The following is a 60,948-nucleotide window of genomic DNA, read 5'->3' on the forward strand; positions in this document are numbered from 1 at the left end:
GCTTATTCTTCTGCCTCCAACAACAGGCACAACTTTCTGATGGGCCTCCGTGGGGTGGATGACTTGGTTCGCACATCAACCTGTCGCACTCGACCATTCTTGTCTGGCAGAGTTGTGACGATCTTTCCCATCAACCAGGAATTCCTAGGAGCTGACTCATCTACTATGAGAACAACGTCTCCCGTCTTCAGATTCCTCTGTGGCTGCAGCCAGCGCTGTCTGCGCTGAAGTTCAGGTAAATATTCCTTCAGCCACCTTTGCCAAAACAGATCAGCCAGGTATTGGATCTGGCGCCAACGCTCACGAGCGTAGATGTCCTTCTCGACAAAGCACCCTGGTGGCATGTCCGCCCTTGGTCTCAGCAACAAGAGGTCCCGGGCGCGATGACATCCAAGTCATCCGGATCATCCGACACTCTTGTGAGTGGCCTGCTGTTCAGCGTCGATTCTATCTCACACATGAAGGTATGTAGTTGCTCATCCGACCTGCATGTCTTCAGGTGTTGTTCATTGAGGATGGCACACATTAATTTCCTTACAGTACGTATTTGCCTTTCCCATACTCCCCCGTGGTGGGAGGCTGCTGGTGGATTGTATTGCCATTCAAATGTGTGGGATGTTGAGAAGTTTTGTATTTGGTCTTGGTCTAGTTCTTGCAGAGCGCGCCGTAACTCATTGTCCGCACCGACCAAGTTGGTTCCGTTGTCAGAGTGAATTACTTTGACTGGTCCACGCCTTGCTATAAATCGCCTAATCCCATCAATACAGGAACTAGTGTCCAGGGTGTGAGCGACTTCAATGTGGACTGCTCTGCTATTCATGCACGTGAACAGCATACCGTATCTCTTCCTTGTTACTCTGCCCTGCTTTATATGGAAGGGTCCGAAGTAATCTAATCCAGTGACTGTAAAGGCTGGATCATCACTCTTTACTCGGTAGGCGGAAGATCAGCCATCTTCTGTTTGCTAACTGGCATTCGGTGTTTTCTGCAGATTATGCACTTCCCTAAGACTGACTTCACCTTAGCTCGAGCCTTCACAATCCAGTATTTCTGTCGTAATTGGCGAGAACATGGTTACTACCCTGGTGATGAATCTCTCCATGAATATAACGGACTATGAGCGTCGCTATGTGGTGATCTTTCGAATGATAAGTTGATGCTTCGCATTCTGCGGTATCTTGGCGTTTTCAGTCTACCGCCTACTCTTACCATCCCATCCATCACCTGTGGGTCTAAATTGGTAAGCTTTGAGTCTAGTTGCAGAGATTTCTGTGCATGTTTTATGATTGCACACTCTGCCTCTTCCAACTCCTGCACAGTAAGTGCGTCTGTGAAGTTGTGACTCTGTCTCTGTTTGGTTCTAAGAATCTTCTTAAGTCTCAGCCACCAGGCGGCTGCTCTTCTGAGCCTTGTCCAGCTGGAGTAGTGCTCTATCAGCTGGTCTAGAGCATTATCTGTATCGCTCTGGTCTTCAGCTGTGACAGCGTGGACTTCCACGTCTGTGGACTCTGGAGATTCTTCTGATACTGCCGGTTCTGCACCCGGCCACTCTTCCTCTGGTTCTGACAAGAACGCCGGCCCCTTTATCCAGTCTGGTCTTTCTACCAGCTGCTTGACTGACAGGCCTCTGGATGCATGGTCAGCGGGATTGCATGCACTGGGCACGTACCTCCATTGCTTTGGGCTGGACCCGTCTCTGATTACAGCAATCCTATTAGCCACAAAGACTGGAAATCGGGCTGTTTCGTTCTTGATATATTTAAGTACTGTCTGGCTATCTGACCAGAAAATGGTGGTAGCTTGAATGTCCAACTCTCTCTTTATCATATTGTCCACTTTCACAGCCAATGTTGCTGCTGATAACTCCATGCGGGGAATGGACACCTGCTTTATTGGTGCCACACGAGCCTTACTGAGGATGAGGTTGCATTCTACGTCACCAGCTTCATTCAAAAGTCTCAGGTATGAAGCTGTTCCGTATCCACGGTCACTTGCATCTGCAAAGTGATGTACTTGGACTTCAGCATTCTCAAATCCATCTGGCTTCCAACATCTTTGGATCTTGAAGTGTTCTAACTCTGGAATGCTTGTCCACCACTTGTGCCACTTTCTCTTTATTTCATCAGGCACCTCATCGTCCCAACCATATTTCAACCGACACAACTCTTGCAGCATCTGTTTGGCTGGCAGAATCACTGGACTTGCAAATCCAAGAGGGTCGTAGAGCGAGCATAGTGTCGACATCATGCCGCGCCTTGTCATAGGGTTGGACTTCTGCTCAATCTTGAAACCAAACTGGTCGGACTCCACGTGCCACCACATGCCCAAAGTTTTGTGGCTCATCTTCTGGCTTTCAAGGTCTAAGTTCTTTGTGGTGGGCGACCTTTCTTCTTCTGGGATAGCATCCATGACATTCTGATGGTTGCTAGCCCACTTAGTAAGGTGAAATCCACCCTTACTGCAGATTGTCCTAAGGTCTTGGCTCAACTTCACAGCTTTTTCTTCTGTGGATACTGATGTCAGTAAGTCATCTACATAAAAGTTGTGACATACTGTATCTGTTACTAGCTCATCAAACTGATTTCTGTTGTCCTTGGCTGTCTGCTTTAAGGCAAAGCTGGCACAGGCGGGTGACGACGTGGCTCCAAACAAATGTACCACCATCCGATACTCTCTAAGTGGTAGTTCCACGTTGCCTCCTGGCCACCAAAGAAAGCGCAGGTAGTTGCGGTCATGTACATGTACCTTAACCTGACAGAACATCGCCTCGATTTCTGCTACCAAGGCAACTTGTGCCTGACGAAATCTCAACAACAGCACCCGACCAGGGTATTGGTTAAATCCGCCCCTGTAGGAGCTCCTTGTTCAGACACCTGCCTTGGCATGTAATGGCGCAGTCAAAGACTACCCTCATTTCTGTTTCTCAGCATTGTACACTCCATGATGGGGTATGTACCAGGTGGAACCATCTGTCTGGTTGATCTCATCATCTGGCACTGGCTCTCGTAGCCCTTGGCTATAGTTTGTTCCATGGCCTTTGTGTACTCTGTTTTGAATTGTTCATTCTTTATGAATTTCCTCTTAAGGAAGTGTGTTCTACTCTCTACCACTGCTCTGTTGTCTGGCATCTGTGGGTTTCCATCTCTAAACGGCAGTCCAATCTCGTAATGCCCATCTACAGTTTTTACACTACCAGTCACCATATTCAGGAAACGTTGGTCTTCTGCTGACATCGCCAACCGACCATCACTCATACGTTCGTTGAACTCATGGTTCACATCGACTGGAACTGGGTCTCCAAATTTTCCAGGCTATCTTCTATTACACTGCAGAAGTAGGTTTGAACTTGCTTGTTAAACCTTCCTGGAATACCGTACACTGCCCATCCCAGGGGTGTGAGTACAGCGTATGGCTCACCAATTGCTCCTGTGGCCAATTCCAGCGGCATGGTGGCTGCCGGAGTGTTGCTTCCAATCATCATTGTTACCTCTGGAATACATGGGTACTCGCTTGGTATTACTGGCAACTGTATATCGCAAAGGTGTGCCCATCTTCTCAGATCTTCTTGAGTCGGTGCGTCCTTTGCGGAGACTGGAATCTTGTCTTCGATATACACCTGTGGTAACGGGATGAAATTCTTCTGATTCAAATCACCCACTAGCAATTTATCCAACACCACCTTTGAGTTCACGGTTTTCTTCAAGTCAAAGTTCCTATTAGCAGTTTTCTTTTTGAGTCCTCAAGTTCATTCGCTGTTGTAGTAGCGAAGAGGCTAAACCGCATCACAACCGTTGTCCAAGAAAGCATATGTGGCTATGTAACTATCGCTGGCTTCATGCTTCACCAATACTGGTATTATGGTCATTAATGGTGAGGTATCACTACTTGTAGCTGCTGAAGCTAGAGTCTTGGTGCAACCAGTCACTACATTACTGCCACTAGCAGTTACCTCTTCTTGTGACTTATTTCGTTTAGGTGGTTGAGATTCTTGCTCTCGTTTGTCTCTATGCATCGCAGTTGGATGTGTTTTCTGACATTTACTGCACTTCAACAGATCCTTACACTGCATCTTATGATGTCCTGCTTCCAAACAACCAAAGCACAATTTTTTGTCAAAACAGAAGGCTGATTTCTCCTTAGGTTGCAACTTGGAGAATTTTCTGCATTCCATGATCTTGTGCTTGGTGCCATCTCCACAGTAGGTGCATGACTTGTTTGAAGCTTTCTTCTCTGTGACCTCTTTAGCAGTTGTAGTGAAGGCTTTCTTCTTGTTGCTACTGAAGGATTCTGAGTTCCCTATTCTACCGAACACGGATTGGCAATTATCTTCGCCTGTCTGTCGACAAACTCAACAAGATCGCTGAACTTCACTGTATTTCCTTGTTCTTCTTCAATAGCATATACTTTATTTCTCCATAGATTCCTGTGTCGGTATGGCAGTTTCGCAACAAGAATCTTCAGGGTGTTAGAATGATCTAACTCACTTAAGGCATCCACTGTCTGCATCATGTTCTTACACTCGGTAAGAAATAGCGAAAAGGCATTTAAGCTTTTATCTTCATCTTTAACTTCTTGCCAGGATTTGGCCTTCTTCAGCATTGCTTGTGCAATTTTATGGCCACTTCCAAACTTCTTGGCTAAAGTTTCTTTAGCTTTCTCAAAGCCTTCCTTTGGATCCTCATAATGAAGATAGCTTTCTACATATTTCTTGGCATCTCCATCTGTATGCTGACATAAGAACTCCAGTCTTTCTTTCTCATCATCTGTCTTGTCCTCGACACCAAATGTCGAAGGCTCTCATAAATGATGTATACTTTAACGGATCTCCATCGAAAGTCTGGATCTTCGTCTCTGGCAATAAAGCTCGCAACTGCTGTTTTATCAGCAATCTGGTCAATTCACTAAGCTGTTCAGCTTGATCTGCAGAATGATCTGCCTGTCTTTGCTGTTGATTCTCTGTTGGTACACTAGTTGTTGGAACATGTGGGGGGCCAACAGGCTGTGTGGGTACACTAGCTATTGGAACATGTGGGGGTCCAACAGGCTGTGTGGGTACACTATATGGTGGGCCAAAATATGGCTGTTGCTGTGGTCTATAGTCCATGTAATATGGCATATACTGATCATACTGATCTGCAGGTGCTGGTCCCTGCATGTGTCTATATGGCTTCATAGGAGGTGCATCATCATGCACATGTCTTGGTCGGAATGTATATTCCTCAGCATAACTATCGTAATCAAGCCGTGGCTGGTTCACATCACGTTCAGATCTGTGGTCTTCCAACTTTGGCTGTCTAACTTTCGGCCTGACTACTGGGTCCATGTCTCTAGGTTTCAACGAAGCAGGAAGTCTATTTGGTAGTACTGGTACTTCCAAGTTCACCTGTACTTTCTGGTCTGACTCCTGATGATCATCATGATGAGGTACTATATTCCTATCACCACCCTGCTTTATATTAGAAGCCAATTCAACATGTACAGTTTCTCCCTGTGGTTCAGGAGATATGTCTTGACCAGCTGCCATAGACCTGTCTACATGTACATCTGATGTAGGCCTTTGCATTCTGACATCAGATTTTTGCACAACTGGTTCCTGAATTTCAACCTTTCCAGGACTATCATTTTGATTATCAAGCCAACTTTGTACGTTTTTTCGGCTGTCTATTGTAGATGGTAGAGGCGAACCTTCCTGACTACCTTCAGATGTACTGAGATTTTCATAAATTTCTAATTTGGTATTTTCTAATTCCAATTCTGCATCTATCTCTATAGACTCCTTTTGCTGTTGCAATTCAAGCTCTTTTTCTCAATTGCTTGTCTTTTTGAATTATTGTTTGTTTACTCATTAACTCTGCTTTACGCAGAGCAGCCTTGGCAATAGCACTGCTAATACTACTCTTTGATTTTCTGCTAACTTTGCTTTTAGCAATACTAGCATTTTCAATCTGTTCAATATCACCTGGATGTTTTGCAGCCATATTGAGTCTATTTTACAATAAACTGGCTTGTATACTATCTCACAAAATCTGAGATGGTCCCTGAATTAAATTCAGAAACTAATTTCAACTTTACTTGACAAGGGCAAGGACTTTTCAGTCATAACAAAGATTAGACTTATCTAAGTCCAAAACCATGCAAGTTAGACCTAGCCTATTTAGGTCCACTATCAGCATGAACGCAAGTCTTGATCAAGTCTAGCGCCAGCGTGTTTTACATGTGCGCTGATTTTTCTCACAGCGCTGGCTGAGCAGAATTCAATTTGCTACACACAGGTGGCTATACACTGTACGTGTGTATACCAATGCACTGAAGCAGTGTACATGCACAATAGACTTTTAGTGAACCTCGGATTCTTTCTCGAAGTTCCTCTTTATGTATGAGATAACGATCAAATACACCTTTTCTACTAATGTAGGGTCTAATTTCTGACTCGTTCTTGAGTCTATCGCTGCTCATTAGCTTAACCCTTTTGTTCTATTCTTGACATCACAAATTTGGTTCGACATGACTCGAATGACCATTTTCCCAATACACGCAAGATTTGCATATAATATAACAGCTAGGAAACACAATAGTACTTATCCGTTCTTGTTGGATCTCAGACTACAAGTGATTTATTTCCTGGCACAACATAATATCCATCCACTTATGCAATAATACGTAATCTTTACGTAATCTTTCTGGTAGAAAAGGTAAATCTACTCGAGATGGTCAAACAATTGTGTGACTTTTATCTTATGATTTAGTGCATCTCTCGCTGGTAATCCAAAATAGAGGGCGCCAGTCAGGTAAATTTCCAAGACAGAAGGTGGTGGCTACAGTTGCACTTACAACAATACAAAACACTCGGATATCATTGCACATATTTCCTTCCATTATGCCGAAAACATATCAATAGAATTTACTGCATCTTTCAAATCTTGTGACGTCAGTATTTGCTACAAATTAGATTTCAAAATATGCAGAAATAAATTCTGCTTCCAATGCATTTTGCAGATTTGTAATTCAATAGCCCGTTTTTGAATATTGAATAATGTCCGTTATTTAAAGGGGGTAATTACTTTTTTGAGATGTTTATTTGGTATCACACTCACAGTTGCAAACCTCATTTTATGATGAATATCAAGTTTGAATTTCAGTGTCAAATTTTCCTTTTTTTTTTTATGGTTTATATTATACTGGTATTGAGCTAATTCCAGTTAAAATCCGTAGCCTAATCCGTACAACCTCTTATTGAAGACATGACCTTAATCTCCCAGACATGGTGGGAGGGGAATTTCAAATGGAACCACCCATTCAGGTAAACCCATTTGAAATTCACACCACCTGTTTGCAGAGATAAGGTCATGTCTTCCATAAGAAGGTGTATGGATTTCAACTGGAATAGCTGGAATAGCCCATTTTTACTCTGTAAAAGGTTGTTGCAGGTCAATAACAGAATGTCTGTTTAAAAGTGTGATGTCAATGTAGATGTATAAAAATAAAACAATATAGTGTTCATACTTGTTTTGTTTAGTTTATTTGCATTTGATCTAGTTTGTTCAACATTAAGGGATCTAGAATGAGCGTTTATGGCGTTTCGACAGTATTTTTTGTGGGACATGAGAGCACCTCAGACGTATCGAATTGCATTCTAAATACGAAGCCTGTCTTTCTGATATCAAATAATTTTCATTTTTGAAATTCACGATATAATACAAATTTTATGACAAATTATTAAAATTTGATATTTTTCACATTTTGGAGATATAACAGTCCTCGAAATAAATTTAATAAATTTAATGATATAGTCTTAAAGTGTATGTAGCTGGGAGGAAAAGCCGACGATCAATTGAACATTTTGACCTTTCATATTGAAGATATGGATTTTTTTCCCAAAAAGACCTAATTTTTGTTGGTATTTTGGGAAAAAAATCCATATCTTCAATACTGAAAAGGTCAAAATTTTCAATTGATCGTCGGCTTTTCATCCCACCTACATACACTTTAAGTATAAATCATCAGATTTATAAAGTTTACTTTAGTACTGTTAAATATCAAAATATCAATTTTAATGATTTGCCATAAAATGTGTATTACATTGCGAATTTCAAAAATCAAAATTATTTGATATCAGAAGGACATTCTTCGTATTCAGAATGCAATTCGATATGTCTGATGTGCTCTAATGTCCAACAAAAAATACTGTCCAAACGCTCATACCCCTTCCCTTAAGATGAATAATGTAATTTTGAGGTTTGTCTTTATAGAGCAGAATTAGCATAGCACAGAAATCTATTGAATGATTAATTATACAGCTTTATTCCCTAAGCCAGTAAGCTGCTTAATTCCTCTGAGTCGCATACACTCTAACTCATGAATATCATGCTGTGTACATGGAGTGAATTTGAAAACAGCATTGAAATCTCTAAATTATAAACCTCATCCTGATCCTAACCAATTGAGCCCAAGTCTAAGGGAAAAAACCAAAAGTTCAATGTTGTCCTATAAACTCCCTGAAATGCGAGTGTGAAATGTTACAATTAATTTCATCAAATGGAAAATCAACATTCATTGATATTTTAAACTAGATTTTGCGAACATAATCAGTAGTTTTGACCCCCTCCTTGAGGATGAGGCTTTTTTCAGACCTAAAATTTTACTGGGATTATGAGGAAAATGTGAGGTTTCTTTGGATGCCAAAACCTCCATTTTGATAGGATTAAGTGTGGACTAGGAGCAGACTGTTGATTTGGTCACACCTCTTTGATGCAGTTACATGTACTGATGTATGACCAAACCAATATCTGGTGTAAAATTGTACACAAAGCTGAATGAATTCAATGAATACAATAAGATGCTTCTCAGTTTGTGTAGCCAAGTTTCAGCTACGACTTTATTGTGTTCTGGTAGTAGATGACATTAATACTGAATTCAAAGAACCTATGTGTGGTGATACTGGTGTAATGACAGAAAGAAAATCTGATGCAGTCAAGCAAACTGAGTTGTTTGTTCTTAAAATTACTTTTGTGAGTTATGTATGGCCCATTAAAAGTAGCCATTGTTCACTTTACGATTTCATGCTTTTCTGCAATGAAAATAATCTTCAGAACCCTGCATATTGAATAGTCACATGGGAATTTAAAATGAAATTGATTTGGTGTAACAAACAATTCATTTTTGCTTGATCTTGTCAGATTGAAACAGAGCAGCATGGCCAAGCAGTAAAATTACCATAATGGGGACAGGCTGCAAATATGGAACTCATGTCTAGTATAACAATTCCTTCCTCCTTTTTTCTAGAACGGTCAAGTTTGGTATACAAATGGGTTTCAAATAAATAAAATAAATATCCCAATCCACCTGGAGCTCAATTTCAAATTTGAAATGAAATTTTGTAAACACTTGATTGAATTTGGCCCAAAATCTGGGCGTCGGATATCAAAATAACTTTCTTTGAAGATTGGTATTATATGAGTCCTACTCCCTACCCAAACTTAACTTGACTACCGAGTCTAGAACACAACAACTCCTTTTACTTTACCACTTTCTTATACATTACCCCTAACAATGCTTCAATTTCAAGTTCATTTTCAATTCAAAGGGAATTCATCCGGTCCCTCAGACAAACAATTACTTTCATTTCACACAATGTTTGAATTGTTTCATGAAGAATGAACATAGAAAACATTAATTATTTGACTCTAATGTTTCTGACACATGATCTATTTACATCCCAACAACTTCTGTACCAGGATTGTTATTAACAATGGACATGATTGAGTTCACAGACACACTAGTTCTAATTGGGGAAATGTAGACACAATTCAATTATTTTATGCAATGGGACATTTTATGCAATGGGACATTTCACAAAATGAGCCTGCAAAAATAATTTTGTCACCCTCAAATTTCCAGCCGCCTTCTTCATTAACTTGTAGAAAACATCACAGAGATGTGTTCCACAAGTTAATAAAGAATGCGGTTGGAGATTTATAATTATGGGTTTATTACTCAGAAAATCAAAATTGCAAATGTGAAACATGTAAGAATGACTTTGGCAGTTTTCTTATGAGGGTGAGTACCGGTTTGATATATGTGATGCGATCAAGCAAAAGCAGTCGGAACTCGGAAATATTAAATTTTCTGTTTCTTATATGATTGTAAAAAGCATTTACAAATCTGGATTTTGCAGAAAACACCATTGCAATTGAACAACCAGTTCCAAAGATATGAGCAATTAAAGAGTTTCCAAAACAAGAGGAAACAAAAGTAAAACATTTACTTTGGCTATATCTCAAAATCAATATTTCCGAGTTCCGACTGATTTTGCTCGATCGCATCACATATGCTACATAGATCTGTTGTGACAATTTAACAGATAGCTCCATATATCACAATGGAGCTCTATGCAACTAAATAACTAATAAAATGCATTTTTAAGCAATTAATCTTACAGGGTTCCCGCACCTTGAAGCCTTTAAAATTCAAGGACTTTCAAGGTCCAAAAGCATGATTTTCAAAGACTTACCACAACACAAAAATCATGATGCGGCTCTCCATGCGGCACATATTAACAAAAGTGACGGCTCCTCTCCACTCCCAAAATTATACTTTAGGTAAAATTCCAATTTTCAAGGACTTTCAAGAACCATGGGAACCCTGATCTTAATGCATCCCTTACTAACAGCAAATAGTTACACAATTTTTATTGGTGGGTATTGAAGTCATGTATCTTACTGAGCTGGGTCTCATTTCAACCAAACAAATCTACCATCATATTTCTATCATGTAGACCCTATGTGTTACAGTATCAGTGATTGGCAGAATCAGATAATATCAAAAATCAGACTTTTACAGCTTTATACTCCTACAACTCCCATTTGACCCTTCTATGGGCATCACCAGTAGTGCCTTTGAACAGACCTACAAAGTATACAAAATGTCTCGTTCTGTTTTGTTATAATATGTGACATAATCAAGGGAATGAGTCACATGTCAGCAATTTTCAATTACCATTTTTTACATCATTTTCTGGCAGTTTACGAATGCTACATTTTTATTGCAAACCCCATCAAAATCTGATATCTGCTTACCGAGTTATGAGCAATTTATCAATGGCTGAAAACAATATAAAACAAAGGAATTTGAACACTGTTTTTGCTAATAGCTCAAAAACAATATTAGCGACATCCGACTCATTCCCCTTGATCATGTCACATATGTATGGCAGACATTTTTATTTATGGCAGACATAAACCAAACTAAGCCACAGTGTGTAAAGTCAAACTTAAGTTGCAAATGTGTAACGACTCATTAACAACAATTTGATCTACTAAAATTACTAGCAACATAATTCATGCTGCCCAGTTTTCTCATTTTATTGTTGAACACTCTTCACAAACATGTTTTGGGTTCACATTATGGTAATAAGGTTTAGGTTCAAAGTACTAGCAATTTGTTTCCTTTTAAAGACCCATTCAGTGATCTCAGCGCAAGTGTAAAAAATTAAAATTGTTTATAAATTGCTTAAAAGTGAAGGATAAGTCTTTCAAATTGTCATTTGGTATTTTTGACATGACAAATTTGGCAAAACACAAAGAAAACAGCAGTACTGACGAAGTTGAAGCCCCATTCAAATACATGTAGCTAATTTAGATACTGTCAGTATCTAAATTACAGATTTGTGCAAAATGTCTTTTATTTTGTCTCAAATACTGCTGACTTTTGGCTGAACCACTGCAGGCTATGTTAGCACATCTATGACAATGACAAAGGTACCAAAATCTGAATTTTGATGATTTTTACGATCGTCCGGATGAGCAAATCACTGAATGGGCCTTTAAGTTTTGGCTGTTGATATTGCTCCCACAAAAGCCCTTCAAAACTTACTTAGGAGAGTGATGTGAGCTAGTGAAGTTTTCATTTGTTGAGGCTTGTGAGTACTTGATATGCATTTTATCCTGCATGTAATAAAATTTTTGGGAGTGGCTACTCAGCTGGAAGACTGCATTTCTTCATTATGTTTTTTATGTGACATTTCCCTTATCTGACGGAATAAGGCAAAAACATTTCTATGAGCCTGACCGCCTCAGGTTTTGACTGAAGCAAGTGAATGAAGACAAAGTAATTTTTTGAATGTTAAGGTTTTTGGGTCATTTGCAAATGACATAACCTACTTAAAGATCTGCCCACTCACAGAGCAGGGGTTTGTTCCTGTTGCCTATATGCTTTCATATAATAGTTTTGGGAAATGTTTTAAAATGGGTTATTGTCTGTCCCTTATATTAGGATGATGTGAAGGGTGTTCTTCAATTATACCTTATTGTACACATGCAACATGATTAATTCTACTATATATTACAAAATACATGCAACATTAATAAAAAGCACATTTGTGAGGTAGAATATTCATGATACATACACATTTAACAGACTCCTGTCTATAATTCTCACCACGATATTAGAACAAAAATTCCAATTCAATCTACTTGCTCACCCGATTGCTATACTGGATTACTGATGAGTACCATACCATATGAGCTTCCTTTTGGTACTAGAATCCACTGACCATATGGAACAGCCCTTTCAATTTTTCACATATTTTGGCAAACCACATACTGTATATCATAAAATGTTGTGTGCATGAAAATTTTGCCAAAATTAAATATTGCAAAAACCATGAGTGCGCTTCAAAACGCAAAATTTTAATGCTGCGAAATCATCATGCTATACAGTGCACCAACACACTTATCAATTGGCCTTGTAGAAATATGGCGGACACAATTATGGTGCTTCAAGTGGGTGAATTTTGTTTTTAATTTGCCTTCCTGTGTACATCGTACATCAATTCGGCGTAGAAGTGATGTAATAATTGGATTAACTACAATAGCAATAGGTTTTAAAAACAGTATTTGAATTTATCACGCTGCACTACAAGCAGGTTGCACTCATCACCTGTGTATGTCTGCAGTCATAGATTGAATACAATACAACTCTTTTCAAAGATATCAATGTTACAGGTGCGAGTGATCAGTGTGATATGGTTCAATGCAGAGGTACTGTGTGAACGTGCTAGTGAAGTGCGATATATTCAAAAATTGTTTTAACTTATTGCTATGGTAGTGAATTCTACGGCGAATAGAGCCAAGTGTCATGTCTACCACTTATGTTTACCTTTGCTTCAACTTAATGCATTAAAAGGCTTCTCTCCTCTTAAAAGACCATGTGCAAAAAATCATGTTTTTTTTTTAAATGTCAGATTTGTTCATATTTTTCCAATATCATGAAAAAAAAATGGAATTATTTGGCCGTAAAGTGGAATAACGGGACCAGAAATGTTGTAATAAAAAAATAAACCCTGTGCAGCACATAAGCCTTTTTCCCAATTCAAAACAAAAATTGTTTTGTAGTTTTGCCATTTTTTGAACAAATCTTTTTTTAGCCTTAAATGATCTAGTAGTATAGAAACACTAATGACACCTCTTTATGATACAGTATCATAGTTCAAAACTGATAGGGACATGTACACAGTACACATATAATTGCAAATTTGTGAGTAAGGCAACAAAAAAAACCCTGTTTTACAGGCCTGACCAACCTAGATTTTGCATTTTGGGAGAATTTGTTTTATTTTAGTTTTGCTAAAATCATGTAAAATCAGCTGTTTTATGACCAAAATTTACTGAAAAAATTCAGAAAATATTTCAAAATATGTTTGCAAAACCAAAACATCAAATTTTTGCCAGCTTTTTCAAGTTTGTGGTGATATTTTAGGGTCAATTTAACCTCCAGGAAAAAATAATCCTGACCACCCATCCATACTTGAAAAGTCCTGCTCATAAAACAGGTTTTTTTGTCACCTAAACTATGGCACTCTATTAACATAGAGCCAGTATAACATGGAATTTTACTGGTATCACTACTACTAGTATATAACAAAATATCTATCGAAGTCAATCATAAAATTTCCAATATAGTATAAGAAGACGACAATATCATTAGTAAAACATTAATTTTATAGAATTATATGAGCTTTTGTCATATCAATTGCCAAATAAAAGTAAATTCTTCTATACATGTTGGCCATTTTTGGTAGCCTACTTCAGATGGTACCAAGTTCAAATACATACAACATAAAAAATACATTCCAACTCTTAAAATTCTGTTTACAATACTGAAGCAAATAAAATGGTAGAATATTATTCCCTTTACATTTTTGGGTAGACTTGGGATATCTATATAATATATACTTGGTACAGCAAATGTCTTATAAAAAATGCAGCATTGTAACTTCATACAGTGGCTTTTTTGGGGGGAGGGGGGTCTTGTAATATTACTTTTTATAATAAGCATAGTAAATGGGTGTGGGGTGTTTAATATTATAATTTATTGAGTACAATCCATCTTATAAATCACTGTTATGTACTCTGGGGCGTACCAGGATCACCGACCCGAAGCGGAGCGGGCACAATTTCAGAATCCTCCCACAACTAAATAACTCTACTGGGACAAATGCACACAAACTGAGTGCACACAAATTTGTCATTCTAACACTAAAATGAACAAAATTAGGACAAATGTGACCATAAACCAGGCCCAAGAAAGGTGCACATTGCAACTTTTGGTCAATTTTGTCCTGATGTTTCGATCCAGAGGGGAGAAGCTTGCTCCCTGCTCCCACTGGTCGCTAAAACTCTGCTCTCTGTCAAAGAAATGGGATGCTGCACAGTTCAATACATTCATTATCCCATTATACTTTGCCAAGAAGTACATTACTCATGCTCAGGGACAGGCGATTTGCGCGAAAAAAAATAGCAAATTGCGCGGAATTGCGCGGAACTCTTTTTTCAGTGCAAATCATGTATCCCTGCCCATAGGAAAAAAATAGCCAATTGCGCGGAAAAAAAGTTCCGCGCAAATCGCCTGCATATACAGCCCATTTACATGTTAATTCAAACTGTCGAGAGGATTCAAATAATACTTATGTCAGGGCAATAGAGATTAGTTGAGGTGAATTTGATTGTAAGTTTTTGTAACAGATTAAATGCACTCATATTTGTCTGATTATGAGTACATCACATTATGTTAGTGCAAAAATGTAAAATGTTATTCAATTCGCAATCAGCCGATGAGCTGATAATGAATTTTGTCTTAAACTGCTGTTGTCCAACTTCATAGATCTTCGGTTGCAACACATAGTGGTGTAGAGTGATTTTTCCAAATTTTCCTAGTGACGTAAAGGTTTAGAGCTATATCCTATTATAGTTATTCCTTTTTAGCTATTAAAGATACAGTTTAATACTAGTTTGAAACTGAAATCGGGCCACTGAGAGATAACTGTGGAGGAGTATCGACTTCGTTATTAGTAACATATCCTTCAAACACATTTTTCTCTGAAATGTTTTTTGTCCTTCATGTACACCACTTTGTATTGCAACTGACGATATGCTCCTGTAAATTCACAAAACCGTGCATCTGTCACACAATACACTGTGTGTATAAACCCAGGATGTTATGAGTCTTGTCTGTAACAATATCCATAGTAAATCAGCAGTTCTTTTTAAAACAGGCTCCTTAGAATGCAGTATTGCTGCATAACTTAGGGTCCATATGGTCGCATGTCATAAGTTGGGTATGCAAAAAGGGTGGAGGGATTACACTTTTCTGAAAATTGCGATACAAATTTGATTGGGTTTCCGTAACCCCATATCCTACAGCAGTGGTTGATACCTCATTTTAAGCCTAATTTTATACTCTTTCAATCTACTGAAGCATATAATTATATATTATTCAGTAAAAAAATCACATCAGTTGAAATGAAAAATGCCAGGGGTGGAGGAGCAGGCGGATGTGGAGCAGGCGGATGCGGAGTGTGCAATAGGGCCTATGTGAAAATTCACATGTCAGCATGTCAAAACTACTGGTTACTTTTTTCAAATCTAGTGAGGGTATGATGTATTGAAAGCTTTGAATGTTGAATTTGTACACCTAAAACAATTACTAACTATTTAAGGTGGTACTACACCCTGTGATAAATTTTGTGACTAATTTTGCATTTTTCTCAAATAGTAACTACACACTGGTAACAAAAGTTATATGTATATTATAGGGCACGGAATCCAATTACTTCACTGAAATTTCAGTGATTCAAGACAAGGGGTTCATTATTATGCTAAGAAATGAGGTACATTCTAGCGGTACCTCTTTTCTTATCATAAATAACGTACCGCTTGTCTTGAGTCACTGACATTCCAGTGTAGTAACTGGATTCCTTACCCCTATAATATACATAAACTTTTGTTACCAGTGTGATATTATTTTTTGAGAAAAATGCAAAAAAATATCACAAATTTATCAAGGGGTGTAGTACCACCTTAAAGGGTTATATGTTCCTTTTTTTCATTTTTAATGAAACCCTAGTTGAATTTCAGTATTTTTAGCAATATGCTAATGTACATTTCTCTTCTTGATATTCATTTCCTCAACAATAGAATAACCATCTCGCTAATTACTCGTAAAAAGGTCATTGACCTCCACAATGTAATTAACATACGTACAATTATTTTAAATAGTTCATTTCAAGCATTAATGTACTGAGAACATATCCTCCAAATCTGATGACATTCTTGCATAAAATAAAAATTTTACAGTCATTTTTGTAATTGAGGTCCGATTTGAGAAAAATGCATTTGAAAATTGAGATTTACATAGACGCCTGTGTATTAATTAATTAGTAATTAAGCATTATCTCAAAAATTAAGCATGTGCTAAGGTTAAAAGTGGTGTTAATTGTTAGAGGTTGTCAATATATACAACATATAAAAAAATTAATTTTTTGTCATTTTTGACCATGTAATGGAAATTGTACCCAACTTATGACATGCGACCACCGACCATATATCAAGAGCCATATTCCTATTGCATATTCTTCATGCAATGCAAAATTGGACATTTTGTTAATTAGGGGCCCTTGGCTACAGGCCCAGATGTACATGTAGTCTGTGATGTCACGGTCACCTGCACACTGCATCTACTAAATACTGATCAACAGTGTAACTGACTGTAGGAGTAAGCGGCAAGAAGAACCACTCTATGTGACAGGTTTCACAAACTGATATCAAGATTAGACTCGGAGCTGAACCATGATCCTCAACACCACACTCAATGCATACTTCACAGGGGTTTCTGCTTGCAACATGAAAACACCATCTCACCAGGCCAAGTATGTGCATACTTCAGGATTCACTCTACTATATACTATTTTTCATCTTGGTGAGTCCATGAAGTCAACGTGTTGATGCAGCTATTTGGCGCAAACGTCTATGCAGAGTCTATAAACATTATGTGTATGCCAGTACTTCAATCGTGCCCTCTCAATTTGAAGCTGTGCCAAACGAAATGCGCGCTGACGTCACTGACTCGACAAGGTGAAAAATAGTAACCTTTTGACTCGGCAGTCAATCCACTTGAGTCTTGTCCTGTTAGCATGAGAAGTATAAAAATGCCAAGGTGTATTCAAATTTACATTCTCAGGTTGATGACTGCAACAGAAGATACATGCACAACCGACATCCTGTTTGGGCCAGCGTACTCATGTATGCAAAGCATTTGGGTTAAGCTTCTACATGTAAGCTCACAATTACTTACACATACTGCTGTATAAGCACCACCTGTTGTGTGATGATAAACAGCTGAAGTGATGCTGACCATGATATAAAGCAGCTGCAATAAATATCCATGCATGAAGCAAGACATTTAGCCTAACACTAATGCTAAGAAAACATATTATACAAACCCTGGGAATTTTTTTGTCAGTTTTATTTTTGTTTTAAAAAGACAAGTCCAACACAATGACAAATGGAGTTTTTATCTTTTTGAATTTTTCCAACTTTGCAGGTGTTGTGTGATGATATCAATGTTCTTTTCCATGTCGTCGGGGGTATTACTCTGTAGCTCATATACTATGCTAGGAAGGTGCAATTGACAGCTTCTTCTAAGATGGTCTGGAAGATCTCACATTGGATGTTGTCTTGGAGCTTTCTACCCACATAGCCCCTGTGCAGAAATTTAAAAAATAAATACAGATTATGAATATTGTGACTAGACTAACCACCAACACTTTTACAAGCAAATTTAGTTGCTTATTAAAAATTAAATTATTGATCAGGTTACTTGTTAGTAGTAAAAAAAACCTGAAAAATCCTAGATATTTGCTTACTGTTCTGCTGTACTGAGTGCATACAGTATGCTGATCCTCAATAAATTCCAGTAAAAGTTTTCGAGCTCAATAAAAACGTGATAGTGTATTCTTTTTATGTATAGGTCTATGTAAAAAAAAAATTGGGACTTTAAAAACAGTGAAGTAGTTCACACACACAAAAACCACTTTTACAGTCTCTTAACTCATTATGTAAAACAACACCCATAATATCCAATTTAAATTGCAATGTTGATGACTGACTGACCTTTGTTCTAGTCTTGTATAAAGAATAGAATTATCTGTTCTAAGAACAAATATGAGATCAAACCACCTCTCTGGGAAGAATTCACAACTATGGTAATCAATGACACATCCTCCTTGGCTTACAAGATCATCCATCTCATCTATCACCTAGGAAACAAGAGAAAAACAGTATGAGTACCGTATTCGTTCCAATAACCGCCCATGCCCCAATAAGCGCCCACCCAGCGACTTTGCAACAAACACACTATGAAATTATTAACCACCCATCCAATGTTGTCAAAATTCTTCCAGTAAGCTTACCTGTCGAGTGAATTTACATGCATCAAAAGTATCCAAAATGTGCACCAAAATTAAATTATGACGCTATTTCATAGTGGGCAGACGTATTGATATTAAAAATACTTCACAATAACCACCTGCAAATGCCTTTAAAAGGCCAAGTTTGAGGATTTTCTAACTCAAAATCGTATTTTCGGGCGGGACCATCTTTGTTAGTGCGCCTCAAAAACATTGTCAATATAATATTAATAATTATATATACACACTTTGTGAGGGCGCACTAACTGTGAGTAACTAAATACTTTCAGACGGTGATTGATGACTAAAAACAATGCAAAAAATAAGCGCCCACCCAAAATGACTTTGTTAAGCGCCCTGGGCGCTTATTGGAATGAATACGGTACATGCAATGTAATCTTGGTAACTGCACAATGTGCAGGGTTATCATTAGACTGAATTGAATGACAGCTAAATTTTCATGTTATTCGTCCAAAATACTCTCATGGATCATTTATTTCCAGCTTTGTTTTGAAGGGCAACAAGTACAATTTGTCTACCAACACTTTTGCCATGGCCACCTATAATGACAATACAAAACGAATAGGCCACACCAGCATAATGTGATGCTGTGGCAAATGAGGTGCTGATGTTTCATAGCTTTCCACGTTGTGCTTCAATCAGCCAATCAGAACCACACTCTGTGTTTTGCACAAGTATGCACTCAAGTGGCTTAATGTTTAAGTCTAGAGCTATAGGCATATCCATGATGCAAATGTCAGATTTATCAGATCTATACAATACATACATATGTATTATATTTCCACAAAAATCATGAGGGGAAGAAACATACAACCAAGCACACATTTGTTCATATATCGGCACACCCACAGACAAAACCCACCCAAACACAAACAAGCAAGTCAAGTATTACCTTGTCTTCATCCAGTATAGGGCATTGATATTCTGCATCCCATCCCTCATAGAGCTCTTTATCCTTAGCTACATCTCCTACATTGATGTAGCGCATACCTAGGTGTTGAGCTACTTCCTGACCAAGGGTAGTCTTCCCTGTACCTGGTGTACCTGCATGGGTAGCAAAATAAATGCTTGGTTGGTTGGTTAGTTGCATTCCTTAAGCAATTTTGGTCAAGATGTCTTCAGCTAGTTATTGCACTACACATAAGTTATCCTTGGCCCTGGCTGAATATTTCTCCCATTTTAATTTCAAATATCAAGTGTAATAAAATACATTTGTAGTCATGCAAAGAACAAACCTTAAATTCATTGCAGCTGAGGAGAACCAAGTATGCAAGATCAAATGATCCTCCAAAAAACACGGAAATATGTGTGCAAAGTGCACACCACAAGCGCTTAGCGCAAAGTACTTGAAACATATACCTTAAGAACCTTCAGAATGCTTATCCTGCACGAATTTCGCCTGGTGTGGCTATCTAAACAATTAAAGTGAGCCTTCCTAGAGAGTTCTTCAAGGTCAATATTGTCAAGTTGAGATCTGAAATACTTCAGATTTTCTGTTGTCTTCACGTCAGCGGGTAAAAGGTTCCATTCCGGAATGGTGTATACAGCAAGGGCGTGAAACCTCAGGGGCTTAATGCTCTCTGGTGCAACCTGAATGTTATTTGGAACCTCCTTTTCCTAAAATTTATGACCAGTATATTTCAAAAATATACAATACATCCAAAACAAAAATTTCCAAAATATCTTCAGAAATTGTGAAAATTCATATCTGTCCAACCTTTGCCAAAATGAAATGATTTTTCATGATTATGTGAGAGATTCAGAGGTCAACTTGAGAAAAGTGTTGATGCAATTGGTGATTTCGTCTGGGGGGGCACTCATATACAAAGGTTGTAAGCATGCTTTCGAAAGAAAACGCAGAATAGGGGGCCGGTTGTTTTTGTGGCAGTAACAGGGGCCCAAGCGGGCAGGTGTGAGGATGTCAAATCACATTTTTGCTAAATAAGGGTGTCTTTTTTATTTGAATGTGCACTAAGGGTAGTTTCAAATTCTTATAAAAAGAAAAAATAATTACGATAAATAAATATTGTATTTCTAGGGTACATACCAAACTTAATCCTTGTTAATATTAAGCCTACATTGTAAAGATATTAAATTTTAAAGATGTCCTTAAGGGCGTACTACACCCATATATTGGTTTGATTGGTCTAAAAAAATATTTTTTCATTTATAGCGAGGCGATATATGCACGGATCATGTGAAATAAAAATTTTTTAAAAATAAATAAAAAGGTGCTTTTAAACCATTGTATAGTAAGTCATTTTAGCCCTATATATTTTTTGTTTACCGTATCCTGGTAACTCAGATGCGTGTTTCATAACAAACCATAATTTATTCTTTTCAACATGTTCAAGTAGGGTACATGAATAGAATACATTAAATCCTTTGTTATACTCTCTATAGAAAATCTAGTGGTGCTTGCAAAATATATAACACTGAATAAATTAAATAAACACTTACACAATAGATGCATAGTCATTAGTCAATTTGATATTGATGTTGTTATTGATGTGTTGTTAGGAGAAGAAAAGGCTATTAGGTCACCGTATGTCAGGTTATAGGTCAATTGGTTCAGGTCAAATTTAAGCATCAATTTTGAATACACATGTGAGAGTCTGTGATACAAAATGTATCATAATGAGGAATAATTTTGATATTCTGTCTTTAACTGGATATATATCGAGAAATGCAAGGTGGATATACTAATATACCTTGGGATGTAAATGGTGAGTACAATTTAGAATGCCTAGTTGAGATGGATTTCACAAATAAATATAAAATAGTTACCAAAATCACAACAGTTAAGCTTACGGAAAACTACCCAATATGGTGGTATAGGTGACAAGAAATACAATTTTTTTCAACATTGCTGTAGTATGGTTGTGGTAACCTGTTACCTATGGCTTAATTAAGTTTCAGTGAAATAATGTCGCAAGTTAAAAATACAAAATATAGCTCAACATTGAAAATAGAAGCATTTTAACCAGTTCCTTTTTGATAGTTGTGGAGCACCAAGTTCATGAAGTCATAAAAGAAATCAGGAACCACTTATTCCCATTTTACATATCAACTTTATTTCCCTAACTTGTTAGCAACACATATCCAAAATTTTAACGAAATCCGTTGATATTAAGCTTTCCAAAATGAAGTGAATTTAAATCATCAGTGATGTACCACCTTTTGGCTTCTACTTTTAAAAGCATGCAAGCTACGTTGATACCGATGCCACCAATAAAACGAGAAGATTTGCCCTTCATTTTGCATACCACTTTGTCCAATTTTTTTTTTGAAATTTCTTCACAAAATGCAAAAAAATGCAAAAAAAAATCAATGGGTGTAGTACCCCCTTAAGGGGGTGCTACACTACAACCCTGGCCAATTTTGTGCCTATTTTTGTATTTTTCTCAAAACTGATAGCACATTGGTGACAAGTAAGATATATTATAGGGGCAATGACTACAACTAAGTCCTGCACTGAAAATTCAGCAACTCAAGGCAAGTAGTTATTGATTTATTTATCAAATATTGGTTTTCCCTCATTTTTAACTGTTCTCCGCAACTGTCATCTGTGCTGAAATAAAAATTTCCAGTGCAATTGTCACCAATGCCTCTAATTTCTGAGAAAAATGCAAAAATAGGCACAAAATTGGGCAGGGGTGTGTAGTACATGTAGTACCCCCTTAAATGAAGGGCGTGATTTACCAAATAAAATCCTTGTTCACTTTTTCATCCTTTTGAAAATCCTAGCTATGTGTGGTTTTTGAGAGTGTATTCACGATCACAAGCTGTCAAGCATGCTTACAACCTTTGTAAATGAGTGCCCCATCACCAGGGGTTTTCGCTACCGGTACCACAATTTTGTTATGGATGCAATTGCATTTTTTTTTAATTTTGAAAAAAGCTAAAACATTTTTCAATTTTCAAAATTGCAAAAAATATATCAAAAAAAATATATATCTGATATAAATTTAAAAAACTTAACACCAAGGATTGCAATTTAAAATTAATTATATACTGAGTTAAATAATTATCAATGTTATTTTTAAGTGAAAGTTAAAAAAAATGCTGTGCACTTCAGTAAGTTTTCATTTCACTGGCAATTCAATTCACAGGAAATATAATTAAAGGTGCCCACGAAATTACATAAAAAACAATAAAGTACGGTATATTATAATTTGCATACTTCAGCAAGAAAAGGATATTATATACAGGGCTGTGATTCAAAGCTTGTGAAATATCCAGAATATAGTAAAAAGTAAAAAAATCCAGAAAAACAGTGTGAAATTGGGCAAAAATACCCTACAACGGGCTGAAAATCAATAAATCATGTAAATTGCAGAAATTTTTGGCCACAAAAAATCCAGACAAATCACATTTCTGATAATATTTTATTAAAATTGTCATTTTATCCATTTTTATTCATAAATTTATCAATCTTATCATTCTCATGCATGTTTGTTGATTAATTAAATTTCATCTATTTTTATTCATAAATTTATTGTTGTTAAAATGTTTTGCCAAGTGTGGAACGTACTGGACGGTAAGACGATAATCGGGACGATAATACTACAGTACACTTAATTTGTAAAAAGGATTTGGCAAAACATTTATTATTAATTAACTCATCATGCATGATCATCATCATCATGCACATGCATGCACTGTGCAGATCATGATGATTGATAAATTTAATTTTTAAGCTTATCAAAATTTACTTTCAAATTTCATACCTGTTAACAAAATGTTTGGCTCAGTCCGTGGGATCCCATCGGCATCACATGTAGCCATCGTTAAATGGTATTCTGATAGCCACACACGTCACAAAATGGACAAGAATCGTGAAAATATCAACACGCAGATTAAAATTTTGTTGTGATTTACTTGACCTCACGTTTGACCTCAAGCTCGATCCCAAATCCTAATTATTAAAAATTATTTTTTATTAGATACCATTATTTGATACGATGATATAATTTTAAGTGTAAATTATTTAGTGTATCTAGTCTAATGTGTACTTTAAATTGATTTTGTGACGTAAATTGTTGCAAAATGATGTATTATTTAGCGGAAAGTCCTGAACGAGACTGCAATGGCGACGCCCATACTAGAAATAATCCGAGAAATTAGTGTCGTACTTTGGGCACGAAAAATTCATCTTTATGAATCGAACTTTGATTCAAACTGTTTATAAAATGAAGCCGTAGTATATCAACCACTCATTTGGTTGATAAATTTACCATCAAACGAATATGGGGATGAAAAATTCGAAAATCAACGATCAGGCAACGATTTTGAGTCTGATTCTTATTGTTGGATTTGGGACAGCAGTAAGTAGCATAGAATACGTTACAAATTTAACAAAATAAAAATCACAGAAAAATGTATTCAAGTGCTGTAGTTTTTATTCACCTGTGTTCACCTGTATTCACCTGTCTTCTCGGGCTCTGATATTTCCGGTTAAAGCCATATATTATAACATTTTCGTACAAAATAGATTAGCATTTCTTTGCCATAAAATGTTAGTTTTTACTGTCAGATATATCCCCTTTTATTTTTGAGCCGAACAACTCTGGCAGAGCAAAGAAAATTGGAATTTACTACCAGCGCATGTCGCCAATACGTACCACTCATTCGGTCATGTTATGGTACGGCCCTTTGTTGTGTAGATCTCGGTGGCACGCCGTGTACGTACTGTGTGTTATGAACATCGTGTATGCGTTCGAATAATAATTCCATCGTAATAATAAAATGCTGATTCAGGCGTTTTATTTAAAATCTCGGATTTTGACAAAACTACAGCACCTAGAGTCTTGATTTTTTCAGGGTATATTGGTTTTAAAATAAAGTACAATATAATCTTGTAAAAAAATGAATATTAAAAAATCAGTGAGGGCGTCCTCCTCAGCAAATGTTATGGTTTTAAATTACAAAGTTGGCGATCCTGACTTATAGACCACCCAAGCTATATAAGGTACAAATTGCAGATTTAGCATATTAAACTTTCGCAACAAGGTTAAACATGTTTTTAACTGTGCAAACATACCTTTTATTCCATCGAACAAGCTTTATTTTGTTCCAAAATTCATGTTTTTATTGCTATTTTTGACGTAAAAAGAGCTGGTAACAAAACCGGTGATGCCAGCTCAGAAGGTTTCGCTTAGCACAAGCCCTTGATGTACGCTTGTATCGACAGTAATTTACGCTAGCGTATCATGCATTTTCAAGTGTGTTTGACATCGCTTTTACTGCGTGATTTAATTCTGCATTTATTCAAGATGGCAATTTCTCAAACAACGTGATGTATTTTACCCCATAATTTCCCTCATTACTCAAAGCCCTGCCCTCTTTCACAATATTTTAGCTTCTTGGATATCATCGCAAACATAGATTAGTAATATTAGGTAGGTCACTGTATTTTTAAAGATTTTTACGATGAAAAAATTGATGTTTTAAGCTTCTTTTTTAAAGCTTCTTTAAAAAAATTGGTTTTAGCTTGTTGGATATTTTTGCTTAATAGTTTAAAGCTTGACTCCTTAGATGAAACTTTTAGTTTAAGGCCAGAGTAATGGAAGACACATTCGTTCACGCCCGAATTTGAGATTTCTTGATATTTATCAACACTAAGATGTATTCTTTCACTTGAAACTGATTAAATACAACTTGCTAATATTTACTCGTATTTTTGCTTGATTTATTTCACTCTTTTCAACTCTAAAAGTCACATGGCTCAAGACAGCTTAGTAAATTGGCGGGAAATAATGAGTCAGAAATGCTTGAATGCGAAATATTTTGATTACGCTGCGATTCGCTTAGCGTGACGCTGGCGCTAACTCTGCGCCAGTATGTCCAACGCAGTCTAGGCGCATTCGGTTTGTTGTTCACGCCAGCAAATGTGGTGTAAACAAAACAAAATTTTGCAGTCAAAATGCCACTTAGATTTTTTAATTATTTTGAATTTTGGTGCACTGAAAGCAGACATTATAGATTTATTGGTGCAAAAAGATGCATATTTAGACCATGCACCAGATACAGCTTTTGCAAGCGTGAAAGTCTTACCGCTTTTAAATATAAGGACGTTTTGTGCATAATTTTGAAATTTTTTTACTAAAACGTCGATTTCTCAGAGTTCACTTTTGACAATATTGCACGATTTTTGTGACAAGATAACTCGAAAAAAATATGCAAGCAAAAGGTAAACTTTTTGCACTATCGTTTAGAGTACATCAAAGCCTAGGGAAGGTTTTCTCATTTTTTCAAAATATTTGTTTTAAACAAAAATATACACCATTCTGTGCAATTTTTAGCTTAATAGAGTGACAAAATTGCTTTTTTCACATGTTTATTTCAATATTTCGAAAAAAGAGACGAAAAAAAAAAAAATAAAAAACCTTCCCTAAATTCATGTCTCTTCTTTATGAAAAGCTAACTGAATTTTTTTTACTCCAAACGGATTTTTTCTAAGTTGTCACAAAAAATTTGGGGTAAAAAAGTGAATTTTTGTGATTTTTTCAAAAACTCGAGATTTTTGAACAAATCTGACGTCACCATGGGATTCCTTGCCTCATTTCCTTTCCAAAAATGTATAGTTTTATATACTTTTGACATATAATTCAGAAATAATGATGCTCGAAAAGGTCCATTTTCTCTCCCATTACACTGGCCTTAAGCTTGTTAGAATATATTAAACCTTGATGAAATAGTAATATTTGAGCCCTATATAGCACGGGTGGTCTAAAAGTCAGGATCGCCACAAAGTTATTACATTATTTATATAATTTGAATATTGTGAATGTTAACAAGGGCCTGCGAGCCTGCCTCCGAAGTGTAGTATGTGTGTTTGACGCATTCTGCCACCATATATGCATTGTGTGCATTGTGAGGTTGCACCTTGTCAACAATGCAGAAGTAATCAAGTTAGCCTGAGGTACTCATATACCTCCGTCACCTTTCCAGGGTACACATAAATACCACTTCCTACCATTCCTCATGCAGGGTTGTAGCTAGTTAAAAGTGTCTTCATATGTAATTAATTGAGCAATCATTTTAGTAACATTGTTTAAACCGGGGGCGTTTAACATGGTATTAAACTTTATAAATCCAGGAACAAATGATTTGCATGGAAAAGAATGACCAATTGCGCAGAAAGAAATAGCAAATTGCGTGGAAATATGTGGAAACAAACAGCCAATTGCATGGAGATTGAGCAGAACTTTTATACAGAAAACACGCATGTACCGTATTCATTCCAATAAGCGCCCAGGGTGCTTAACAGGCACTTAACAAAGTCATTTTGGTTGCGCGCTTATTTTTTACCTTGTTTACCTAATTTATTAGAGACAAATTTATGTGTATGTTATAATAGGGTCCTGAGACGTTCTAGTAGCTTTTCTGAAGCAGAAAATATATTGCAAGTTTACGCAGGACTAGTAGTCCTGCAGCTATTTCACTGTATCGACATCTATCTGTCACTTCAACATTAATGGTACCCTTTAGCAAATTGAAATACCTTGGGTGGGCGCTTATTGGGGCATGGGCGCTTATTGGAACGAATACGGTAATTGTAAAACACAGGAAGAGAAAAAAAAATGTCAAAATATAAAATTAGTATACCGTACCGTGTCATGTAGGATATATTTTTATTTATTTATTTATTTAATGACATCTTTAACGAGGGTAAACCCTGATCAGTGCAAGCACTGCTTTCCACAGGGGCGCTCGATACAATAAAACATAAACAAATGATTTACAAGGAAATAAATGTAAAATACACTTAGAAAGTCATTGCACCAATAATACAAGATATAAAACAAATAAATATTATAAAATTACAAACTACATAATATATACAGAGTAATACCATAAAATATTTAAAAGATTAAAACACATGAGACTATAAACAGGATAGACTAGTTAGGTTTGTAAAATGTGCTCCTTGAGCGACTTTTTAAAGTTAATAATATTGCTTATTTGTTTTATATTGTCAGGGAGGTTATTCCATGCTGTTGTTCCAGAGTACCTGAAGGAACGTTTACCAGTTTCAGTATGAACAGAAGAATGAAAAACATTTTTATTTGCAACAAATCTAGTGTTGTATGAGTGAATGTTTATTTGTGAGTGAATGTTGTCCCTCAGGTACTCAGGAGCCACATTATTAATACACTTATACATGAGAATAATTCTAAAATAATCAGCCTGCTGATTTACCTTCATCCAATTGAGTTGTTTGTACAAATCCTTCACATGTAAATCCCTAACTTTACACCCAAGAGTCAGTCTGGCTGCTCTGTTCTGTAAGACTTGAATCTGATTAATATATTTACTTATGTGCAGTTGACCAAATTGTACAACAGTAGTCGATGTGAGGCAAGATGATAGCATTACATAAAATATTACGAGTGTATTGATCAATATACCAACTTAACCTTTTTAAAACACCAAGTTTTTGTGATATTTTGCCAGCCATTTTTTCAATATGCTTATCCCATTTAAGTTGCGGGTCAAACCACATACCAAGATATATTTAAATTCATTCACATTCTCAAGAGTTTCATTATTGATTTTTATTTCCAAGTCACCCATTTTTCTAGTTCTTTGGTGTGTTCCAAAAGTCATAACCTTTGTTTTAGAGGCATTAAGTGTTAATTTGTTGGTGTTCATCCATTTAGAAATATGGTCTAGATCTTGGTTTAAACCATGCTCAATTTCAGACTTATTGTTTGAACTAAACAAAACTGCAGTGTCGTCAGCATATAAGACAACCTTACTTTTGTTGATTGCGTTGGGAAGATCATTTATGAAATAAATAAAAAGAAGGGGCCCCAATATTGAGCCTTGAGGCACACCGACTGTTACTGGTTGCGGATCAGATTGCACACCATCAATTAGAGTTGTTTGCTCACGACCTTTCAAATAATTTGAAAACCATCCCAACTCAGTGTCTTTGATTCCATACCAGGAGAGTTTGCGAAGGAGAACAGTATGAGACACACCGTGTCGAATGCTTTTTTTAAATCTAAAAATACAGCCCCAGTAACTTCACCTTTATCCATGTTGTTAAAAATATAGTCAGTAACATCAGTTATTGCAGTAAGTGTAGAATGTTTGGGTCTGAAGCCAGATTGCGCAGTTGTTAAGAGCCCATTATGTTGAAGATATTCGTACACTTGGGTGTGGACAGCACGCTCAAGAATTTTAGAGATGACAGGAAGGACCGAAATAGGTCTGTAATTTTAGCATCATGATATCACTTGATCACACAATTTGTAGCAATTTCTGACAATTTTAGGCATTTTGGTGGCCATTTTGAAAAGCGCCCTCTATCTGGAGTTTCCTACCATTTGACCATTTCATATTTTTTACATATGGTACAAGAAAACACTTTCAAATGATTCCCATGATTTGACAGTATTTGTTGTGAAATTTGTTTATTTACAGTTTCTGTGTTTAGTAGTTATATTTGCCAAACGTCAGATCATGAGATATGCATTAAGATCCCGACGAAGTCCACATACAGCACTAGGTCACAATGCTCCAAGGGATTTACAGAATGAGATAGAACGCAGGCTTCAGACAATCACAGAAATCAAACTGGAACCAAAGCTTCTAGCTGATGATGACTACAGGCTGCAATTCTTAACCGGTGAAAACTGTACTGGAGGTAATGGACGTGTTTTGATATATTAAATCATTTGGTGTCTTCTTTACCTTATAGACCTTTTTCTCAGACGTCACCAATCAATCGATATTGGGTCCAGCATTCGAGTCATCAGCACCCAAACGCAAATACCGTGAAGTGATTTAAAGTTCAGATTTTTGATCTCAAAACGAATTATTTAATTACAAAATTAATTTCCTGTGTGTAACAAGGCCAGATTTTGTAATTAAAAATATGTCCTTTCATTTGCTCTTCGGTTTAGATATTAAATAGTCCTTCACAGTCTTAATTCTCCATCTTTATATTATAATATGTGCAGCGCCCTCGTGAGGCTCGCGTCGCGTCATCCTTGCAATATTAAGAAATTAAAGGCATGTGTTTTCATTGCTCACTAGTGAATTTAACTGAAATGTGGCATGTATCAAATTCAAAACTTTTTCATTTCAAGGACTTGATGAGACAAAAAATATGTTGAATGATTCGTTGTATGTTTACTGTTTATGAGCTTTCTGTGTACTTGTTGACATTTCAGTGACTATAAATGAGATTTTGCCATTTTTGCCGGTTTAAACCAGGCAAAAACAAGGTTTTGCCAGTTATTGCCACTTTGTCTGCAGAAACAGGTTTTTGCTGGCAAAAACCGAACCCTGGATTTAGGTAGAGAGAAATGTGGACGAATTACATACGCACTGAACAAGCAAACAATATTTGATTTACAATAGTTCCCCATTTTTGTCTTCTTCTCTTACAAGTTATTTACATTTTTTGATTATTTTCCAGAAAAATGCACATACTTATACAGAATGAAAGCTGTAGATGCCTTGTCACAGTTAGGTGAGTATATATTTATTTTAACAAGTGATTTAGTTTCTACTAAACACATTTAATTATATTGTAGCAGTTCGAAAAGGCAGAGTTATCAGATACCATGTGATCAAATGATCTGATACCAAGTTATTATTTACATTACACCCTAGCCTGCCTGCTCAGAGTTGAAAAGTAACACATCATAGAGAAAAACAAATTGAATTAAACAAACAAACAAATATTTGAAGTCTATTAACAAAGCTAGAGATTTACAGAATGATATTACTGATAAAATTATTCCCATTAAATGTGAACTTGTAGGGTGTATGCTTAATGGAAACTACAATGATTGTGTACACTGTACAGATTATCATGTAAAATACTTTTCTCTATTTGTAGATGAAGTGTTGAAGACAGTAGATCCGCGCCTCAATCGGCCCAGTAAATGTAATCTCAAGGAGTACTTGCTGGGCTTAAGAGAGCCACCGTTAGCACCATTAAAGGGCACCAGTGCATCACTTTGTAAAGCATTTGCCGATTCATGTGACCATGCTCAGTACGGATACAGGGTAAGCTTTTGTTCATTAACATTGTTGTGTGCACAGTTAATTAGCAACTATATGTTGCAAATGTCATCAAGAATTTTTACATATCCTGGAAGCCAAACTGGGTACAAAAAGATGTACAAATCTAAATTAAGTGGGTTAGATTTCCCAGACAAGTCCTCCCCTTCCCCCCCCCCCCAACTTGATGTAATATGTATTTATATTTAATACAGAATAAATGTTTTCAAAGACTGTGCCACAGAGTGCTTTGTACTTCTTGTATAGAACTAGCATGACCTAGCAGTGGAATTCCCAAGCTCAAACCTTGTCAGACATGAAAGATCATTTCTACAATCTACAGCCCAATTATGGAATTCTCTTCCTGCCCAAATTCCAGCCATTAGATCAAGGGCCAGCTTCAGCAGGGAGGTTAATCGCTTTCCGAGTGCTTCCTTGTCAGCAGCTTCTAAATGATTTTTTTGTCTCTGCTGTTAATGTAGTAAAAAAAAGCTGAGCATTGTATGTTGTCCAAAGAAAGCATTGTTCAGAAGCAACACATTTTGTTAACAATCATATATTGAAACAAAATAGTCAATTGTGCAGACCCTATCTCTTAAATAGCCTTTTGAGGATACCTACTTTTAATTTTTATAGCATGAATCATAAAGTTAATTAGTATATTTTTTGTTTTCTTCCCTGTTTCAGCCATTTGGAGAGCCAGAGTATAATAACTATATGGCATTACTCTATGAACTTATGTCAAGGTAATTGCAAATCTTGTTACAAAATAAAGAGGGCACTGAACAACAAACATCAATATAATTATGTGCAAATGGTATAATGACACACAAGTATAAAGACTAGGGCATACTTGTTGTGAACTAGGCAGGGGCATGTGTGCAGCCCCATGGCTAAAAAATTTTAATTTTCAACCTTTGGAGTTTTACCCTATTTCTTGAAGTATCAAATATAATCACATAATAGGGCACTGTATATTTCACTGCCTGTAATAAGCTAATAAGCCACTGTAAAACCCAAACAAAGTTAGGTGAGAAAAAAAGGCTCAAGTTGGAGGAAAAGAATGAGGAAATGACCCAAATAGGAATTGTCAGTCACAGAATAGATGTAGGTGTGCCATTGCTAAGCCCGAGGAAGTCATTTTGTTTTCTGCCACTTGGATGAGAAGATGCTAGATGATGGGTATTGAACTGAAGGCCTATATATAATAACATCACTGCTCTTCTCCATCTGACTCATTAGCTCAGTTGGTAGAGCATCGGTCCAGTGATCCGAAGGTACAAGGTTCAAATCCTGGATGGTCAGTGAATTTTTTCACTGGCTGTCATTTATGTATGTAGAGACTTGTCTGTGTTAAAAAAAACTTTTCTCATAACCACGAGATTGGATGGGGAGGTTATCATCTTGTTCCACATCCATTTAAGATGCAAGAGAAAATCAGTCACACTAGAAACCATGGCACTAGATATCTTCACTATCCTTTGTTTGTAAAACTGATCATTCATTTACATATCTACTGGGAATTGTATTGTCTTAGATACATCCAATTTCCATAACATTGTAATGAAATACTCTTTTTTTCCTTTTGTTCCCAGTATTCGACACAAAGGTCACAAAAGTAAGCGTATGAGTCAGCATTCAATCCTTCAAGCAAGTCACCAAGCAAAAAGACACAGTACCACAAGTCATTCCAGTGAGAATATACACGGCAGACCGTCCATTAGTCATGTCCCAAGGAAAGGTCAGCCACCACTTGGAAGGCCGGATGAATTGGTGGGGCTGATTGAGAGAACTCATGGGTCCAGAGGCTCAGATTTGAGTCTTGAAGGCATCAAAAGGAGGCAGATGGCCTCCTCTGGCACGGGAAGAAGTGATGAGGTACAGCCTCTTGTGATAGCAAAACATGCAAGGACTAGTTCCACATCGGAAAGTGCTGTCTGATGAAAGTATATCAGGGATTGCATTTTAAAAGTTATGTGGCTATATTTATAAAACACGATACCTTATAACAGGGGTCCGCAAATAGCAAATAATAATCAAATAAACCTTTTGATCAAACTTCATCCATTGGGAATATCTCCAATATTCTACATTTTAACATTAAACAATGCGATTCCCATGTTATCCTTGTAAAGACAGGCTAAAATAGTACAAAATGTTGCACCAAATGACATCATTTGCACCTCAAATTTCAAAAAATCGATAGCTTCACAGGGGGGACACCGTCCTCTGACTCTCCCCGGCAGTGAGTGGCACTTTACAGTTTTCTTTTATTCCATGTGGCGCTTCAACAAATCTATTTGAGAAAGCCTGCCTTATAAGCTGAAAATAAAATAATTCCCTTAATATGAATGTTCTCTTCATTGGATATTTTAAAGAACTCACAACTCCTTTAAATTTAGCCTTTAATTAATGCAAACTATGGTATTTTGTGGTCACCTCACCTATAGAGAAAACATTAAATGTGTTATATTAGTGAACAAATTTGGTGCACAGGTCTTATTAAGTCAAATAACTAATTTTAGAGTCAGAGTTGTGCTAAAGAAACTTCGCCTAGATGTTACACTCAGCAAATGGAACCTCTTGTTTGTCTTTTATGAATATAGCCACAGTCATGCTACAAATCAGTCACTATTAAAAACATGATGGGGTGCTGTCAGGAGTGTTTCAAATCATACTTCTACCCTGATGATCATTATTTCATTTCCATTGTGTGTATTACAAAGTGTCTACATCAAAATGCAATCTCTGGTATTGATTTACCTAGTTTTATTGGAAGGTAATTGATATCGCACACACATGACATACACCAGGCACAAAAAGAAACTCGTCAGTTATATTCATCCTTGCTGTTCAATAACTTGATAATTTTGGATTATTCTGAAACATACATTTTGTTAATTGGACTTTTCTTTCTCATTTGACACCCTGTTCGTGAACCTTGAGCAAGAATTGACCAAGATATGCGCCTCCCAACTCTCAAACCCCAAAATGAAAAGTTGCAATTTTAGCGATTCAATTGTGCCTGTTACATTGTGTGCTTTATTGATTGGCCCGTGGTGCTTGTGTGCAATACAACGATGCGTTCCCATTGAAAATCGTTGAAAATGCAACTTTTGATTTTGGGGTTTGAGGCTTTGGAGGCGAATATCTTGGTCAATTCTTGTTTGTTTTTCACGAACAGGGTGTCAAATGAGAAAGCAAAGTCCAATTAACAAAATGTATATTTCAGAATAATCCAAAATTATCAAGTTATTGAACAGCAAGGATGAATACAACTGACGGGTTTCTTTTTGTGCCTGGTGTATGTTGAACGTATGTAATGTGCTTTCTCAGTTGATCATCCAGAAGATGTAATTTGCTCACTATTGAACTGGATTCAATTGTGATGATATTTTATACTGTGTTCATGACATCGCATGCTACAAGGTGGTGCTTAGCGGTTATTTTATGGTGATTGAGACCAACGATTTTAATAGATATGCCTCTAATTGTGATGTGCAAATATTAGCCTATCACAAAAATGTCACTTGTTATCGAGAATTTAAATAATCTTTTTAATTGCATCATTTACACATGGTTTCTATATGTAGGGGTGAAACAAAATTGAATACCAAATTCAGAATGCCTAAATCTTTGAAACTGAAACATGCCATATGCACCTCATAGAGGCCCTGCATCATTTTATCGATTGGCTCCAAACAAAGGATTTGAACCGGTGTAATTCACCATAGTTATGGCGGAGTGCAGTCCATTCAATCAAATGTTGTCATCATTCAACCTATTTGATCGTAGTGCAGGGTTATGTGTGTGAGACGAACTGTCACGGTAGATTGCAATCATGCTTTTGTTGAATGCATTTGAGTAGTCCGCCATATTTACGGGATGATACGTCACATGCAAGGCCTCTATTGTTTAAGAGCCACATTTCAGTCTAAAAGAGCAGCCAGAGGTATACCTTACTGTTCCACATCTAAATTAAGCAATGACTTTATGAAGACTGGGCAAACTTGTATATATAATGAATTGAGAGAGCAAAAAAAAAACAGGACTTGGTGGATTGAACTGCTAAGACATAGTGAGAGCTGAAAGGATAGGCAATTAAGCTTTCCCTTGTACCAACTGTGAAATCAGGTAGTGTAGTGGTGTAAGATCTCCACTGATAATCAAGTGTTGAGGGTTCAATTCCAGTCCTATTTTTTCTCTCTCTCTCTCAAATTTGCCTGACCATCATGAAGTCATTTAAATCATAATTTCTTGGCTTTGCATTAATTATTTCCGATCCTTGTATTTAGGGCTCATATTGAAATTCCCTTACACAGGAAGGTGTGCGCCATCCTGCAGCTTTCCTGTGCTAGCCTTCTTTGTTAAAATCCTGGGCAGGGTGTATCACTGATGCATTATAATCCATCCGTTTTATGACCGAGCTTTCCTGAGGCGCGCGCTTAGCGAGGGGAATCCTGCCTTCTTTCTGTGTGAAAACGTGGTAGGGTTTTTCAATATGAGCCCTTAATGAATGTGTCTTGCATTATCTTACACTCTGCAATACAGCATTTTATCAGCCCAAAGTAAAAAAACAAACCTGCTTCATCTTGACATTTACAAAAGTACCAAATTTTGCAACACATGGCAACTTTGTCCAAGGTGCCGCAGGCCAGACGAAAGTAGCCCAATTATGCAGGTATGGTGTTTTATGGTAACACTGACCAAATAAGGATTCAACTTATCAACATTATGTATTGTATAAGTGGAAATTTCATGGTGTATTTATTTTCATGCTTTCCAGGTAGCTACTGCAAAAACAACAATGCACTATAATATATTTCTTTTGTGAGGAAGTGGAAGCTTATGAATTTAAAAACAACTAAAACAGTTAAATATTGATAAAAATTCATCACACACAAATTTCCACTTTCACAGATCAGAGTAGATCAATGTCAACACTAAACTGAACTTGTCAAATTGTTTTTGAAGATGTATATATTTTTATAAATTTTTCAGGCACTTTGTGATCATTGGAAATTTAATACTGATTCTTGCCATCCATTGTAAATGCAACATTATATATTGGAAATTTCAATTGAATGAACACCGCCTGACATAGTGTGACGATTTTTTGCATGTACTCTGCGATGTACACCAGCGTGTGCGACTGTGCGTGTGTAAGTCATGGTTGCCTTCACTACCGTGTTAGTAATGCAGCCAACGCACTCGTGATTAGAATTGTATCCAAGGTCGTGTTGTAGTTTGAAATATGCGATATATGATCCCGGTTGGATCGAGTAGTTGTTGAAAGCTGTGTTCATTGAATCAAAATTTACACTATAGTTTGACCTTTCTACAACATATCCCTCCTGATTTATGAGCAGAAAGTAAAAAGTTACAGTGGTCAAAACAGAAATGCAATGATTTTGTTGAAAATGGTCTCAAAGTCTTTATGCTGTGATGACAATTAAAAAAGTGCCAACATTCTCTGAGAACTAATGTTTCGATTGAAAAGAAATATATTTACCTCCAAATGACTTTTTGATACTCTGATACCAATTCACTGTGAATGACTTTGTATATACTATAGCATTTGTATATAATACCTAGAATATTTATAAGCCATATAGGTTGAACTGTATATAATCATATCTTGTTAATTATTTATACCCTATCATGTGCAATGCAGTTATTAATTTGTATATAGTGTACAACATTTGATTGAATGAAATATCAATTTTGGTGGTTGTATTTTGATACTATTATAATTTATAATGGATACAAAAATTGATTGTTTTATTTCAAGATTCGTCCCAGCTGGTTTTTTGAATTATGTTGTTTCTACAATTGTTTATGGGCATATTTTTTTATATCTCCAATACTTGCTTTGTAGAGCTGTACTATATCATAATTAATGAAGGGTCCACAAGTTCCAAGTTTTCCTATAAAACCTTTAAAAATAAATTGAAAAGTTTTTATGCTATTAAAAAATTATAGAAGGTATTAGTAGCCTGTTTTGTTTTACACACCAGGTTCAATTTACAGTGTCTCACAGCACTGTGTTTGGACACAATGGCTCATTTGGTAAGAAAAGATGCAGTTTTGAAAGTTGCACTTTGGTCCATTTCAACTCTTATGCAGTAGATCTGACCAACTGTAGATTACATTCTGCATGTTTGAAATTTTGAATGGACCAAAGTGCAACTTCAAAACTGCATCTTCTTTTATTAGTAATATCATAAAAAAACCTTTTTCAATAATTTTAAATCATCTCGGGAGGGAACTTGGAACATGTGAACCCTTTTAGAAACTGGCTATTTATTAATCAGACTACAGCATCTATAGGCCTCAGATTTTGAAACTTTTTGAAAATTTACACAAACAGTCACATGATACCAAAGTTACCAGTGACACTGTGTGAGTCATCCTAGGGGGGCACCAACCATAATTGTGGGTTACTGATTGGGGGGCACAAACCATTTTCAGCAATTTTTCTGTGGGAAAATCTTAAATTTTCAAATCGATTAGGGGGCATGTCGCCATATGATGCTACCCCACAGAAAGGTACCCTGACACAGTATGTGGGAGAAGATATTTGCAACCTTTTGAAACAGCAATGATAAATGTGTCTCTAAAATCAGCCAGTCCACATTACACAGTGTGATGTAGCAGTCCAACTCAAATGTTCAAAATATGGAGCATTTCCCAGTTATATTCTAACTGTGAACAGTTGAATATAATTGGGAAATGCTCAATATTTTGAATGTTTGCTTCTTCTATGAATTCAATGTAACTGTCATGTCTTTATAGTAAATTTTAATGTGAAAATTGGATCAAGTAGTTAATATGCCATTCGCTAATGCCCACAATTCATAGTGCCAGGAATATCATCTGCTACCACCCTGCTGCACATGTAGAGAGATATGGAACAAGCCTCAATCCCAGTGCTATGCATTATGGGATAGGTAAATAAATTGATATTAAGCATATGCTATGACAAAGATGTTTTATAATGTATGAAGAAGAACAATTCCACATTCTAGAAAGCTCCAGTTGTTGAAATAGTTATTTTCAGTCATGTCCATTTGTATTTAAAACTTTAAAAGCATTATTGCCTTTAAAGAAATATATACGGTTCAAGGAAAACTTCATAAAATAATTTATGTTCAAGAAAAATTCTTGAAGACTTTTGGATGAAAAATATCTATTTACACTGTCAGAATGACTTCTCAACCATACTTCATTTGTACGCAAAGTACATACATGTGTGGGACTTGAAATCAATGTCTCATGGTCTGGGACAGCTAGGAACCCTATATACAGGACTCATTACTGTTTATTTATTAAGAAATCCTTATGCAAATGATTATTATTGCAGAGCTTTGCATAATTTTAATGTACTTAATGTACACACACTCCCAATTCAAAAACCTGTACTGTAAAAGTATTATAATTTCAGGGCATTTTGTTTGTGAAATTGGTGAATCTATTATTACACTTGCGTAATTATCAGAAAGACACAATTTCAAATGAGAAAACGACAAGTGCACTTCATAACTTTGTATACATCGAATGTACAAGTATTCAGTAATACACATTTATTTTTTACTAAACAAATGCATGTCACACCTTACAAATTTACAATACAAAAATTAAACATAATGAAAAAAATATTAAGGGTTGCTAGACATTTTGCCTAAAACCTTAAAACCTTGAAGTTTTAATCTATATATCCAAAATATTTTACATTTATTTCATTTTAAAAATTTCAAACTGACATTTTCAAAAATAGTGTTAAATTTTGCAGAAACTGGAAGTTATTTACCAATGCCAAGATTTGTGAAAGAGACAATGAACTACTCATCAAGGAAAAATACTTCATCTGTTACTCAGCCATTTGCTAGTCAAACTTCAATCCAAGTCCATGCTTATTTCAGACTTGCATGTGTTCTTTCAGAAAGCATTGCACTCAATATATCAGCAATACAAACCGTTTCAGAAAACATTTAAATTTTGGGTTATACAAAGGGTGTCAATAACATTCAGAAAACATTTTTGAAAACTTGATGCAAAACATCCTGCTAACTTATTAGGCCAAACAAAAAGGTTTGTCTCAAAGCTCGTGTGCGCATTTGTAAAATTGTGAGATTTAAAAAAAAAAGAAATGCAGAAATTTTCAAAAAATTTTTTAATAGTTTTTCTGAAAAAATTTGGCGAAAATCAGATTTTTTTCTCAAAATACCATAAAAAATCGCATTTGTTTTCAAACCACTTGTGAGCTTTGAGACAAACTTTTTTTTGGCCTTAAGGGTTGACAAATTATTTGGCAAAAATGTTATGATATTGATATATTGATAATTACATTAAAGGGGCATTTTGTGATCCATAGCCTTATACCGCTTTTCTAAAAAAAAGTTGAGATTTTTATACCTACAGAAATATCTAGCTACATAATCTTTGTGTGCAAAATAGTTCTTGCCGGTTCATTTGCTTTCTAGAAATATTATTAAATTTGTATTTACATTCTGCTAACAGAAAAAATTTCAGCACAGTAGCCTATTGAGTATTGTCATATACATAATCATGCATAACTTGCAAAAGCAAAATCAGAATCAACTGAAAGTTAGGAATAAAACATACCATAAAAAGAGAATGCTAGAATAACGAAATACTCCTTTAATATTGCAATAACATTTGACAAGTTTAAAATGTTGTGCTTTTTCATATAAAATGTTTTAAAAATGTTTTTGTGACTTTTATATAATCCAACATTTTAATGTTATTAAAATGTTTTGACTAAAACCAAAACATGTGTAATAACACCTTCATAATGTTTTAATTACTTTTCATGTCACCAGTTATTTGATTTATAATGTGTATACACTTTGATTAGCTTGTAATCGGTGGGAAATGTTAGGCTTTTACCACTACACCAAAAAGATAGATCCGTAGTTGACCTGTCTAGTTTAAATTATGTGTGTTACATAAAATTATAGGACTTTAATAAATAACCTGGATACTTCTGATGAGTTGTGACAAGACAATTCTTGACAGTAAATATATTTATATCAATCCGCGATGTTATAAGGCCCGCCGATTACGAGCTGATCAAACTGTAGTCTGTCTCATCTCAAGTTGAGAGTACCAAACGCTATATTGGACTTCGCAGTGGCAGATTGAAATTGTGCACTAAGCTAATCCCATGGGGCGTATACACACGTGTAGAAGGGGGATTTGTCCGTATGCTGGCAACGCAACCGCATAAACGCACTTATTCGAATCTGCCACTACAAAATCCAACATGGCATTTCAACTTGAGACAAGACACACTATAGATATGTTTGTAGTATCTTCCATTGCCATATTGTCCACTTGAAATTGAGAATTATACCAAAGATGAAACACTTGCAATTTGAAGTCGTTATGCAGAGCTGGGTAATTGGGAATTAAGTTTATTTGTGTCTGCATGTTGAAGTTGGCAACTGAATTGGACATAAAACGAAAACTGCAAATAACCTGAAATGTACAAAGGTTCTTTCACAAGGTGGTTTATTAATAAAATACTATTTTAAACTGATTTGATTTCACAATTTGTTTGTATTAACTATTGGGTGAAATAAAATAATCTGGTCAACTAAACAGAATGGTAAGATGATATACACACTTCTGAAATTATCTACATAAATATATTTAATCCGACTTCCAACAATATTATACATTGATGAGAATGAATGCCTCGTATCAGTATTTGAGGAAGCCAAAATTTTCAAGGGCAATTTGGGCCTGTAGCTTTGAACTTTTTGCATGGGCATATTTTAAAATTTTACACATTAAACATTACTGTTTAAAACTTTGGACTCAGATAATGGCTGAATTAGGGCGGAAGCTTGAAGTTTTGAAAAGGATTAATTACCCACCCATACATACATAATTATACAGTCTCTTTCTAAACAAAGTTTCGGCGAGATATAAAAGGAATCTTGGACAAGCAAATATTGCAACTACCTGAGGCTTGAATCAATGCACCCATCATGCTTAACATTTTTTGATCATGGAGTTAACTATAATGAAAGACAAAGATAAAAACAATTTATCGCGTCTGACGTCATCTGTCAATCAAATTCGAGCACGGTTTGTTTACAAGTGTCGTGATGATGACTTGCTGAACACAGATTTATAACCGGGCGCCTTATTGTTAATTTTGCACCTTTCGACATGCAAACCATCTCAAAAGTTAGGTCTTTATAGTAGGAAACTTTCTTAACCGAAGGCACCATGTCCACAATGCCTAGAAAAGCTACTTTTTGCCTTGTGAAAGTAGTAATTTTTCGCCATTTGCTGCTATTCCTTTTCTCCGATCAGCACCAGATAGATCGGTCTTCTTTTTACGTGCTGATTAACCTGTGTAAACCAATCAAGGATCGTAATTGACAGTGACATCAGACGCGATAAATTTCTTTTACCTTTGTCTTTCATTATACAAACGTTATACAAATGTAGTTGTAAAGTTTATCATTATGTCTGAATAAGTACAGTCAGTCCAAAAATGTCAAAACCTGAATTTTAAATGCATTTTATGGTATTTGTCTTTGGTTTGAATGCTGTGGTCATTTGATTAATCTATCGTCCTCTTCATGTTGACATCCAAAGGAGATTTGTAGAGTGGAATATGCAGTTATTGCTTCCTGGAATATCAATCATTTTCTCCTTCATCTGGTTCTTCAACTTCATCAATGATGTCATCATCATCATCATCATCATCATCACTGTCCTCTTCTTCATCCTCCTCATTGGGATCACGATACCTACAGAACACAAAATAGAAATTTGAAATGTGACATGGTTAAGTATATTTGTTGTATAATACTGGGGTTCCTCTTTACAGGAATTGTTTGTTTGTGTATCCAGGTTGGTCTGCACAGGACACATGGTAGAGCTTTATATAGGTTTGACAGTTATGTGTTTTAAATTAGAGGTCAACATTAAAGTTAGCTCAACACATTGGATGCTGGATTTGGGTGTTTGGTTTCAAGCAAGTGTAAATGTGTACATTGAATATTATGTATAGGGCGAGATGGCCGAGTGGTTAAGGCGTTGCGCTGCCGGCCGGGAGATACAATCGACAAGGGTTCGAGCCTTGGGCTTGCCTTAGGTGAAAATTCTCTCTCCTCCCAAAAAGTTCGTATATGGTCGGGAATCTTTCAATTCAGTTCAGTAATTTAATTTCAGAATTTAATTGAAGAATTTCTTCTCGCCCCCATACACTGCTTAGCACATGCAAATGTAGGCAGTGTATGTGCTTCGTCCATGATTCGGAAGTCACGTAAAGCTGTTGGTCCCGTGTTCAGGAGGATTCATCCCTGTGCACGTTAAAGTGTCAGAGCTATTCGAAAAGAGAAGGGGGCCATCCCCGGTTCTGATATCTGCACTCAATCCTAGGTTTCAGGGTAAGTTGGCGAGAGTACGACTGGTGGACGGTTGAAGCTGCCGACTCAATGAAATGAAATGAAATGAAATGCTATTTTTCTCACCTCATATCTGGAGATGCTGGATTATATTGTTCTAGTTTCATATGCATTCTTTCTGCAAGCTTCTCTGCAGCATGTTGTGCTATAAGTTCCTGTTGGAATGATAAATAAACAAGATAATACACAATTTCATATATTTAATAGTTTCCGCCATCCTCTTGACTTTCATGGCAATCATTGACCACAAATTCTGTTTGTTTTTTATTACAATGTTTTCACAGTGGTATGTTCCATTTCAAAAAAACATTTGCCTGCATCTCCTCTCAGGAAGGTTATCAAATATTAGTAAATGATGAACATGTTGGTGGTAGACTAAGCAAGTTTTGGAAAAGCTGTTTCCAGTTATTCTTCCATTACATGTCCAAGACAAAACAGATATTCTCTCACCACATCTGTCGCAGTGTAATTTCTTAAGACCAATTGAAGACCTCAGAAATAAAAGAGGGTTATTAAAGTCACATTGAGTGCATTTTGAGATAAATGGCAAAGAAGGTTGTTATGTTCATGTAGTTTCAATGCTCTGCAACACAATTTCACTGTCAACTTTACACAGAAGATGTAGATAACCCCCTTTTAGCAGAAACCGACAGTAACTCATTTTTCATGGTCTTGTGCCTTAACCCCCTTTAAGTCCTGAGGTCTTCAATTATTATAACATCTTATATGTGAGTGTGCATGTATTTGATGCCATTCACTACATGTTGATATTCACATGTGATAGAACCATTGCCTTTCATGAATACAAGACAGCTCTACATACGGTACAAAGAAAGCAAACCATATACTTACATCAACTTTCTTCTTCTGTGTTTCTAACAACTGTGTTGACTCCTCTAACTCCACTGCCTTTGTCCCTGGATGCCTCATTGGTGGTGGAGCTACTGCAGAAACATCCACTGGTCTTGCCCCACCTGAAGAAGACGTTCTTCCAGTACTAGCCTTTCCCTGTTGCACATTTGGTTTGGGAAAGTCTTTTGGAATTGATGTTGATTTTAAACTTTTGTATGGTAAAAATGGTTCTTTCTTCTTCACATTTGTATTTGTTTTTAAGAAGGTGTTTGGTATTGAATTTGATTGTTTGTCCATTGGTTTTGCATCAGTTGTTTGCATTTGATCTTCCTGATTTGAAGAAATGACTTTTGGAATTCTTTCGATCACCCCTTCTTCTGCTACGCATGAGGCTCCCAAATCCATTCTTTCAAAAAGTTGCGCAGCTTTTTCAACATCTTCTTTTTCTTTGATTACTTGCTTCAGTTTGTCTGCAAATGTTTCAATCTTCTTTCCTTTGTCTGGCAGGGTTCTTAAAAAATTCCTGTAAAGCGAAAGACACAGAGATATAAATAGTAGTATGTAAGCTTAATACTTGAAAGTAACCAAAAAGGTCATTATAATAACTAGTCTGCATGTACAAGGTAGGAATTTTACATTTTGAAAAAGTCTTCTCTCATGACTATGTGAGTCCGTAAGTCTTAAATCATCCTATTTAGGGACCATTCAATATTTATGCCAGAGGGAGTGAGGGTTTTGACAAAAAATCAACAAAATGTTTGTGTTCCCTCCTCCTGTCTGCTCAAAATTGTCAGATTTACCCTTTTGCCCTTTGTTTTTCCATTTTTCTCCATTTAAAACTCAACATTCCCCCTCATGGTTCAAGTCAAAAATTCAGATAATGATTCTTCTTCATGACCCCACCTCCAAAAAAAAAAAATTGGATGCCCTTAAAAATCTCACTCTACAATTGCCCTCTGGTGTAAATATTGAATAGTCCCTTAGCATGGTTTCTATTTTGTCTTCAATGCAAAAGGTCCCACAAGTGTAAACTATTTAGATTTGCTCCAAGTCGTATAAACCCATTTTCCCATAGCAGAAACTATATGTCAGCACAACAAAGTCAAAAAACAAAAGCATAGTAGCCTTAAATCAATGTCTTTGTATTTTACTTGATAAAACCAAGTGAAAATGTATGTGCTACAATGTACAATTGAGTGAATGTTCTTAGTCATCCAGTAGTTTCAAACAGAGTTTTGGAATTAAATCCAATACTGGAACTTACTTTTTGCAACTATTGCTACGTTGCATAGGAGAGGCATAAAAGAAGCCATTTGGGAACGCATTGAGCAACCATCACTGAACAAGAAAGGGGGACTCCGCTTTAACTTATCTCATGCATGGGACTGGGCCATCGGGACGATACCTAGCCGTCTATCATGTGACCAGTCCAACGGGTCAGTTGCCTGATGAAGTCTGCATCCAGACGCAACGTAGCAATAGTTGCAAAAAGTAAGTTCCAGTATTAGATTTAATTCCAAAACTCTACAATGTACAATATTTCGTAATTCACATCAGAGACCGATATGGTCATCTGATCTACTTTCTAGATTTGCAGGACGACATACTGTAGCGACATACATTTGTACAAATTAGCTTGGTTTTGTCAAGTAGTGTCAAGTAGATCAACAAACCTGATGAATCTATCCATCAAAATCTTTTAAATATTATTTGCAAAGACTTTGTTTTGGAATAATACACTGTTTGAGTAGTACCCTGTTGGGGTAAACTCCAATGGGAATTGTGCTGTAGACTTCTAATAGGCCTCTGCCTATATGTTAATAGCTATTACTTACTTGTTAGCCAGTATTTTTTCTTGTCTGTTGAGTAAATCTTGTAGTTCTACTTTGCTCATAGTTTCCAATGCTGGAAGATTGCCCTGTCTGTCAATAGCCATGGCTGGTTGGAATGAATCACAGATCTATTTAAATCACTTCTGAAAGAATTAAAAAAAAAAAAAAAAAGAATTTGTTCACTAATTAATAATGAACAATTAATTACCCATTTATTTATACAATGAGTGATTGGGGATCCACAGAAGAGCATGGGCCTAAACAGATTGTATCTCATTCACAAAATTACCAGTAAAGTATCACCAATGAAATATCAAAAAGATGGAATGCCTCATTCAGCTCTGCTCTGCTAGGCATGGCTACATTTTTGACATATGAGGCTCATTTCGATTCAGAATTTGTGACTGAAACCCTTGAATGCATATATTTGAATGTATGGAGCTGGTAATATATAAGACCATCCAAATGCCAAAAGCTAAAATTCACACATATGATGGCCCTGGTGTAACTGTGTTATCCAATAAGAAAATGACAAAAATATGAACCCCAGAACCCCCAAGCTTCAAGGGACTTTTTGTACATTGTCAATGGGTCATACAATCTCAACTCATCCAATGGGTTGGCTGGTCACCCTCTCAGATTTTGTTTAAATTTACTTATAACATAGCCAAATTATAGCCCTATGGGCCAAATGAATTTCAAATGGTACATGTGTAGGTCTCAACTCCTTGTTGTTTCTGATATGAAAATTGCACCAAATACCAACCAAAATTATATGGGAAATAAGCCACCATAACCAAACTTGCATATATTCAAAATACTTGTACATGTATGATGCTTCTCTGTACCAGAAATCTTAGTGGTGTCAAGCCATCTTCATGGTCAAATGACTGTTTGGAGATCGCATTGAAATACAGAGTATTAAATGTTCTTACACCCAGAATTTCCTTTGCAATTTAAAAATGAGAGATTTTAACACTAAACTAAAGTCTCAACTCCTTGTAAAGGAATGGAAGTTCAGAAGTAAACACAGCCAATCAAGGCGGGCGATCGCATAAAAATGTTGCTAAAATTACACTTCAACAAAATCTTAGACTGTTCAAAATAGGCAAATTTTACTACAAAGATACATAAGTACAGTTGACTCTTTGAAATAACTTTCATCCCAATTTCAACGTTAACAGAATAAATAGCATCTGTTGCAATAAATGTCAATGCTGTCCGACCAAAAAATGATAGCAACATACTCTAGCATCGAATGCGTAACTATTGTGTGTACATTTGAAGCTTGAATTCTTGAGTAAGCGCACTGTAAACCGATGATGAGTATGACTCGACATGAGGATAGAGCTGTGTCAGCTATGTCAAATCGCATCACAATCAGTGAAGTATGACTTTTTTCCTCCTCGTCTGGTTACAATTGTAGCGTTGAGGAGTATTCAAGCAGAAGCAGAAGTCTCTAACTGAAACTAGAATAAAGGTTTTAAAGCAATGGACATTTTGAAGTAAACAGAGCTAGGGGCTGAGCACACGCACAATGGGTACACGGTATCTATAATCTAGCACCACAAATGTTGCTCAAATGATGTGTCAGCGAAGTGTTAGTGTATGCCGTACTGAAGTGCATAAATGATGGACATGTTGAAATGAATGGCGAATGAAGATTACGAATGGAAAGCTTACATTTTAAGAACGTAACTTACAGCCTCCAGCTAGATTTACACGTATGAATGCAGCGTCAACACTTTGTGTGTTCAAACAGCTTTACTTTTGACCTGCATGTTACAAATATTGATAACGTGGTTTATGTATATAAATTCTAGTTCTTTTAATATGATAATCGGCTAATCGTAATTATATTTTATGTCATGTACTGTATAACAGTATACATATACATGTATATCTTTTTACTTGAGTACGGTAATTGAGTTACGGTACTATTTAGATTATTAGTTAACATTATTATGTAAGTTTGTTTTGTCTTTTTGACCATACTGTATGTTATGCGTGGGAAATACAACCAATACAAGATACAACAGAAGAGGCTTTTCATACAGTAAACAATAAACAAGAAATGAAATGTTAACATACATGTATATCTGCACAAGCGACTGATAGCCTATCTTTAGTATTGATGCTTTCAGGCTTTAAATGATAGCAAGAAGTGGAAATCGCCACAAAGGAAAGATTTAAATCGTGAAATTGATCGCCACATCTTAATGGATTCACATTATCCGCCGGCGGAACTGTCAAACTGTCAATTACAACGTCTACTAGTGGAATGGTTTTAAATCCACTCTCATCAAACTAATCACAACTGTAAACTACAATTTTATCCAAGAAATTTAAAGAAGAAATACTGCTTAGTTTCAATGATTTGCTTACCGATCGAGTCGCCTTGATGGTGTATTTCCAATCATTTTGCAACGTGACGCGAGACGCGAGTATCGCCATTAAGCATGACCCAGTAACCTGGATAAAATTTACCTCAATCGAATCAATCGTCCAATCCTAGTTCACTTGAGTGATCACATGGTTTGCCGAATGAATGGAATCGGTGTCTGAACAAGGATTGTTACTTGTAAACAAATCGTTTCGTCTTCACGTTTCAAGAAATTAAATTTACAATCTTTTGATAATTAGTTAGGGATCGTTTTATTTTAACCTCTGGCATGAGAGATTGAGAATGTGGGTTAAAGATAAGCCACTCTGTCTGTGTTCTCATTTTGCAACTAAAATAAATAAGCTTCTCATAAAGCTTAAATTTGCGCGTCAGGATGCTGGCCATCCATGTAATTGAAAGATGACGGATATACCAAGCATCCTCACTACATTTGGGTGCTTGACCAGGCATAACTGTATGTTCAGTATTATAAAATTAATTGATTGATTGTAAGTAACTAGTAAGAGTAGACCATGGTAGGTATTATAGAAGGAGGTTCCACAGAAAAATCCTAATCCACTCACTAGGGTTAAGCCGATTTAAACGCTATTCAACGCGAGTCATCACTTGAATGGATTTAATCAGTGCAGTCCCTCAAACATGGCCTTTGATGTTTATGATCGTTATGCGACAATATCGATCATCTATTTTAAAATTTAATTTAAACAGACCCCCAGGTGACCCGTGCGAAATGGATGGTATTAGTGCCCTTTTGCATCGGACACATGATCTTCGATTGCGTCATTGTGTTTCCGAGTTCAAGTTGATTTACTAGCGAAAACCTGATCGAATTCCCTCATTTCCTTCCAAAGTCACGGTGAATTTATGTATTTTTTCTGATCGTGATTAGTAATACTGGCGGGTGTCTGCGGGACTTTTAAACCAGTGGAAATGATTTGGAAAGGTTTTCCAAGACTGGCAATGTTGTTACTATGATCCGCCAAGCTTGGCCATAAGAAATATTGGCGTTATAAAATTACCGGAAGTAAATTGTTTTCCTTTGTTTATGGTCACAGCCACAATGCTTTGTGGGTAAAAATGACATCATTCTGCTTAGAAGTCGCGATAACGGTGGTTCATAACCGGCCAAGCTTTGTCTTTGTCTTTGTTCGCGTTCGAATACTGGCCAACACTCCAGGTGGAGTCAGACAGTCAGCAGATAAGAAGCTCAGCAAATCGATAGTGCACCATTCATACCTGATTGCTCAGTATCGACTCATAACGATCATAGTACAAAGGGAACTAGGTTCGTGAATTCTCCTTCTATAATACCTACCATGATGAGTAGACTAAAAAACTTACTTAAAGTTTCTTGATGAATGAAGTAAGTAAAATCACAATATCACAAATTCACAATGGCTTGTTCTAAAGCAACATGCATGATACGAAACCTTAAAAGACAAAGTATACTTACCATAGATCTAGATAAAATAAAAACGCTTCAAACTGGTACAAAATTGCGGAAGAAAACTACAGATTGCACAACTAAAATTGTGCACCAAACGTAATTGATTGAATTGTTTACTGTGCGCATGTGTACAAACAGCTTGTAACCCTTCCATCAGGACTAGCAATAGCGCCCTCTGTTAAAAAACTTTCTGGTGTGTTTGAGTTGTCTCTGATTGTTCCTGGATGGGGGTGTGCATGTCAGTGGCGTAACTTTGGGCCAGGTGCCCGGGGCGAAAGTAGATCGGGTGCCCCTGATCAATGATGTGCATAGTCAGCTAGTCCGACATGTAGGACAGTGGCGTAGCTAGAGGTTGTGGCGCCCTGGGCTAAGGATACATAATGGCACCCCTCCCCAATTCTTGGAGCGGAGCGCGTGAACATTTAGGGCCTACACATAGGACCAATCACACCTTAATTGTGGTCATAATTATTTGAATTTAAGTTGAATATCGGTCTTAATTGATCTTTTTCATGATTTTGTGTTGAAATGCGCGCGAAGCGCACGAAAATTTTGACTTTCATCGCTGGAGGGGCGCAGAATCGACGCTGAATTGGCTAATTCGGCGCCAAGGGTTGCGCCCCGGGCGCCCGTCGCTACGCCGTTGGTGATGGGTGCCCCCTTAGCCCGGGGGCGCGGCCCCCCAGAGCCCATAGGAGTTACGCCACTGGTGCATGTTGTTCCATGCAGAAACATGCTTGAGTCCTGAGGGGCTGTGCAATAATTATTTACACTCCGGGGGGTAAAATTTCCAAACGGCTCGCCAAAAATCGCTTGCCCCCCCCTTTTTTCGCCCGCCAAAATCGCCTACCCCGCCAAAAATCGTTGCCCCCCCCACCTTAACATGCCAAATTTTTGGGATCCCAATTTGCAAACCTTAAAAGGACTAGATGTATGTTGCGAGCGTAGCGAGCAGGAAAATTTGCTTTTCCTAAGCCTTTTCAGAGCATTTTATTAAAAAAGCACCCCATGAATGTGTGCCAAAATCACTTTCCCCCCACTCTGCTTGCCAAAAATTGCTTGCGCCCTCCCCCCTCGACTCCCAATTTTACCCTCCCCAAGGGCTCATAATTATTGCACATCCCCTGATCATAATACAGGCAAAGTTCCTTGGGGAGTGTTCATAAATACTTTGGTGGGGAGGGTGGGGTTCAGATAATCTGGCACTCAGTGCCTGTCATTAAAAAAATTAGGGATTTAAAAATGTTAGTAAATGCCCAGCACCTGTTAGAAAAAAATATAAGGGGCTGTGCTTTAATTAATAATTTAGCTCTAGGGGGAGGGTAAAATTGAGGGGGGCAAAGATTTGTTTGGCAAGGAGAGGGGGAAAGTAATTTTTGGCAAGCCAAGAGGGGTGTCTGATGTGCCCCTCAGAAGTGATAAACTTTTCCAAAACGAAGGCTCAATTAAAGCCATTTGGTGGCTTTTTCCATGATATGTTTCCGTTGATTTCCTTAGTTGACCTGTGTTATTTTATGCCTTGTATTATGTAAATTTAAGGTTTGTACTCCATAACATTATTTATTTAAGGCTTTTGTTTATGTACTTTAAGATGTTTTTATTTTTACTTTGTAAGCGCTACGAGCTTGTCATAAGGAACAGCGCACCAAAAGTTTTCTGTTATGTTATGTTATGTTATGTGGTGGAGCATGTTAATTTTAGTAAAAAATTGGCGAAATGAATGCCGAATTAAAGCCATTCTTGGATAAGTGCTCGCTATTATTATATTGCATGTGTAAATTATTGCTTCAAACATTTAAGTGTTGGGTGTCCAAAGCAGCAACAAAAAGAGTGGCTTGTTTATGCATACATTGGGGTGAGGGGGGGGGATGTTTCCCACTGAGAAGTGTGACATTTCCTTAGTCCACTTGCCATTGTGCATACTCTGGCTATTACATTTACCACATTGAGTATCTTTGTTTACACATAAGACTGATTTGAATTAATTTGTGGACAATTGATAGATTTTCCTGATCTTTTCAGTCACCATACTCCCTCTGTGTGTTTGATACCCAAGTGGTACGCATTTTTTTACTCAAGATTTTGCAAATATTTTTCCAGAAGTCCTAGCCCGGGACAAAGTGAATTTCACAGGATTCAAAAATCATGAAATTTCTGCAAAATCGTAAATTTCTGGTGTTTTTTTTCATTGAAGAGGCAACTGGGGCAAGATTTCTCATGGGGGGAGGGTAGCCTGAATCCTTTTGGCCTCTTTAATGGCAGCGCCTTTTTTTACCCAAAATCCTTCATCTTGCCTTATTCAACAGCACAACCCGATGACCGTGCGTTATTGTTGAAAGGCTGAAGGATCCAGTCTAGGGGGAGGGCACCACTGAATGCTGCATTCTGGGACAATAGAAATATACAAAACCAATATCACAGCTTTGCAACTCAATGCAGGAAAGATTTCGCTATGTTTCGGTTTATTCAATAATTTCATGCTTAAAGTACACCAAAAGGGCCAGGGGTTGCTTAAACTGATGCAAGTTAGGAAAATCCACAGGGGCAAAAATTATGGAGGGATGCTAATCAGGGGCATAGCAAGAGCCTCAGGGAGCCCATGGACAAGGAGTAGTGTGGGCCTTTTAAAAATCTTTATCAGACTTATTTCACCTTTACTCCTGCCGCTGCACCCTCGGGGGACCCGGGACTTCATCCACTTTTTCCACACACTTACTATGCCCCTGATGCTAATTAGGTTGAATAGGGTACTATTATAGTAATAGTTCTGATAACAGGACAGAAACATCCTCAATTTGGGTGTGAGCTCTAAATGGGCTTTGTTAATATCACAAGATAATAAAGCAAGACAACTAACTCAGTCTAATATCAATAATAATAACTGCAATGTTCCTTTATTCTCTGACTCATGAACAACCACACTGTGAGACATGGATAAGTATAAAGAGGTCACAGAAAATGCAAACATTCTCTTTATTCAGAAAATGTATAACACATTACTTTAGTAAGCAATTCATGTCCAGAATTTCCAAGACTACCAAGTTGCAAAATTAATTTACTGTGAATAACTAAATTGTTTTAAGAAGACACTTTTTTTTAAAGTAGATCAATAATATTTTTGCAAAATAATTGCCACAAAACAGACAACTATTGTCAATTCCTGAAGACATTGCTGCAAAAGTAACTTGTTCTACAGTTTTCTTACTCCTAGGGTATGGATGTAAATTTATATGTCAACCACTAGCTTCAAGCCATTACTAATATGATTTGTTAATTCTCTTACCATGGATCATTTATCTAGGAATCATATGTTGATTACGCATAGTATTTTGACAGGAATCAGTTGATTGTATGTTAATTCTGGCTTGATAAATTTGTAATACACTGTAATAGACAAAACTGAATTTTGACAAGTCCTTGCTCAACAATATACACACCAGCTCAATAGCCTCTGATTGCAAAGTATTGCTATTTATTTAATAGCCCACCCATTCCATTTCAGTGACAGGGATGTCCCTAGAGGTATCACCTTATAGACAGCACATGTGAGTCAATATTTCATTACATCAACATCCCTCTCACTCAAGTGGACCAGTTTGGCTATCAAATATTGGACAGTATTAGCTGAAATGTACAATATAACTTTAACATTATGTACTCTTGAGTATTTAGGTCTGGAGTTTGAGCTATTGTTTAAATCAATGAATACTTAGTTTACTTTCTAAACATGGGGTGGGTCTCCAGAACCATCTGTACACAGTTGTTTGCTTATGCAGCATTACACTTGCACTAAATTGAAGAACACATCAAAAATGGACACTGGGTGGTACAGATCCGGGGGTACTCAGTACAAATGACCATACGGGGGCGTGCCGCAAACATGGGTAGCATTTTCAGCCTTCTGGAATATCAATGACCCCTTTTTCTAAGCCTATTTTGGTATATGAATGGGTCCTTTTTTCAAAATTTTCTCAATTTTTTCAGAAAACAGCCCAATTTTTCCTTAATTTAGCCAAAATTGTCAAAATTTTCCCAAAATTTTCCCAAAATTTGTAAAAACTAAGACAATTTTGGGTAAATTCGGCCGAAAATTTTGACTTTTGGTATATCAATGGGTCCAAATTTCTTGAAAAATTGGTATATTTATGGGTCTACTTCCAAAATCTCAGTGGCACGTCCCTACCAAAACCAAACTTGAGTACCCCGGGTACAGATACCACTATTTAAACCCTATTGTATATCCAAGGGATGCAGGGATATCATTGTATAATAGTACCTATATGCACTGCCTACACACACCAATCAAATACCAAGATAAGTGTCACAACTTGGCAGGTTTTAATTAGTTTCTTAGAAGAATGAAGCAACTCAACAGATTTGGTGATTATGCAATTCCCCTGTGACTTGCATCAGTTTGCTGCTTCTACTTTTGGTCACTTCAAACAGATTACATGCAGGTGGGCAAATTGCTTTAGTAGTTCTACACCAAGTTCAAAATTGGATGTACATTAAACAAAATAGCTATCAAGAATAATGTAAAACAACACCTCATCATTGATTCGTAATTTGATTTGATTTGCCATGAATACTAGCTAGTACTAACACCTGCCATGAGATGAGGTATTATCAGATGATGTTGTTTCTGCTAGTTTAGTTTTTGTAGTAAATTGTTTCACAATTATGAGGTTCTAATTTCATCTAGTAACACCGCCCCAACAGAACTGTATACACTGCTATTTACACAAGGGTTTTATTTTTGCAAATTTATTTTATATATACCGGTATTATAGTTACATCATATTTGTAAAAGAACAGATGCAATCTTCAAAACTTAAGAAACGCAAAAGTTATAAGTGCAGGAAAAATACCAGTGTATACAGTTGTTTAGTTGGCTAGGTCACTCTGATATTCAGAGAGAATACTCAAAATCAGTGACACATGAATTGCTGAAAACAAAGTATACCGTACATATTGCAAAATGCAAATCTTGTGTCCTGTTTACGATAAATTTCTTCTACTTAATTACACACACAATAGTTCTTAAACCCATGCAGCAAATCCAAATTTCTTTAAATGCCTAACATCTTCATTTAGAAAATATAGATCTTCCAGATGTGGTTCAATCCACCTCTTGGTGTGGTACGGACTCTCTCCAACCACCCAGCCGGGGACGTCCTTCATGATAATTGCTTCTTGCTCCCTATTGTATTTCAGCACCTTCAGATAACTACGGATCACAAATAAAGAAATATAATATAAAACAGAATTATGTGTAATTCTACAGTTCATCTGAATTGGGTTACATATTATAATTCAAATCATGAGCAACTACTTAAACATCTAAAGTATTGGGTGAATTAAAATTTGTCCAATTATTGTCATTATTTATGTTTTGATGAATCCAAGTGTGTGAAAATATTGGATCCAACAAATAATAATGATAAAATTGGATGCTTTACGCCCAATATTGATCTCGCTTTGAGTTAAAATATTGGACTCGACTACGTCTCGTCCAATATTTTAAAACTTATAGCTCGACCAATAAATATGGGCTTAATAATTGATCCAATTTTATATCAAACTACTGTATTGTCTGTAATCCTTCTGATAAATGCCTCCATGATTTTTGTCCATGAAAATTGACCAAAATGCAGAAATTTCCATACCATATGATGTGAGGAACCTAAAAACTTCATAATCATAATCATAAAATTGTATGTACAAAACCTATTGTAAATTTCAAGTTTTATCAAGATCATTGCCAAATTATAGAAGAATATTCATTCAAAGAACTTCATAAATCATGTTTACATTGACAACCATTCAACAAATTTTGCCAAAAAGTGAGACAGCAATTTTTTCATACAATATTTGCCTCTAATAATTGTCCCCTTGTCGACAATTTGAACGTCATGTAGCATTTATTACAGATGATATGGTAATTAGAGTGAAAAAAAGAAGAATATTTATGAAAAGAAGGTTTTCATCTGAGGAAAGTTTCATAATTGAAAAGGCTGGCAACAAATGTGAGATTCAAATCATGGGTAACTACATTAACAGTGGTGGTGAAATTACTCACTTTAATCTTTATCAAAATACTGATACATAAATCTAACATTAGTGAAACTCAGCAAACACAAAACGTTTACAGGAACTATTTAAATGTTGGGTAATATAAAGGGTATAAAACATTTTAATGATATTTAAAAAGTTTTTGATAACTTACTTCCAAACATACAACATTATGTTATTTCAGTGCTGACAAAATATTTTGAAGAATGTTTGTCATAAAATATTTTGCAATAACATTTGACATTTTTAAAATGTTGTTTTAGTGTTTATTCATAAAACATTTTAAAAACATACATGTTCAAGACGTTTATTAAAACTCAACATTTAAATGTTATCAAATTGTTTTGACCAAACCAAATCATGTTTGATGTTAATAACCTGTTTATAATGTTTTTTAAACATTTTTGTGTTTGCTGTGAAGGCATCTTGTGATAAAAATGGTAGTGTAAACTTACTCTCTGTCTCTTTCTGCCTCAATTAAGGGGTGTATTGCTATTCTTGCTTCTCTTTCCTCCCGCTGCACACGCCTACAAAAACAAACAAATAAACATTCAAATCAATATCCACACCTGGCTCACCAGGGATTGGAAGAATTCTAATTTGTTTTCGACTAAACTGGTTTTATACACGTATCTGCCTCCTGCTGCAGGTCCAGCTACTCAAAATAATAGTACTGCCCTCTATAATAAGGTTGTTTAACATCTTTTTCATTGTAATGATCGGTCCGATAAAGGACACCTCCCCCCCCCTCCCACACACACAGACTCAGTCACATGGTCACATAGTGTTTTGGTACTTTTATGCAGAATCATTAATCCCGGGGGAGCTCACTCGCATACAAATTATTAAAGTGGTACCCATGCTTGTCACAGTGCTCATCTCAAAATTCGACCCTAAATGGCGTATTGAGGTGTTGCAAATTTCACCCCTTATTGGAGTAAGATATTAGAAATTTTACCCACTAAATGACGTAAGACACTAAAACGGACCCCTAAATGGCGTAGTGTGTATTTTCTCACTTAATATGAGTAGGCCTACTTTTAAAGAGAATAAACTGGAACCGTACATATTCATTTTCTTTGTTTTGGTGTATTACTTGTGAACCTGAGTAGGCTAACATCTCTAGAACCATCTGTGTAAATAAGTGACACTGGATGGGTTGAAATGATAACCCTAAACGCCATAGATTTTCCTTAAAAGGTACCCCTATTCCTAAAGATGACGTCTACGGCAGCAGGTCAAAATCCGACCCTTTTACGACGTTTTTTTGTGACGAGCTTGCGTACCAAATAATATCCCAAGTGAACCCCCGGGCATTAATCAACAATCCAAAAACTGTTATGCAAAATTTACAAATTGCTAAACAAAACAAATAATGCATAGCAAGTTTATGCTATTCAAAAATTTTGCGTGAAGGGGAACCCTGTGTATCATATATTGTTATTCGAGAAATTGTACAAATTAATGCACTTGTACTGATATGTTGATGCATCTAATACACTCTCCCTTTTTGCGAGGTTGGTGCATTAGAGTATTACGCATCAACATCTCAGTATGCATGCATTATTTAGTACAATTTCACTCCCAACAAGTGTTACACATTTATTACCATAAGTGTTCTCCAAGACTATTACACTATAGTAAGCCAAAGAATTAAGGTACCAGTTATGTTCACCCATGTATATCCTGAATAAAGACAAATATGTCAAAAATAAAACAAGCAGCCAATATCTGTACTCTTTAGCTCTGATTTAAGACCTTATTTGTTGAAATTGGTTGAGAATTAAAGAAACGGTGATCGAAAACCTAATGAAGAAACGAAATCAAAAGTTGCACTTTTGTGTTCTAATCAATGAAAGCACAGCGCTAGTTTGTTCTCTTGTTAACGAACGCTTTGTGTACAAATCAATAGGGCATTTAATGCAGCAAACTGCAACTTTTAAATTGGCATCTTCCTCGAGTTTTGGGATCGCCATGTCTTTATTTCTTGAACAATTTCAACGAACGAGGTCTTAAATTCGAGCTAAAAGATGCAGCTGTTGGCTGCTGGTTCCAATTATGACATATCCGTCTTTGTTTAGGATATACAGGAGGTGAATATAACTGGTACCTTAATTTTTTGGCTTACTGTATAGTAGACTTGTTACTGAACATATCATTTCTACTGATTTCGAAAACTTTGTAACACTTACCTTCTATAGCGATTTACTTGTGCTAGTCGTAAAAAGCCTGCAAAGCAAAAAGCTGTCACACCACCAAGCAGGAGGTAACCTGCAAACAGAACAACAAAAATGTATCAGCCAATAGTTTCTTATTGAAACTGTCTTCATTCTATCATCCCATAGGTTTATATCCCCTACTTACATTTGTAATATTGTACTTTTTCAGCATAAAGGCTGAGTTAAATGATTATAAGTCTAATTCTGGTTTGAGAAAACATGGTTGGTCAGTTGCTAGCAAAATATTTTATTACAAAAACATTATTTTTCACTTCCATATTTAGCAATTTGCTTATGTTCAGAGAATTTGCTTTCAAGTTTGCACATGTATATATTACAATAACAATTTGATTGCGTAGGGACGGTCCCTGTCAGAATATGTAGATTGTAGGTATGAAAGGTGAATTCAAATTTGCCATCAAACCACAGCCCTTGAGTAAAGAAAGCCAAAACTGAAAGCCGTTTTGTCATAGCACTTTCCGTAGCAAAGTTACATCTTGTCAAAGATTGACTTTTTCATCAAAAAGATTCAGCTAACAAAACAGCATTTCGGTGGTGTTTCTAGATCTTAGTCTCATGATGATAGCAGCTTTTCTATGTGGAACTGCTATCAAAATCCCTCTAAAATTCCATGTGCGATTGTCTCATCACCAAAAAAAATCATATATTTGGGTCAAGTGAAGTAAAGAGAAAACGAATGTAGGTTTCGATGAGTCAACTATATCTTTTGAGCAAGATTTGCCTATTTTGAACAGTTTAAAATTTTGCTGAAGTGTAATTTTAGCAACAATTTTGATGCGATCGACTGCCGTGATCGGCTATGTTTACTTCTGAACTTACATTGCTTTACACAGCGAATCCGACAAGATTTTGAATGCAATGGTCTCTAACCTAGAATGTGAAGCCATTTTCGCTGACTAGCAAATGTGTTAACTAAGGTTTGCCTCTCATACCTAGAATATGATGGGGTGATGGCCGGGGGTGATGGTATACATGTACATAAAAAATGGGTCAAATAGGCTAGCTCACATCACACACTATAGGTGGCGCTATTCGTCCATAGGGAAGTGGAATGTGCATGCTCACTGTGGGGCTCAATGGAGAAAATCACTAAAAATTAATTTTAGTGATGTTGACTTATGTTGGTACTGGCATGATACTGGATTCATAAACTATGATCACATAGTGCAATCCATGTTCCACCAAGTCAACGCTTGATTTAGCTCAAAAGCAATTTGTGTGTAAATCAAGACCATCCAAAACAGCTTTCTTACAGTAAAGAATAGGAGGTCGTCTGGGGTCACATACAGTAGTGTGCATTGTACATGTGCCTGCTGTCACAATTTCACACACAAAATTTTGGGCAATTTGATGACACTATTTTTGTCTGTAACTTCAAAAGTATATGCACTAGAAACATGATTGACCCCTTATTGTTTAGGTAATTTAATTCTCTTTCAAATGAAAGAACTTTCAGCTAAAAATATTGAACTTCAAAATTTTATGAACATCCCAGTAGTCAAGGTCAGGAGGCTTAAGGGTACATGCCACCAAATAGAGCTTTCCACAGACTTTACGTGCAAAACAGGGGTCACGTTTTAGGCTACAAGTCGAGTTACGTCTTACTTTGAAATATATATTTGATATCATTTTAATCAAAACAAAATTCTGCATAACATATCTGAAAATGACACCATATTTTAGGTCTACTTTTTGAGAAAAATAGCGCTATATAAAAAGACCCGATTTTCCCGTGTTTACGTCTGACTGCTAACCGCGTTTTGACCTCCGTGTGTTCATGGGTTCATCTTCGTATACATCACTCAGATTTTCGAGTTTTCTGTTCAAATTAGTAGAGATCACATTCACAAGTTCTAGCAAAACACGATTTGCAACACTAAAATTGTTAATAATGTACCGATTTTGCACATTTTTTATGCAAAGTTGGGACTATAGTCGTGATAAACTTTTACCGGAAACCGCTTCACACACGGATTTAGTGGTATGAACCCTTAAAGGGGCACTTCGTGATCCACAGCCTCATCCCCCCACTTTTCTCAAAAAAAGTTGAGATTTTTATATCACTGGAAATCTCTGGCTACATAATGTTATGTACAAAATATTTCTTGCAGATTAATTCGTTTAGCAAAGATATCGTGCACCAGAACGAAATTACAACGTATTGTCTATGGAGCAGTGTAATACACATAATCATGCATAACTCGCAAAACGCAATATCGGAATCAACTGAAATTTTGGGAATATGCTTTTTTCGTGGATATGTACTGAAAAATGTCATAAAAAGAGGATGCTAGGATCACGAAATACCCTCCTTTAACTTAAATTTTACTGTAAAAATGTGAACTTCCTTAAATTATGCATCGCATCAGTGCCGTACTATTACGCTGACTTTCAGTGATTCGGCGAGGAGGATTTATTTCGACCTCCTGGTTTGTTTACAAACAGAGAGGTAGACAAAAACCGCTCCGCTTGTCCAAATACTCAAGTATCAGAAGGATGGTCCACAATAGCGTGATTCACGTAACCTGAATAGGGATTAAAAAGCTGTCACGTAGAACCATGTGCTTCTATTGTCCAATTTGCCATCAAGATTTCATATGGAAACAGTTCAGACCCAGTACACGATCATGTCAGAAATTAATATTTTGTTGGGTCTGATTATTCGGACTAGCATCGCATGATCCTTGCAAATACTCGGGAACTAGCTTTGAAATTGCACACTATACATGTAGTTACGCATACCTATTTAATTTTGAACATTCTAAAATTAAGTTGAAATGCAATTTTAACAAATAACAACATATTTTTTTAGGTAAGCTTAAATTTACTTAAACTTTTATAGTACTTTATATCCCTTTCCGAAATTGTATATAATATGAAAAAAGACAGCAACGATTATTGTTACTTTATCAAAACAAATACATACCTGATGGACCTCTTTTCGGAATAGCTCGTTTATAATTTATCTTTTCATATCCGCCTTTCGGTGGCAACTCTTGCCTGAAAGTGGTCGCCATTTTGCCAACCTCCAGAACCTGGTGACTTTCACACACTAGATGGCGCTATGACACCGAAAAAAACCAAGAACTGTCTTTGAAAAGGACTCATCCTTAGGGAACGTTCATAAATACCTTGGTGGGGGGGCTGGAAAATTTGTAGGGGGGTCAAAAAGTTTTGACCTTCCAAAAGGGGGTCTAAAAAGTTTTTAACGTGGCAAAAGGGGGGGGTCAAGAAAGTTTTGACACCCATAAAGGGGGGGGGGTCTAAAAAGTTAAATACAAAATTTGTGTGCGCTACTCGCGCACATTGTCGCAATAAAGCCCTTTTCATCCCGATCATAGGTGTAAATAGAGTAAAATACAAATTTTTTGCACGCTACGCGCGCACATCCAGTAAAGCATTTTTTTAAAGCTCCGGTATATATGTATGTAAAGCAACTGCAATTGTTTTTCTTCTGTGCCCCAACATTTTATTTGCCCCCCCCCACACCAAGAAAGCTGGATACACCCCTGATACATCCGTGCAATAACTTTTGAGACCTTATTTGAAAGCAATTTATTTATATTTTATGATGTCCTGACAATTTAGGCCTATTATAGACATAAGGCCTGTAAGAGTGACACTGATTTAAATGATAAATTTATTGCGGATCTGTTTGCTTGAATTTGTAACAAGGTTCAAACTGTATAAGTTTAATCCACTATACTAGTAAAATAAAGCATTACTTATAGTGGAAACAAGTGCGGATTATATGTGTGTGTGGGGGGGGGTAAAAAGTTTGGGTGTATACAAAAGGGGGGTCAAAAAGTTTTCAGTCCATAAAGAGGGGGTTCTAAAAGTTTAACATACAGACAGAGGGGGGTC

The 60,948-nt window shown here is 36.4% G+C and overlaps 6 protein-coding genes and 1 long non-coding RNA gene across 8 annotated transcripts; 1 reads left to right on the forward strand and 6 right to left on the reverse strand.

The window, feature by feature from the left end:
• Nucleotides 1-358: 358 nt before the first annotated feature.
• On the reverse strand, nucleotides 359-820 carry LOC140159418 (uncharacterized). Its single transcript, XM_072182890.1, has one exon. It carries the CDS (start codon nucleotides 818-820, stop codon nucleotides 359-361), a length of 462 nt encoding a protein of 153 aa, XP_072038991.1.
• A 257-nt stretch (nucleotides 821-1,077) lies between these two features.
• Nucleotides 1,078-2,763, reverse strand: LOC140159419 (uncharacterized). The gene has a single exon (XM_072182891.1). The coding sequence runs from the start codon at nucleotides 2,761-2,763 to the stop codon at nucleotides 1,078-1,080; it is 1,686 nt and encodes a 561-aa protein (XP_072038992.1).
• Nucleotides 2,764-14,295: 11,532 nt separating this feature from the next.
• Nucleotides 14,296-15,587, reverse strand: LOC140158642 (uncharacterized). The gene is made up of 2 exons (XR_011859811.1): nucleotides 14,905-15,587; nucleotides 14,296-14,762 (listed from the first exon to the last, which is right to left on the reverse strand). It is a non-coding gene; the product is annotated as an uncharacterized lncRNA (long non-coding RNA).
• A 1,293-nt stretch (nucleotides 15,588-16,880) lies between these two features.
• Nucleotides 16,881-23,667, reverse strand: LOC140158644 (adenylate kinase isoenzyme 6-like). The gene is given in 5 exon segments (XM_072181810.1): nucleotides 16,881-17,960; nucleotides 17,963-18,036; nucleotides 18,447-18,592; nucleotides 19,656-19,807; nucleotides 23,494-23,667. Coding segments are annotated over 5 exon segments (543 nt in total). The 5' UTR covers nucleotides 23,552-23,667; the 3' UTR covers nucleotides 16,881-17,847.
• Nucleotides 23,668-23,862: 195 nt separating this feature from the next.
• Nucleotides 23,863-34,045, forward strand: LOC140158643 (protein C1orf43 homolog). The gene is made up of 6 exons (XM_072181809.1): nucleotides 23,863-24,090; nucleotides 29,198-29,420; nucleotides 30,198-30,251; nucleotides 30,624-30,793; nucleotides 31,475-31,533; nucleotides 32,383-34,045. Exons 1-6 carry the CDS (start codon nucleotides 24,013-24,015, stop codon nucleotides 32,726-32,728), a joined length of 930 nt encoding a protein of 309 aa, XP_072037910.1. The 5' UTR covers nucleotides 23,863-24,012; the 3' UTR covers nucleotides 32,729-34,045.
• A 4,931-nt stretch (nucleotides 34,046-38,976) lies between these two features.
• Nucleotides 38,977-48,883, reverse strand: LOC140158645 (uncharacterized). 2 transcript variants are annotated; one of them, XM_072181812.1, is made up of 5 exons: nucleotides 48,779-48,883; nucleotides 44,925-45,064; nucleotides 43,090-43,612; nucleotides 42,304-42,392; nucleotides 38,977-41,577 (listed from the first exon to the last, which is right to left on the reverse strand). In XM_072181812.1, exons 2-5 carry the CDS (start codon nucleotides 45,023-45,025, stop codon nucleotides 41,466-41,468), a joined length of 825 nt encoding a protein of 274 aa, XP_072037913.1. In that variant the 5' UTR covers nucleotides 45,026-45,064; nucleotides 48,779-48,883; the 3' UTR covers nucleotides 38,977-41,465. The 2 variants fall into 2 exon arrangements, with proteins under 2 accessions (XP_072037913.1, XP_072037914.1); XM_072181813.1 differs by lacking the exon at nucleotides 48,779-48,883 and adding an exon at nucleotides 47,307-47,329.
• A 4,654-nt stretch (nucleotides 48,884-53,537) lies between these two features.
• Nucleotides 53,538-60,152, reverse strand: LOC140158646 (NADH dehydrogenase [ubiquinone] 1 alpha subcomplex subunit 13-like). Its single transcript, XM_072181814.1, has 4 exons — nucleotides 60,011-60,152; nucleotides 57,037-57,115; nucleotides 55,300-55,371; nucleotides 53,538-53,999 (listed from the first exon to the last, which is right to left on the reverse strand). The coding sequence occupies exons 1-4, from the start codon at nucleotides 60,099-60,101 to the stop codon at nucleotides 53,813-53,815; spliced, it is 429 nt and encodes a 142-aa protein (XP_072037915.1). The 5' UTR covers nucleotides 60,102-60,152; the 3' UTR covers nucleotides 53,538-53,812.
• Nucleotides 60,153-60,948: the final 796 nt, after the last annotated feature.

Source organism: Amphiura filiformis, chromosome 8 (genome assembly GCF_039555335.1).
Source record: "Amphiura filiformis chromosome 8, Afil_fr2py, whole genome shotgun sequence".
In the NCBI taxonomy this organism is placed as follows: Eukaryota; Metazoa; Echinodermata; class Ophiuroidea; order Amphilepidida; family Amphiuridae; genus Amphiura; species Amphiura filiformis.

Bases quoted from the DNA above. Each gene is read 5' to 3' on its own strand.
- LOC140158645 (XM_072181812.1), bottom strand. From the start codon at position 45,025: ATGGCTATTGACAGACAGGGCAATCTTCCAGCATTGGAAACTATGAGC. The intron at 43,613-44,924 runs GTAAGTAATAGC...TTCGCTTTACAG, and splicing joins GAAAAAATACTGGCTAACAA to GAATTTTTTAAGAACCCTGC. The intron at 41,578-42,303 runs GTGAGAAAAATA...TGTGTTCTGTAG, and splicing joins CCAGCATCTCCAGATATGAG to GTATCGTGATCCCAATGAGG.
- LOC140158643 (XM_072181809.1), top strand. From the start codon at position 24,013: ATGGGGATGAAAAATTCGAAAATCAACGATCAGGCAACGATTTTGAGT. The intron at 24,091-29,197 runs GTAAGTAGCATA...GTTTATTTACAG, and splicing joins TTGTTGGATTTGGGACAGCA to TTTCTGTGTTTAGTAGTTAT. The intron at 31,534-32,382 runs GTAATTGCAAAT...TTTTGTTCCCAG, and splicing joins CTCTATGAACTTATGTCAAG to TATTCGACACAAAGGTCACA.
- LOC140159418 (XM_072182890.1), bottom strand. From the start codon at position 820: ATGAATAGCAGAGCAGTCCACATTGAAGTCGCTCACACCCTGGACACT.
- LOC140158646 (XM_072181814.1), bottom strand. From the start codon at position 60,101: ATGGCGACCACTTTCAGGCAAGAGTTGCCACCGAAAGGCGGATATGAA. The intron at 55,372-57,036 runs GTAAGTGTTACA...TTGTTTTTGTAG, and splicing joins CAAGTAAATCGCTATAGAAG to GCGTGTGCAGCGGGAGGAAA. The intron at 54,000-55,299 runs GTAAGTTTACAC...TGTGATCCGTAG, and splicing joins GAGGCAGAAAGAGACAGAGA to TTATCTGAAGGTGCTGAAAT.
- LOC140159419 (XM_072182891.1), bottom strand. From the start codon at position 2,763: ATGTTCTGTCAGGTTAAGGTACATGTACATGACCGCAACTACCTGCGC.